Source organism: Marmota monax, unplaced genomic scaffold, assembly GCF_021218885.2.
Source record: "Marmota monax isolate L192 unplaced genomic scaffold, Marmota_monax_Labrador192_F-V1.1 WCK01_AAM20220418_F8-fsc00009, whole genome shotgun sequence".
NCBI classification, from domain to species: domain Eukaryota; kingdom Metazoa; phylum Chordata; class Mammalia; order Rodentia; family Sciuridae; genus Marmota; species Marmota monax.
Window position 1 is genome coordinate 16,436,581 of NW_026694710.1, and position 72,089 is coordinate 16,508,669.

Consider the following 72,089-nt stretch of genomic DNA (forward strand, 5'->3'; position numbering starts at 1 on the left):
CACAGGGAACGTTGGCCCAAACAACAATTTCCTGAACATTACATGAAAAGCTCAAGCCACAAAAAGCCAGAATAAATGAATAGGATGACATCAAACTAAAAATCTTTGGCATAGCAGAGACGCTAACTGGCAAAATGAAAAGGCTCCTACAGTTTGATTTAAAAAATATTTTTAAGGCTTATGTATATGATCAGGGATTAATATTCAAAATTGATAGAGAACTCCTACAACTCATTTTTTAAAAATGCAAAGGACCTAAACAGACATGTCATGTCTCCAGTGAGACATGAAAGTGGCCAATAGATATATGAAAAGATGTTCAGTATGATTACTCATCAGAAAAATGCAAATCAAAACCACACTCACACATGCTAGGATAGATGTTTTCAATAAGAAGATGTGGAGAAAATAGAACCCTTGACACACTGCTGCTACAGATTGATACAGCCATCATGAAAAACAGGATGGTGGTTCCTAAAGAAATTAAAGATAGAATACCTGTGACCCAGCAATCCCCCTTCTGGGTATAGACTCAGGGGAAATGAGTTCATCACCTCATGGAGATGGGCATTCCTATGTTCACCTCAGCATCCTTCGCCATCACCAAGACAGTTGTCTATTGATGGACAAATGGATACAGAACTTGTCATTCTCTCTCTCTCTCTCTCTCTCTCTCTCTCTCTCTCTCTCACACACACACACACACACACACACACACACACACACACAATGGAATGTTATTCCCCCTTAGAAATGATCTTACCATTTGCTAACTACATGGATGAACCTGCAGGACGTTCTAATAAGTGAAATAAGCCAGGGTGGGGGGGAAATCACATGGCCTTAATTACATAAAACCTAAAAAGGAAAAAAGTTCAACATACAGAGATAGAGAATAAAACAGGTCCCCACAGGAGGGGGGATGGGAAAATGTAGATCAAAAAAAAATTTTTTTTAAATATTCAAAATCATGGACAGGTGGGATGAACAAGTTGAGTGCTTAACATGAGAACTAAAATTAGCAATAATGTATTATTTGGGGGGGGGGTTGTTATGGGGAGATGATACCTGCTTTTTTCATGGGGAAAAATGGGCAACTATTAGCGATCATGGATATGTTAATTTGTTTCACTATAATAACCATTTTAGTATATACTCACAACTCATGACATCACTTGTATGCCCAGAAACTTAACAATCGGTCTTTTAAAAAATGACCCATCACTTAAGGATACCTTATACAAAATAAGTGCAAAATTGAGTCTTGAAATAGCATCAGAAGTAAATTTTATACCTGTGGGAAAGCTACATGGGAAGCCAAATTGCAGTTGATGGTTGATTGGACAAGCTTGGAAATGGAGCAAGAAGAGGGACTTGGAGGATAGAAGCATCTAAATAAATGTGAGCTACTTGAAGATAAGGAACTGGATTTTTTTTTTTAAACTAAGGATTGAACCTAAGGGCACTTAATCACAGAACCACATCCACAGCCTCTTTTTTATTTTAAGACAGGTTCTCGCTAACCTGCTTAGGGCCTGGACAAGTTGCTTAGGCTAGCTTTGAACTTGTGATCCTCCTGCCTCAGGCTCCTGAGCCACCATGCCCAGCAAGGAACTAGATTTTTAGATAGCATCACATCTGGTACACCGATGCTTAATCAACACTAATCCAGTAACAGATAGTTATTTACCGTAATTCCTTAATGTACCTATTTCTACCAGAATAATTCTACCCTGTCTGGTAGACACCTGTGATTCTTTTATCAACTAATGTCCCATCAGGAACAAGGTGCTGTGGTGCATGTCTATAATCCCAGTAGCTCAGGAGGCTGAGACAGGAGGATTGTGAGTTCAAAGCCAGCCACAGCATAAATTTAGCAAGGCCTTAAGCAATTCAGTAAAACCCTGTCTCTAAATAAAACACAAAAAAGGGCTGGGGATGTGGTTCAGTGGTTAAGTGCCCCTGAGTTCAATCCCCGGTATGGAAAGATAAAAAACAATCCCATAAGGAAACCAAAAGCATACATACACATTAGGATGACTTATTAAGGGGGCTATTTACAAAAGTGTGGGCATAGTGTAGGGGAGGTACATGATCCACGGGCTGGCCCTACTCTGTAAGCCTCAAGAGACAAGGGAGGGAAGGATACTGGAAGTCAGAACAACGGTTAATACAAAGGGCCAGCTGAGAAGAGGTGTGATCTTTGGTCTAGGGCAGAGTGAGCTCTGGGCATTTCTGCAAGGAAGGAGCTGAGAAATAGTCTCTGACCTTCCTCTGCTCCTTCCCTCCAGCCTCCTGTTAGGGCTTCCATGTCCACATCCAGCTGGAAGCGGAAGGCCCAGGAACCCGATGATGCCATCCATACAGGTCAGCTTCCAGGGGCAGAAAGGGTGGAGAAGATAAGGCAAAAGAAGATTGAGGGGGACAAAAGTTCTACACAACTGGTCACTCAGTGTCTATTTCCTATAGGTTTTTTGTTTGTTTGTTTGTTTTTTAATTTCTCCTCGTTGCACAGTGTTGGTCAATGAATGACATACTAGCAGTTGGCTTGGAATTTTTGGAAAATTTTTCCTTTCCAAATACAGATGTTATTTCTTCCTTCTTGTGCCTTTTTTTTTCTTCCTAGATGAATGTAGCCAAGAGGCCAGAGGATGAGCAGCCCTTTCATCATGATGAGGCAAACTGAGAATGACAAGAAAGGATGACACTGTAGAAACATGGAAAGAGGCAGGATCTCTGGTGCTAGCAGCTCCAGACAGTCTATCATCACACTTCTGTGTGAGAAAAATAATCTACTAATCATAAGCCACTAGAGTCAGATTTCTGTTTTGTGGAGCCCAACTAAGTCCCTAATGGTAGACATCCACATTAAGTCACCCTCTTCCCTGACTGTCTGTACACCATCAGATGTTTCCCCTCCAAAAAAATTACATATGCATACATGTTTATGTACATACATGTTCATATTTCCATGCTAAACACCCTTTCACTCCGTGGCATTCTATCAGTGGAACTGTGACCAGGTTTTGGGAACCTGGGAGTAAGTCTGTTTCTTTAGAGTAAATTATTTGATTTTTTTCCGCATCTGTTATATTCTGATTCCATTAATCAAACCCTCAAATTTCAAGAGTGTTTTTCTATCACTGTCTACATTAGCTCATCCAGGGATGGACAGCAGAATATCTACTGACAAAATAATGACTAACAGTTGTTAAACACTCACTGTGTGCCAGGCACTGTGGCCTGTTTCATTCTTTTATTCCTAGCTTTATTTTTAACCTTATTTCATAACTGAGAAAACGGAGGCTTAGAGAAGTTAACTTTTCTGGGCTAAGGTCACCCAGTTAGAAAGAGAATTAGTATTCTAGCCTTGGTGGTCTAGCTTCAGAGGCTGTATTCTTGCAAGATAATGTATTAGGGTAATTAAGAGTAGTTCTGAATCGGGTACAGTGGCACACACCTGTAACCCCAGAATTTAGGGAGGCTGAGGCAGGAGGATGGCAAGTTCAAGGGCAGCCTTGTCAACTTAGCAAAATTCTATCTCAAAGTAAAAACCAAAAAGAGTCGAAGGTATATATTCAGTGGTAGAGCATCCCTAGGTTCCATCGCAGTCCCCAAAATAATTAAAAAGTAAGAATTTTTTGAAAAAATTTAAAAAGAATAATTCTGAAGTCAAACTGCCTGGATTCTAAATCCAGCTCTGCTGCTTATCAACTATGTGACCAGAGACAAGGCAATTAACTTCTTTATGCTTTGTCTGAAAATGGGGATACGATTTTATTAGTATTCGATGACTCAATACACAAACAGGGCTTAACCCTGCATCTGGCACAAAACGGCCAATGGATAAATGTTGCTCTTTGACTCCAGCATAGGAGCTCCATGTTGGCTCTGCCCAGAAAGACAGAGATGGCAGAGATGGCATCTTCTCAGAGCCAAGTGGAATGATAAAAGCACTGGGCTTGTGACCCCAGAAAGTCATTTACCATCGCTGACCCTCACTTTTCACATCTCTAAAATGAGAATAAAAATTGGTGCCTACTTCACAGTGTTTTATGAGTATCAGATGAAATAACCCATGGAAAGGAGTCATAAACTGTTCAGCACTGTATAAATCTGTCATTCGATTTCTTTCTCACCCACTAGTTCTGGGCGATGGCCAGAAGCAACGTCTCCCCTGCATGCAGTGCGTTAGAAACACTTCCCATAGTCCTTAGAACAGTTGTTCAAACCTTTCCTGGAGCCCTTTAAGCTAACCTGCCCTCTGCTCAGTTGCTAGGCTCACACATATCTCAGGTACGCTGTCAAGATCTTCACATTTCACGCGTCTTTCCCTCTGACCTTGGAATGCCCCTTTCAGTGTTGAAACTGAAAAAGTCAAAGTCCTCAAAACAGATGCTTCTACTAATATATTCATTCAGTCTTTTGGACACTTTTTATAGGTCAGGCCTCTACTTGTCACTGGAGATACAACAGTAAATCAGAAAGTGCTGTCGGACACATTCACAACCTCCTCACAGAGATGGGCGTGAAGACGTTTCAAAGCACAAGACCTGCCCAGAAGGGAAATTCTGCCTCAGGATGACAGCTTCGAGGGGAGGCAAAGTGTGACCTGAGTCTTGAGGGTCATGAAGAAGAGAGAGAGGACAAGGAGCAGTTCCTCCAGTCGGCCTGCATGAGGTGGCACAGGCAGGGTCCATGTAGGAAAGTCTAAGTCCCTTCTGCAGCCTCAGGTATCATAGTTTGCTCTGTCTGATGGGGAGAAGGCACAGAGTGAAAGACGGGGAGCTGGGGTTGGAAGAGCAAAGACAAACTTCCTCCTTACTCAAGTCCACCCAAGGAGCATAGGCCAGGTCCCCCACCTCGACATTAAAGGAGTGTGTGGGGGGGGGGAGGGAGAGGGAGACAGATGGACGGGCAGACAGAGACAGAGAGGGACAGAGAGACCCATGTTTGATATTTTCTTTAGATATCTTAGTATCTTCTTAGACCATTCTGAAACATGTTCAGTCTTTCATATTCTGTCCTTCCATCCTACCCTCCAAGCTAGCATCTTGATTTTGGGGGGATGTATGATCTAAATGTTTGTCGCCCCCCCAAAGTTCACGTACTGAAACCGAGTCACCAATGTGATGATGTGGGACAGTGGGTTTGGAATGGTGACTAGACCAGGAAGGCAGAGCCCCCAGGGATGAGATGTGGTGCCTTCTAAAGGGGGCATGAGAGCTGCCGTGTGAGGGCACAGCTAGAAGTTTTCATCTGTGAATGAGAAGGCAGGATCTCAAGCGGCACCTTGACTTTGAGAATTCCAAGCCTCCAGAACTGTGAGAAATAAAGTTCTGTTCTTTTTAAGCCACTCAGTTTATGGTGTTTTCTTATGGCAACATGAGGTAACTAAGACCATGGGTGGGTCTCACATAGACTAGTCTGGGTCTCTCCAATTGTTCTTAAAAGTTTCAAAAAGTAATCTTTGATGAATTAATAAATGTAAAAATAAATAACTTACTGTGTACCTTGCAAGAAGCTATTACATTTTTAAAAAATCTCTTTAAAATTCTTTAAAATTAATTGCAATGATGGTCAGGTATTGGCTATGAAAAATTGTGAAGAGGAGATTCCAAAGTGAAAATCTCTCTGCAGAAAGAAGTGCTTTTTCTCATGCAGTCTTGGTTTTTCCAGGTGTTTGGGGGAGTTCACTCAGGAGGGAGCTAGCTATATCTGAGAAGCAACAAAGAAATAGGAGGTGCAGTCATCCATCAACTCTCTCCCTGAGCTGACCAATCTGGGCCACAGGACGTCCAGGTGACCTGTGCGTAGAGCCTGAACTACAAGACATCACACCCTGGAACATGGCACAATCTGGGGTTTTGACCCACCTCAAAACAACGTTAAATTCTCCATCCCTAGTAAGATCCTAGGCCGCTGACTCTGAATCACAATTAAAAGTGCCAAATCCTATCACAGAAGACTCACTTTGACTGACTCACCCTGTCTTGCTCTGAGCCTCCAGGTTTCAGCACTACACAGAAGCCCTTTTATGGAGAACTTTCCCCAAAGGCTAAGCATTTGGCAAGTGTTCTTTCTCCATGCCACTTCCCAGAGGGCTCCTGGATCCTTCCAGAGTCTCAGATCGTTGGTCCTCCTTGTCTATCCACCCCCCACACACCCCCACACACACTGGCCCTGTGCAGTCAACTCCCTTCCACTTAACAGAATTCATTCCCCTTGGTGTCATTTCTGTCTCTGAAATCATCCTGCCTCTTCAAACTCAGCTTTATTGCTCATCTTTGGCTGTGTCCACCCAATACAAGATGAAGTAGATATCTGGAGATTCTCCATTCACTTGATCTTTGTGGAGAGTAAAATCAGATCCTTTGATACAACGAGACCAACTCTGCAGCATCAGCTGTCCCATTTGATCTTGTGATTAAAATTTATAAATAACCACCAAAATCTTCACTGCCTCATAGGTCTGATTATAGAAGTGAGTGACTCCACTTGAGGCAAAGAAGGATTTTACTACATCGCATTTATATGTTTTAAATCAGCACTTTGAGAGCTGTTATCCACATTTGGAAAAATAGTATTTGTCTAGCATATAGTAAATGCTCACCATGAACTTGTAAAAAAAAAATAAATGGACAAAGGAATAACTGAGGAAAGGTCTGTGTCTTTAAATACTAATGTTCAAAATTACTGTGAAAGAAGGCATGTAGCTCTCCAACAAACAAGCAGCAGGAGAATGACATAGATTGGCATTTTAAAAGATCATGATAGTTTTATTTAACCTTTATTGGCTTCCTAGAAGCAATATATAATAATCCAAAAATTCATAATTCATTAAATAGGTCAAAGAAGGAGCCATTTAGATTCAGCCCATTAGAAAACTCCTGTTTTTTGCTCCTCAAAAGAAGAAACAAAAAAATGAGCACTTCCATGAGCCCTGGATATCCCTCATGCATCTGTTTCTTCCTAACAGGTAGACTGCACATTTCAGGAGAACAGATATGTTATTGGTCTGCTTTTTGTTTAATCTTCCAGTATAGTAGATGCTTAGTCAATACCCTCATGGTTGGTTGTTCATCATCTTGACCTCTGTCGCCTACAGACCCCTCTTTTGCTACATCCACATCTCCTCCCTCTCCCAAACTTGCTCATTCTCTGAATAAAATACAGGATGCTAGGACTGCAGTGAGGGTTCAGAAATGCAATGCTTCTTGCCTTCAAATTGCTTCAAAGGGTTTCAGTCTTCAGTGAGCAACTATGTTACCTGGAAGACTGGCAGGAGGGGACAATGTGCATTTCAAACATGGGTCCAGGTGATACAGAGGCTGCTTTGGGCTGCCAGACTTTGAGAACCACTTGTCTAATGGGTTCTTGAAAATTCTTGAAAGAAACTGGCATAGAAGATGAGCAAGGCAAGAAACCTATGTACAACCCCCAATACCTGTATGCTAATTCCTCAAGAAAGAGAGACAAAATGCTCCATTCCAAATAACTGTTCTGAAAATCCTCCCTTCACCAGCAATTTTAATCCTTCAAGAAACAACAACAACTTTGTAATGGACATAGAGTAGAAATTCTGAATCAGGAATTTAAAAACTCTAATATTGGGGTGTGTTTTTCTATTCACAAATAAGTGACTTGTCCAATGTACAAAGTATGTTTATATATTTTTACAAAAATTAGAGAAATCTATGAAAATATGTCCTACCACAAAGTGCCACTTTCCCTTTTAAAAAATCCTATACACTTACACCCAAGTTTGCCAACTTTTTGATCTGTTCAATTTTTTTAATGATTCACAAAATGCACAACTGCCTTCTATCTGTAAAAAAATTCAAATCATATAGGCAAACTAAAGCTCTCCTGAGTCTCCATCCCCCAATTTCAACCCCTTCCTGAATTGAAGGCAAGCACTATAAATTTGGTGTGTATCTTGGAAAGATTTTTTCTATTTAATTTCACAATGTCTATACACAGACGTTGACCCTTTTTTTAACCCAAATGATTTCATAGTGTAGGAATTACTTTGCAGTTAGCCTTTGTCCTTAGATATGTTAGGATATTCTTATGAAGTCATTATATGTAGATATCTTTCAGTCTCTCTAATGCCTGTGTAGTACTTTACAATGTGAAACTACAATTGTTTATCACTACTACAGACATTTAGGTTGTTTCTAGACTTTTTTTTCCAATAATGTCATTAGGGTCATTTTTAGTCATGCCCTACTTTCAAAAGATTCAACAGTCTAAGTACATTAAAAGTGTCTGATAAAAATGGCATTGCTTTTGAAAGGCTATACCTCCCCGAAAAGTTCTCTCCAAAAGCACTGTTTGAATCCATCCTTTTCCCACACTCTCTCACCTACACTGGATAATACCAAACTTTCCAAAGTTTGCAATATGGTAGATGTTCAAAACCAACTTCTTGATACACTTATAAAAACATGCTTCAATCTTAATGCATCTCCTGAATTTGCAATTTTTAAACCACTCCCTCCTAGAGCATGCAAATCGTTTTTATTCAAACTAACTAATCTTATTTTGCATTTTCTCCCTAAAGAATAACACCTAAATATTGGAAATGGAAGTCTTCAGAGTTTGTCTGAGTTCACCAATATCCTTTTTAAAAGACATTAATTCCAAAAGGGAATAACATCATAATATTACTGATAATTGTTTCCTGGGTAATAGGTAATTTTTTTCATACTTATTCTCCTTGCTGTACTTTGGAAATTTTCTCCTGCAGGTAATTATTTAGAGAGTGCTTATTATCTCCAGACATTGTTCTAAGCACTTTCCAAGCAAAAGAGTTCTACCATGATCCCTGTTGTACACATAAAGGTTCGGAAAGGGAAAATACTTTCCCCCAAATCCTACAGCTGCAAAGGATTTCAGCACGAACAGGCTGACTCTAAAACTCAACCACTACGCCATCAAACTACTGATGAATATACCATTTTTTATAATTTGATTAAGTAAAATAAAATTTAAATATCAACTGAAAGCAACAATATATATTACAAGAGATCGAAAGCACAATGAGCTTATTCCTCCCCTATAATTCTTTTCCAGTATTTCAAAGCAAGCTCAGCCACATTGAAACTCCTCCCCAACCCCATCCCTATGCAAAGATGTAAAGATACAAGCTTCAAAAAGCTAGAGGTGTCATGGTTTTCTAATCTTCCCATAACTCTTCTGTATCTATTTTTCTTTGTCTCCATAAAGACGTTTTGTTCTGTAAAACACACACTGTAATTTCACTGTTGGTTCCTCTGTGTAATATGCTTAACTAGTTCTGCTTATTTTTTCGAAGCTCCTCAAATCTCACTCTTGAGCTGATAGTTTCTGGATCCTAACACAAATTGGAATGGTCCAACACCCAACAGTGACACACAGTTCCTAAAGCAAAGCCTCCGTGGTGAGGCTCCCAGCTCCTTAGCAGTGGTGGCAATGACTGAGAATCGCCATCAAAGAACATCAACAGATTGCATTACAATCTGTCAATCGTTCTCTAGAGAGAGAAATTGGCAACTCGTTATATTAAAGAACTGCAATCTAGCATCTGGAATATGGCAACGCACACCGATTTTATGTGAACTGATGAGTCTCAGCAATTTATTATCCTACACTTTTTGACATAATCTTATCCAGTGTCTCTAATAGAAATGTACATTCCACATGAATCACCATTGGTATTCCAGCCATGCCTTGACAAATACCCTCCCTGTTTCCAAGATCCAGCTTTACAGTTATGTATAGATTTATTGCAAAGAGAGAACTATGTACTTTAAAATCTTTAAAAAATATCTGTGCTCCATTACCTCATACCTGCAGGAAAATTAAAATAGTTTCTTAGTAAAATATTTGTGTTGATTTGTGCCCTAATCACTTCCTATATGTTCTTTCACACAGGGAGAGTGAGTCAACAATTAAAGCCGAGGCTGAAAAGGTCTGAAATCATTATCATAACAGCTAGTTTATTGAGCACTCATCATGCGCCTGGCACTGTAGTTCTGTTTTCAAGCATTATTTCATTAAAACTTCCCAAATGTCCTAAGACATCAATACGATCATCATCCCCATGTCACAAAGAAGGAAAGTGGCAAAGAGTAAATGATATGTGCAAAGTTATATAGCCAGTAATTAGTACAGCTGGGGTTATCAGTTAGCTTTGCTATACAACAAACTACAAAACTTAGTAGCTTCAAACAATAAGCATTTATTTAGCTCACAAAGGTGTAGATCAGAAACTTCACTTGGTCCCAACTGATCTCTGCTGGGCCTCATTCATGTGTCTGCTGTCCGCAGCTGGGTCAGCTGCCAGGTCAGCTGGGACTGGAGTACCTGGATTCTCATCCTCGTGGGTTCCCATCGCCCAGAAGGCCAGGCCAGGTTCATGCACCTGATAGTCTCAGGGTTCCACACTCAGAGGCAAGTCCCAGTGTGCATACATTTTTTTGCCCTTTGCTTGCATTGCGTTTACTACTCTTCCGTTAGTCAAACACAGCCCCAAAATCACCAAATTCAAGCCCAGAATTGAGAGAGACTCCACCTCTCGAGAAGCCATTTTAAAATATACCACAAATTTCAACCTACATTTTGCTGACACAAAGCCCACTGCTCTGTGCCAGTCCTGGATTTCCTTGGCCTCTGATTTAATTTTTACCCTCTACCTGCTCTGCTTTGAATCCTAGGGGCACTGAATACTGCAGACTGAGTTTTCCAGTGTTCCATTGCAAGGTAATGGAAAGAGATTATTAAACAGAAGGAAAGAGAAGCAAGAGGAGCTCACTCTCCCTCTCTGCCCCAGGAGTGACAATGCTGAATTCCCTTTAGTGAGTAAAACATCTCAAGGGTACCAGGTTCCCTATACCCAGGCCTGGCATGCTATTCAGGGTCTCTTGTGGTTTCATATGAATTATAGGATTATTTTTCTATTTCTGTGGAAAACTATCATTGAAATTTTGATAGGGATTTCATTGACTATGTAGATCACTTTGGATAATACGGACACTTTAATAACAATAATTCTTCCACTGTACAGCAGAATAATTCTTTCAGGGTACATATCTTTCACCTATTGGTTGCATTTATTCTTTATTTTATGCTATTGTAAGTGGGATTATTTTCTTGTTCATTTTAGCATATGAAAATGCTACCAAATTCTGTGAGTTGATTTTGTGTGTGTGTGTGTGTGTGTGTGTATATATATATATATAAAATATGCTTATGTCATCTGAAAATAGAGACAATTTAAGTTTTTTTCTTTCCAATGTGAATCATTTGTGTTTGTATAATATATTTTAAATAGTTTATTAGTACCTATTAATCATACATATTAGTGGGGTTGAGCATGGTATTTTTATACATGAATATAGCATATGTTGATCAAATACAGCCCCCCTTTTTCCTCCCTCTCTCATAAACACACACACATACTTTTCACTCTCTAATTTCTATTCTACTTTTAGGTCAACTTCTTTAGCTTCCACATATGAAAGAAAGCATGCCTTATTTCATTTAACTTAATGCCTTTAAGTTCCATCCATTTTCCTGAAAATAGCAAGATTTCATTCTTCTTTATGGTTGAATAATACTCCATGGTGTGTGTGTGTGTGTGTGTGTGTGTGTGTGTGTGTGTTACAGTTTCTTTCTTCATTCATCTGTTGATGGGCAACATGCTGATTTCATATCTTTTACTACTGTAAATAGTACTACAATAAATGTGGGTATGCAGGAATCTCTTTGATAGGCTTATTTCACTTTTTTGGACACATACCCAGAAGTGGGATAAATGGGTAATATGGCAGATCTATTTTTACTGTCTTGAGGAACCTCTGCACTGTTCTCCATAATAGCTGTACTAATTTACATCCTACCAACAGTAAATGAGTTCCTTTATCTTTACATCCTCATTATCATCTGTTATTTTTTGTTTTTTATTATAGACATTTGAACAAGGGTGAGATGGTATCTCACTGTAGGTTTTGTTGGCATTTTCCTGATGACTGATGATACCGAACTTTTTTTTATATGTAGACACTCTGAGAAGTGTTTATTTGGGTCATTACCCATTTTTTCATTTGATTACTTGTTTTTCTTTAAGATTTTTGAGTTCCTGATATACTCTGGATACTAACCCTTTGGTAGATACCAGTAGTTGGCTGCCATTTTTTGTTGTGAATAGGTTGGCTATAGATGCATGGGTTTATTTCTGGATCTGTATTATGTTCCACTGATCTGTACCTTATAAGGTTTCAGTCTCTTTCTTACTGATTTTCAAAGTTCTCCCACTCTCAATCTCTCACTTTGAAATGCAGCTATACTCTTGTTACTTTGGTTCTTCTTTGTGGAGGAAAAGGTGAATGCTAGCTTTCTCTATTCTGACATTTTGGATCCCCCCAATTTGGGTGACTTTTATTTTTCTTGCATAAAATTTCTTTGTCTAGGACTTCCAATATTACACTGAATAGAAGTAGCAAGAGTGTAGGCTTTTTTTTTTTTCTGTGACCAAAACACCTGACAAGAACAACTTAGAGTCTGAATAATTTATTTGAGCTCACAGTTTTAGAGGTTCAATCCATGGTCATCCAGCTCCACTGCTCTGGATATGAGGCAGAACATCATGGTGGCAGGGCATGGCAGAGGAAAGTTCATGGCAACTGGGAAGCAGACAGAGAAAAGGAGCAGCCAGAGAAACAAAATATAATCCCCAAGGGCACGACTCCAGTAACCTACTTCCTCCAGCCATGCCACACCTGCCTATAGTTACCACGCAGTACAGAAGTCCTTTCAAATTATTAATCAATCAAATGGATTAGTTCCCTTATTAGGTTATAGCTCTCATAATCTAATCATCTTACTGCTAAACATTCTTGCATTTACACAATAGCTTTTGGAGGATGCCTCATAATCCAACCACAACAGTGAGCAGCATTCTAATCTTGTTGTTGATTTAGAAGAAAAGCTTCCATCTTTTTGCCATTGAATATGTTAACCCCAAGCCTATCACATACAGCCTTCATTATCCTGAGGTGCATTCCTTCTATACATAAATATGCCTGTATATTCCTTCTATAGCCATGTTGTCACAATAATATGGATGAAACTGGAGGACACTATACTAAATGAAATAAGCCACATGAAGAAAAATACTCCATGATCTCAAAATGTAAAATCTAAAAATGTTGAACTCAAGAAAGCAGAGTAGAACAGAGGTTATCAGGAACTGTGGGTTGAGACAGTAGAGAGATACTGGTCAAAGGGTACAAAGTCTATTATGCAGAGAAGTAACTTCTGGATTTCTAATGTACAACATGGTGACTATGGCTAATAACATTGCAATGTGTACTTCCAATTTGCCAAGAGAGTAGTCTTTAATGTTTTTATCACACAAAAATATAGTAACTACATGAGGTGATGGAGATGATAATTTGCTTGATTGTGCAGTTTTCACAATGTATATACATCAAAACATCAAATTGTGTTCTGTAAATATATAAAATTTTTATTTGTTATTATATCTCAATAAATTGGAAAATGAAGGATGTGAAAAGATGTATTATTAAACAAATTCTTAGAAATTCAACATCTAAAAAAATACCATAAACTGTATTAATGGCTTTTCATATTTTTTTACATTTAATGTTTATTTTACCTTCTCTACTTTCACAGTGAGGGAATCTAATGCTCAGAAATAGGTAATTTCAGACAGGTGCAGTGTCACACACCTGTAATCCCAGCGGCTTGGGAGGCTGAGGCATGATCACAAGTTCAAAGTCAGTCTCAGCAACTTATAGAGACCTTGTATATAAATAAAATATAAAATGTGCTTGGATGCAGCTCAGCTCAATGGTTAAGCACCCCTGGCTTCAATCCCCAGTACAAAAAAAAAATAGGAAATAGGTGATTTTACCAAGGCCACACAACTGTGAAGAGCACACCTAGGAAGGAACAAACCTAGAATGTTCAAATCCAGTTCTTACATTTTTCCCCCCATGCCACATAATTTTCAATCATTTAGACATTTATTCAATCATTCAGCAAGTATTTATTCAGTGCATATTAAGTTTCAAGAATTATGGATAAGTTCTGGGTACTACAATGGTTAACAAATAGCTTTTCCTTCATGAAGTTGCTGTGCATTCAAAAATCCAGGTTAAATTCTTCCTCTAGGCCTCCTCTCGTCTATATAAACACAATTAATTTCCTTTTCTGCACATCCAGAGCACATTATGCTCAGTACTTTTAGAGTACACAGCACATTGTGTCATGGTTTACTGTGTCCCAATCAGCCCAACAGCCTTGGAACACCTGCCATCCAAAGGGTCACACATCTGTCACAAAACCAGAGGATACACAGCAAAGAAAGGGCAATACAAATCTGAGTTATCACTTTAAAAGAGGCAAAAAAAAAGATGCACTATACTAAGTCAATGAGTTTGCTAAACAGGAAACTCAAGCAATACACAACAGAAGCTTATGAAGTGAAAACACATTTAAACGCTAGAAAGAAATGGAGTCACTGAAAGTTGTCACCATCTCCTTGCAGCAATAACTTTTATTTCATCAGAATGACATCTTCAGTGAACATATTCTAATGCACTTTTTTGCTGGCTTATTGTTACTGGAGTCTAATATTTTTTTCCGTAGCCCAAGAGCTTCTCCTGAGGGTAATATATAAAAAAGCAGGGGTTGCCTATGAAATCCTGAATAAAGTTAATCTAAATTCCTATAAATTCTTTTATTCCTCTGACTCTGAATTGTGATAGCTTTGAAAATACAATGTGATCCCAAATCAGTTATCATAGTTACAGCTAAAAAAATCTTTGTCATCAAAAAAAAATCAATGTGGTATAAAACAACAGAATATGATAATATAACATATTCTTAACAGTTTCAGGAAGAAAAAGATATGCTTAGAGAAGATGCCATTCTTTCTAAAATTAAAAGAAATTTATGATGATCTGTCCATGGAGTGCATGAATTTTTGAATGATTGAATTTAGTATTTATTGACACAGAAAATTATTAAAAACAGTTATGACCTCTGGAACCCCTAGCAAATTACTTACCTCCATGCAGATTCAGTTCTCTCACCTCTGGAATGAAGGAGATTACAGAAGCTACCTTAGAGAGAGGTTGTGAGGCTAAATGAACAACGCATAGCCAGGCACAGTGGTGCACGCCTATAATTCTACCTTCTTGGGAGGCTAAGGAAGGAGGATCACAAGTTCAAGGCCAGCCTTAGAAATTTAGTAAAGCCCTCAGCAACTTAGCAAGATTTTGTCTCAAAATAAAAAAAAATAAAAAGGGCTGGGGATGTGGTTCAGTGGTTAAGTGTTCCTGGGTTCAATGCCTGGTACCAAATAAATAAGTAAAACAAAACAAAAACAGAAAAACCAACCAATGCATAAAAAGCTAACTGCTTTAATACCTGACACAAGTAACCTCTCAATGAATATCAGCTATTTTTATGATGTATACTTGTTAAGCATATGTTCCATTCTATGGTCAACCACTAGACTCTCCGAGACAAAATTAGTAAAATCTCCACCAAGTTCTTTCTAAAAGATAATCATATTTCCAGCAGCTGGAACAATAATACAAGTAATCTAGCTCAAATATTTTATTAGCTTCTTGCCTAAATAATGGGACCATTTTCAAATTTGGCAGTTAATGCCCACTAAATTCATCCTCTTGGAACTTAGCAATATCCCTTCCTTCATGGGTGAATGTTTTCAGCAGCCTTCATCTATATATATATATATATATTTTTTTTTCTGTCTTCCTGAATGAGCTCTCTTTGGTTTATGGTCAATAATTAGGCCCACCCTATATTTTTCAGTATTCATTTCTTTAGCAAAATATTCTTATTTTGCTTGCAAAATTATTCTTCCTGTAAGAGTTCTGACAACTATTTCCACTCCTCTTGCTATAACCATGGCCAGCCATCCAGCCTGACCACCTGCTTGCCATCTATTTCAAGAGGCCCATTGTTCCAAGGAAACCCGTCTTTTCTATACTATATAGACTAAGAGCATGAGTGCTTGATACAAGGCAGAAGGAAAACATTTAATAGACAAAAACAACAGAGCTTCTGTTAAATAAATTAATGTTGCATTTTATGTGAACATGTTTTCTTAGGGATAGTTCCAGGTGCAGACCAGAAACAGAATTTTGGCATGTATTTATTAACCTCTGACTTCATGCCAGAGACTCAACTAAGCGCTGAGAACACAACCACAAACAAAACAACTTGGGGGTCTAGGGGACAAACAGGAAACAAAAATATCAAGTGAATAATTATACTACAGTGTGAGGTCAGAGGTGGGTAGTACAGGGCTGTTAGAGCAAGGCAGAGAGAGCCATCCCTGTGACAAATACTGTGTACCCTTCCACAGTGCAAGGCAGTGCAACTCACGAGGCGTGGACCAGTGCACAGCTGCAGGCTATTTGCTGGTGGTCCATGATAGGAAGAAGTATGGAATAGAACTCTTAAGACTTTAGAAACTTACAAAATTTTGAAGAAGTCCTTTTATACCTGTTAAACTAATAAGAAACAGAACTTCGATTTTACATGATTTTGATTCATTTTTAAATATAACACAATTGTAATTACTTTTTAATAAATATTGGTTTGTGATGAATGTAAAGCAAAGCACTGACTCTACTCCACAGATGGCTCAAGAAGCACTATCCAGCAGAACTACATTTTCTACTGTCCCCTCCCACCCAGGAGGAGCCATGAGACAAGTCCTCCCCACTGACAAGTGAGCTGAAGGGTTGTGTACCAACTCCCAGCCAAGGTGGCTATGAGGCCACGTGCCTTCTCTATACTCTTCCTTTTGTCATCAGCTGGATACAGAAGATGCAAAACCCAAAGGAAAAAGTCAAGTTACACAGCAAGAGGAAGCCGGTTCCTGAATAACAGAGTAGGAAGGGGACCCACTGACAAAAACATCCATGTTATACAGGGTTCTGGGCTGAATTGTGTTCCCCAAAGAAGGCATGCTAAATTTGTGACTCCTAGTACCTCAGAATGTGAACTTATTTGGAAATAAATCCTTCTAGAGGTAATTAAAAAGTGGCTCCTAATCCATTAATACTGATCCATATTACTGATCTTACAAAAAGGAGAAATCTGAGGGCTGGGGCTATGGCTCAGTGGTAGAGAGCTTGCCTAGCATGCACGAGGCACTGGATTTAATCCCCAGCACCACATAAAAATAAAACATATAAAATAAAGATATTGTGTCCGTCTATATCTATATCTATCTATCTATCTATATCTATATCTATATATTAACTTAAAAAATAAAATAAGTAGAAATATGGATAGAGACACACATGCACAGAGAGAAGGTAATGTGAAGAGATACTGGGGGAAGGTGACCTATTGACTGGAGTGATGAATCTACAAGCCAAGGAATGAGGCCTACTGGTAAACACCAGGGCTAGAACAGGCAGAAGGAATGCTCCCCTAGAGCCACCAAAGAGAGAGTGGCCCTTCCAGCACTTGGATGTCAGGTTGCTAAACTCCAAGACCATGAGATAATAAATTTGTGTTGTTTTAAGCCACCCATGTTGGGGCACTTATTAATCCTAATTAGTCTTAATGTTTTGGTTTAGATGTGAGGTATCCCCCAATAGCTCATGTGTGAGACAATGCAAGAAGGTTTAGAGGAGAAATTATTGAGTTATGAGAGCCTTAAACTAATCAGTGTGTTAATCTTCTGAAACAATTTCATTTGGAGATAATGTAAGCAGATATGGTGTGGCTAGAGGAGGTTGGTCCCTGCAGGAGGCATGTTTGGGGATTTCTATTTCACCAATGGAAAGAAAATCAATCTCTCTCTCTCTCTCTCTCTCTCTCTCTCTCTCTCTCTCTCTCTCTCTCTCTCTCTCTCTCTCTCTCCTTCCTGGTGCAGTATCTCCTGCTACTTTCCCCCACCACACTCTTCCTGATGTTCTGCCTCAACTTGAGCCCTGAGATATGGAGTCGGCCCTCTGTGGAGTAAGACCTCTGAAACCATGAGCCCCAAAATAAACTTTTCCTCCTCTAAAATTGTTCTTGTCAGGTGTTTTGGTTACAACAGAAAAATAAATAAATAAAAAATAAACTGACTATAATAACTAGGAAACTAATTCAGTGATGAAAAAATAAACTTTGTCTTAAACTACTGAAAATTGGAAGTTTATTTGTTGCAAGAGTTAGTATCACACTGACTAGTGCAGCAAACATAGTATAAGCAAGTCCAGTGCAGACTACATGGTCAAGGACATCATCCCTATGGCCAAGGCATTTCACAGAAATCCGAGAAGTAAGAAGGAATCAGCTAACACACACAGAGAGGGGGGCTGGAGCAGATTAAAAAAAAAAAAAAAAGTTTACTCATGGCAGAAATATTTTTCAAGCAGAAGTGAGAGCATGTAAAACTGCTCTGAGACAGGAGGAAGTAGGATAGACCCAAGTAGGAAAAGCCCAGTGAATCTGAGACACAGAGAGCAGAAGTGGGTAGGCAGACCTATGGGGGTGGGCGGAGATCAGAACTTACACAGCCAAAGTGAGTGTCTGTCAGTAGCATTAGGGAAGAGCACAGGGTCCACAGACTGTTACAGAAAAGGGAAATTGTTTCTTTCTCTGTTTTGCGCATATAACAATCAGGATTGATGAAACTCTCCAAGTGCTCAAGGCTGGAAGGGCCCAGGCTGAGAGAAAAGATGCTGCTAAAAAACAGAGCCACGGTCAGCAGCATTAGCAGCCAGGGTTCTGAAAGGACATTGAAGAAAAACAGCCAAAATTGTCAGAGATTCAACATCCAGCAATCAGAGAAGCAGAGTGAAGATTCTCCAAATGGGCCTTAGAGGCAGCTCACAGCAGGGCCCTTTTGCTTGAAATGCAAAGCTAAGGATTGCACACACAGTTTGTTTTGTTTTGTTTTTTTGTTTTGTTTTGCAAGAAAGCAGGAAAGGAGAGTAAAAGATTCAGAACTCCCTGTGCAGTGCTCCCAGACAGGACAAGAGTACTGTTAAGTCTAACAGCATTTCTTTTTTTAAAGGCACATAGGAGACGTTGATAAGCTCCTGTTGACTGGTTCTTGATATTTCAATTGTCCCACATGTGGGCATAGGCCAGATTACACAGTTGCTCTCCACAAAGTGGAAACTCACACCCTATGAGAAACAGAAATTATTTCATAACAAGTCAGGGCATGTAAAACTGTTCTCGTGCTGCCCACTTGTCGACATCGACGGTCCCTTCTCTACTCTTGACTGCCTGTCATTTTCCATCTCATTCCCCCTCTGATAAGGAAACCCTTACTTCCTGTAAGGGAAATTGGGCAATGACCACTCAATCTGAGAGGGGGTGAGGAAGGGTAAGCAGTTGGGGTTTCCCATTAGAGACAATTGGGTCAACCGAAAGATTCATGGTAGAAGTCATCTTGGAATCACCACTAAATAACTGCTTCCTGCTGTTTAGGACATTGAGAAGCAGCTATGAGGGTTCCCTTGGTGGCTGGTCCAGGGGTCCTTAATAGATACCCATGGGAGTTTCCTTTGAGTCTAAGAGTAAGAGATTTTGTTGTTGGTAAGAGACAGGAGTATGGTGATCCTGGTTTTGATTAACCTCTGAACAAAACCACATATGCAGGGGATGATGCAGCACCCTACTGTAGTTAGTTCCCCAAGTGCTGAGATTAGAAAGTTACCCCATCACATTCAGCTTTGTGTCCCCTTATTCCATAAAAGAACTTCCATCTGTGTGCACAGTGAGATCTGGATTGGACAGGGGAAAACTTTGGAGGTCTCTTTGGGCTAAGAAATCTATGGCTGAGGCTTATTGACAATCATGTTCAGGGTTCCTTCTAATGATTCCAGAAGAAAGGTGACTGGGTTAAAATTGAACAAGTTTTTATTTGAGCCACCAGCTCATCCAGGGAGGGGCAAGGCCTAATATTTTTAGGAGGTGACTATCTGAGTGCCATAACCCCCCCTTTCGTATTCAAAATTCCTGAAATGTCATAAGAAGTGTATACAGAAAGATCCCTTCCTACAGTTATCTTAATTGCCTCAGGGACCAGCAAGGCCTCTGCAGCCACCTCTCACAGGCCAGTGTGTCCATGCTTGAGATGCCACATCAAGCTCTTTGCTGGGATACGCTACCAGCTGTTGATCTGACCTACTCCTTTGTGTGTTTACCCCTCAACGCATTCCTCCCCTTTCAGTCACAAACAGGTTAAATTTTTGCTCTGTAGGCAAGATGCGAGCAGGAGCTTGAAGTAAGGTCTCTTTTAGGGCTTTGAAAGCTTTGACATACTCTGGTTCCCATATTAGGGTGGTCGTCCCCTGATGCTGGGCTTCCTTGAGGAGCTGATAAAGGGATCTGCTATCTTTCCATATCCAGGAATCCAAAGCCTACAATATCCAGTTATCTCCAGGAATCCTCTGAGTTACCATATGGTCTGGGATAGAGAGCATCATCCTGTAGGGGCAATCCTCTCTTCCTCTAGCTGTGGATTCCTTGAGACAGTTGTAATCCTAGGTTCTGCGTTGGCATAGGTGGGCTTTCTTTTTCAAGAACTTATACCCTCTATTAGCTAAATAATTTAGATGTTCTGCAGAGGTCATCTGACATTCTTCCTAGATGGTAGTATATAGGAGAATATTGTTCACATATTGGAGGACAGTTACAGATGACCTGTCCTTAAGTTCTGCTAAGTTCTTGGCAAGAACTTGTCCAAACAGATGGGGGCTAATCCTAAATCCTTGGGGGTAGCACATGTCAATGAGATCTACTACCTGGCTCCTCAAAAGCAAATAGATATTGTGACTGATTGTCTAGGGGTATACAGAAAAAAGGCATCCTTCAAATCTAACACAGTAAACCAAGCAGCAGCAGCTGGAATCTCAAATAATGAAGTATAAGGGTTGGGCACTTCAGGATGGAGGGGGATGACTGCTTCATTGATTATCCTAAGATCTTGGACTAAGTGCCATTCCCCATTTAATTTTTGGACTCCCAAAATGGGTACATTGCTGGGACTACTGTAAGGCATCAAGTATCCCTGTCATTTAAGATTTTGGATGATCTCCAATAAACCTCTCTTTGCCACTGGGTGCAGGGGCTACTGTCTCTGGCATAGGAAGATGGAGGGGTCCTTCAAAGTTATTTTAACTGCATCTGCACTCTTTGCTTTCCTGATTTTGCCATCAGTGGCCCAATTTTCTATGTTTATATCACATTTTAATAGAGGTAAACATAAATTCATGGTGGTGGAGGTCTGAAGTTTTGAGAATCTATAATGGAAAGAGGTCCAAGGTAATAGACAAGTATGGAGAAGCTGGTACCAGTATCCAGAAGGAAACTAGACTTTTGGCTCCCTACTGAGAAGCACACCCTGGGGTTCATGTATAGTAATGGGAGCCACAGAAGCCATTAAGTTTGACCCTGGGCCCCTTTAAGTCTGGTTGAGGGAATCTGGCCCTGTGACCCTGCATCCTTGGGGACATTCATTCTGTCAGTGATTGCCTTGACAGATAAAATAGGACTTGGTGATGCTCACTTAACCTGTTGAAATTCCTGTTGGTAATGTTCCTCCTTTCCACAGTGGAAACAAATTCTTTCTGTGGCTTGAGGTTCATTCCATTTATCTCCTTTATCATCACAAAAGCTTGTTCCTTGAAGGGCCATGACCAGTGCTTCAGCCTTCCTTCTATCTCTGTTCTCTTTTCTTCCTCTCCTCCTGATTTCTGTTACAAAAGACAGAAGTTGTGAGTTGAATGATATCATCTAAGAATGGGTCAGGGCCATGTGCCAATTTTTGTAACTTCCTCCAAATGTCTAGGGTTAACTGAATAATAAATGCATCCTTTTAAATTATGTGACCCTCTGTGGATTAACTGCACAACTTAACAGGTAAAGTGGCAATAAATCTAGCAAGTCAGGTAGAGTGAGAAGGGCAGGAATGTCAGCCACCCAGAAGCTGATTAAGGGAGATGTCCCTATGAGAGTGAGCAGTTCTTTGGTGTGGCATCTCTTATCCAGAAGGGAGTTTTAGCCTCAAAGGTAGGGCCAGGTTCACCACTAGTCTGCCTACTGAATAACTGGGACAAATTTGATCCACAGATGCTCAGGAAAAAGTACCTGATTTTCTTCTGCTGTCAGGCATGGCCTCAATACAAACTCTGTGATGGAAAATCATGGCTGCCAGAGGGAAGTATAAACTTTAATACTATTCTGAAGCTTAGTTTATTTTGTAAGAAGGAAGAAAAATGGTCTGAGATTCCCTATGTTCGGGACTTTTGGGGTCTGAGGTAGAACCCTAAATTATGTCAGCAGTGTAAGCTAGACTTCAGCTAAGATTGCTGCCATGATGGAAGAGAAGTCTAAGATGACGCCTACCTGGGTAGAAAAGTCAGAGAAATCCCAAGAATATTCCCAATCCTTACTAACCCCTGCCAATAGCTCTCATGTCCTGCCTACGTAGGACCCCTATCATCCACCATCCACCCTTAAAGAAGGACAAAACATACTGCCACTTCAGGAAATGCCAAGAGGGGAATATGAGTCAACCAAGTTCCACCTCCACTTTTTCTCTTAAAGACCTGAGGCAAATAAAGACAGATTTAGGGAAGTTCTCAAGGATCCAAATAAATATATTGAGTTAGATGTTGTGTTACTGCTCAGCCAAACGTTGACCTCTGATGAAAAGGAGATTGTCTTAAAGGGAGCTGAGAATTTGGGAGATTATTTGTATCTCAGCCATGCTCCTGCAGCACAGTCTAGGAGAAAATCTAATTATCTGTCTGAGGCACAGGCAGTTCCTAGGTATGATCCTCAATGGGATCCAAATGATAAACAGGATGATTGGTAAATGAGACATTTTCAGGCTCTTGGCCTGAAGGTCTCAGAAGATGGAGGCAGAAACCAAAAGATAAACTCTAATATATCTGAAATCCACCGAAGGCCCTCAGGAGACGTTACTAATCCCAGAAGAAGTCGGGATTAGATTCTTGTTCCACTGAGTCAAAGAATGAACACCGCAAATGCTGAGGTAAGCAAGCGAGCAGAAATTTTATTTAAAAGCAGAGTAAAAGATTCAGAACTCCCAGCACAGTGAACCTGGGAAGGTAAAGTGTGCCAAATTGCATTCATTCTTCATGAAAAGAGATAGGAAGTTCATATCCAGTTTATTATTACAAACTAAAATATAACTGTGCTTAAGTTATATAAACTGTATATAGTTCTCATTTGCAGTGTGGATTCAGTTATTCTAAGTTGGCCCTTTAATTTTCTTCATAAGGTTTCTAAAAAGTAGGTTGGATATGAGATATCCCCCCAAAAGCTCATGTATGAGACAATAAAAGAAAGTTCGGAGGTAAAATGATTGAATTACGAGAGCCTTAACCTAATCAGTGGATTAATCCACTGATATGGATCAACTGAGGGGTAATTGTAGGCAGGTAGGATGTGGCTGGAACAAGTAGGTCTCCGGGGGTACGGCTTTGGGTTTATATTTTGTCCCTGATGATTGGAGCACTCTCTGCTCTCCACCATGTCCCTCTGCCATGATGTTCTGCTTTATCTCAAGCCCAGAGCCAAGCCCAGAGCAATGGAATTGACCTTCTGTGGACTGAACCTCTGAAATAGTGAGCCAAAAGAAATCTTTTCTCCTTTAAGTTGTCCTTGTCAGGTCTTTTGATTACAGCAACAACAACAATAACAACAAAAAATGACTAATGAACTCCTCTGATACTGTTAATTGAAGCAATAGCAATATACTACTAATATTCAAATGTAATTGACACCATTAACAGTTATATTCAACATTTTGTAATCCAGTAGGGGCAGAACAGATAATTAATTCTTGCCAACCCAGTTGTAAAAATGCTCGAAAATATATTCCTTTCTGAATTTGCTACATAGTATGGTAGGTTTTTATATTCATCCTTAGCACATGATCCATATTGTAATTTTTTATGGTTTCATTTGCTTTCCTGTTGTCTTTTCCCCCCACCCAGTGACTTAAGTTTTCAAAGCCAATATCCCAAAGCCGCAGTCTGGCTGGGCACAATCAGGAGCCACTTGTCAAAAGAAACTAACTTTATTTTTAGAACCACACACGCCAAACAAAACAGCCTCTCAGGAAAAACCCTCAGAGCCTCAACTGCCACCACCAGCTTTCCACAAGCCTCTCTCTCCCACACCCTTCTCTCCACCTCCCACAATCCTCCTGCTCTTGAGGCCCATTGGCTGGGTCACGTGGGCGGAGCCAAAAAAGTCCCCCAATGAGCAGCTCCGTGGTCTGAAAGGGCAGGGAAACAGCCCAATGAGCATCACAGCAGAGGAGCCAATCAGCTAGATGTTGCTGGGGCCACTGTGAGCCAATCATCAGCCGGCAGCTGGAAGTTTGCTGGCAGCTGGAAGTTTGCTGGGGCCCCTTCGGCTGTGGCTCTCAACAAATATCCCAAAGCCAACCCTGATGTAAAGGAATTAGTCATTATTTTCATGCATACAGAACAAAATTTGGTTTCCCCCTCACTGTTGACATAACACTGTCCCCCACACTCCCACCTCATAATGCTCACGCCAAAAATGTTGATCTCACAAATGAGAGACATTTGCTATAATAAGTGAAACAAACATAAGAGGTTATTGTGTTTTGAAATTTGGGAATCTGGAACTTTTAAATTCTGCCTCAAAAAATCAGCCAAAGCTGAAGCAAGCTGTGAGTTTGAATTTCTTGGATGAGGACCAACTGTTCTTGGTGAACTCTGACTGATGAATCTGTTCCCCCAAAACTCCCTGCACTGTGACTTTGTCACGTACACACACCCTGGGCTTTGCATAGATGTTTTTAAAATAAAAGGAATCAAGCAGGTAGGAAGGCAGGAGGGGGAGTGTGGGAGAGGGAGGAAGGGAAGGAAGGAGGGAGGAGGTGAGAAGGGGAGGAGAGGAGGAGGGAAGGTGTTATAGTCAGCTTTTTTGCTGCTTTGACCAAAAGACCTAACAAGAACAATTAGAGGAGGAAAAGTTTATCTAGAGTTCATGGTTTCAGAGGTCTTAGTCCATAGATGGCTAACTCCATTGCTCTGAGCCCAAGATGAAGCAGAACATCATGGGGCAGAAAGATATGGAGGAAGAAAGCAGCTCTGGACATGTTACCAGGAAGCAGATAGAGAGAGCTCCACTCAACAAGGACAAAATATATGCCCCAAGGCATGTCCCTGGGGACCCACCTCCTCCAGCCACAGTTACTACTCACTTAACCCCTATCAGTGGGTTAATGCACTGATTAGGTTAAGGCTCTCATAACCCAATCATTTCACCTCTAAACCTTCTTGGATTGTCCCACAAATGAATTCTTGGGGGACACCTCATATCTAAACCATAATAGAAGGAGAATGGAGGAAGGAGGGGAAGAAGAAGAGGGGAAGGAATAAAGGAGGGAGGAAGGGAGGGAGAGAGGGAGGGAAGAAGAGGAAAGGAAAGAATGAGGTAGGAGGGATACAGTGGCAAAAAGGAGGAAGGGGAAAGCCTAGAAGACAAGATGGAGGAAGCAAAGGAAAAGAAAAGATTTATAAGCAAAATCATGCTGAGGTTGGACACTACTGTTGAGCCCAGTTCCTGTTTGAGAGCAGGAGGACATTAGTTTAAAACATCAAGGCCATGGCTGCAGAGAGGTAGTCAACAACAACAACAACAACAACAAAAAGTATTTTTTTCTTTCTGTGTCTCACTCCAGATGTCCAACAGCACAGTTATCTGTGAATGTCACTTGGACGTGGGTTTGGGTATCCATTATTCCTGAAGAGAGAAACAAACTCACCTGTGTCCTGCAGCCTTTGCCCCTGATCTTCCTCCACACGGTGTTGCTTCCCCAAATCTTCACATGCCTGTCTCCTTCTTGCTACTCAGAATTCAGGTCAAATGTAATCTGATGAAACTCTCCCCAGCTACTCACTAGTGACATACATAGCTCTGCTGCTTGATTCCCATTAGAATTCTTGTCACTGGGTAACAGTTTTGCTTACTATCCGTCTACTGAGTAGTGAGAACAGCGATTTTGCTCCTAAGATCCTGTTTTATGCTGTATCTACAATGCCTGGGGAAAAAAAATGCTGAAAACAGAAGCTTTGAATCAATTCTTGTTAAAGTAACTAATTTGTGTTTCCTTTTCCTCCGAAAAAGCAGTTGAAAATAACTGAGGTCTAGGACACAGATTCCTGCCATCTTTTCTAAACTGATTTCAGATCCACTTTAGAGTCAAAACTTAGTACCTGTGATGTATTGATTTCTGAATTAGCATTCTCATTTTTTCACAGATCAGTTATCCCTGCTAAATTTCAGAAAGGCTAAACAATGACTTCAGAATTTAAACTGTTGATAGGGTTTTATTGATTCTTTAAATAAGTGAAGTGTGTTTGTGTGCACTTTTGTCTTAAAAAAGATATGGTTAACAATTTTAAGCTTTAAAAAATTTCTTAGAGAAATTCAATCAATAGAAGTATTTAAGCACATATAGACCAAAAAAACAATGTTTACCAAAGAGATAAATGCCCCCATTGGTAAGTTCTGTGCATCATAAACTGAGAGTTGAAAATTCTCAGAAATCCATGAAGTATACAAATTTATGCAGCTGTTTTTCCTGTCATTCAATTGTTTCCATAGCAACTTTGGCATTAGATTGTGTATATGCTACCTTGAAGACACAAAGCATCATTCTCTCTAATCTATTTAAAGTAAAGTACTATGTTATTTCTCAGAGTTATGTTCTGTTTAGAGAAAAAAACCACACACACACACACTGCCATCCTACACAGTGCTGTTAGTTTCATGTTGCTCCACTTGATGTAGGTCTGAATTCTCTCTTCTGTTAAAGTTTTCAAGTTGTTAAAAGAAATTGAGCAAGATAATGATAAAGTTAAGGCACTTTTCTTTCTGGTGGGAAGGAAATTAATGAGTGGGAGAAGTAATCAAGGATATACAAGACATTTAAAAACTGTATTCTAACAATTGTCAAGGGCTGAAAATGTGGGATTGCATTTGCAAGAACAGAACCAGGCCACTCCCAGAACCAGGTGGTTTGAGGGGACAAAATAATATCTGTTGATCTGGGGGTTAATTAAATAGCTGTTATCAATAGTTAATGAAATTTGTAAAGTAGGGTATACACTTAGGGTATCAGCACTTCTCTGAATGTGTGATATATTTAAATTTTAAAGAATTGTTGCTGGGATTGTGGCTCATCAGTAAAGCGTTCACCTACCATGTGTGAGGCCCTGGGTTCCATCCTCAGTACCACATAAAAATAAATAAAACAAAGATATTGTGCCCAACTACAACTAAAAATAAATATTAAAAAAAGAATTGCTGATCTATTCTAAAAATCATTATATTGTATCCAAGGGACAGTCAAATCTTTTCTGCAAAGAGCTAAGTAGTAAACATCTTATTCTTTATGAGGCACATATAGTCTCTCTGTTTGTTGTGATGAACCCAGCCTAATTCCATCTTAAGATTGGGACCCGTCTTGTCACAAAGTCATGGAAAGTTAATTTCTGTTTTACTATGAAATACTGAGAATTCTAAACTTGTTTGGAATTCCTGCCTGTGCTGTGAATTCACCCATGCCTGGCTCTCCTTGACCAGATAGCAACCCTCCCTAAAACCTACATGGCCCCTCATAAATTTTGGCCCTCCCTGACCAGGTAACAACTCTCTCTGAAACCTCAGTGGGGTCACATAAATTCTGATGTTGGAATTGAATTTACTCCTTACCTTGAAATATTAAGCTGTCCTCAGGCCCTGAAATTTTGGGTGAGGAAGCTGCTGGCCAGCTCTCCTGTGTACACAATATAAACTTGCTTTCATTTGGCTTAAACTTGGAGTCCTTGATTTTTTCTTTGCATCATGGTTCAACAGTTGGAGTATTGTTTATTTGTTTTTGTTTTTTAAAATGCTTTAAACATTTTTTTAAATCCTTAACTTGAGGGCTATTAAAAAAGAAAGCAAGCAAGCAAGAAAGAAACTGGGATCTCTAAGAGAATGAATATTGATGGAAAGAACATCATAGAATGAACAATCCTTGGGGCCTCCAAAGTTAAATTACAGCTGTTAAATCTATTCATATGATGAATTATGGTAATAGATCTCCTAATGTTGAGCCATTTTTTAAATTTCAGACTTCTGTCATTATATATTATTCTTTAATGTGCTGCTAAATTTTCTTTGCTAATGTCTTATTTAGGATTTTTCATCTTTATTTATAAAGGGAGATAGTTCTATAACATTTGGTAAAAATGTTTCTTAACTTTGTTATAATTTTATATTCACATCACAAAAAAAATGATTTAGAAGTTTTCTTTCTTTCTCTGTACTCTAGAATACAAAAAAAAAAGTAGCAATGAAAGTATCTGTACTTTAAAGTTTTTATAATATTCTCTGTAAGTCTGTCTGGACCAGCTGTTTTTTTTCTTGTTTGTTTGTTTGTTGGCAGGGAGGGCGGGGGTTGGTTTGGGGGTTGGTGAATAGATCTGCTCAATAATGGCAATAATTTATATAGTATTTATTCTGTGCCAGATCTTGTTCTAAGAGGATATATGTGTGTGTATACACACACACACAATACATATATGTAAATATATGTAGTATACACACACACACACACACACTCATTTCATCTGCACAACAATGGAATCAGGTAAGTGTCATTGTCATCGACTACCATTCTCACTGTTGTCATCATCATCTTCATTTTACATCAAAGAAAATTGAACCACAGGTTAAAAAAAACAGATTTCAACATCATTCCGTCAACAGATACAATGTAGAATAGAAAAACATTACACAGGTATTGAAAAGCAGAAACAAGAAGGGAAGCTATGGGTACCACCTGCAGAGATGGAGCAATAAAGGGGAAGAGAGTAGAGAACACAGGAGATTAGAGGAGGGCCCCAGCATTATGGAGGTCCTGATCTCAGGGGTACAATTACAAACAGAAAGTTGAAACCAACCAACCTGCTGGGACAGTAGAGCTCAGGGATGACAAATAGAAACAGCAACAGGCTGGAAGAAAGTCCCTCTCTACTGCTGCTGCCTCCCAGCCTCACTCAGTGGCCCCCTACTGGTCGAAGTCTGCAGCAGAGGAAACCGGACTGCAACGGGTACTCCTGGACTGGCCCCAGCCCCAGCACTGAAGAGCAAAATTTGGAAGGATGGATAGGAAGCTCAGGAGCAATTAATGAGGGAACCAAGAGTTTTCCATTTCCTCCTTTCCTATGGAATTTTGACTGTTGGAAAATTCTTTCCTGAATCAGTTTTGTCATATTTGATGTATGTAATATGTCTATGTCTTATTAGATTAGATCTTTAAACTTATTTCTTTAGCCATACATAAAAATGGTACATATTGGACTGGGATATAGTTCAGTGGTAGAGCACTTGCTTCACATGCACAGGCCCTAACTTCAATCCCCAGTACCACAAAATAAAAAAAGTTGGACATATGTTGGGGGTACCACGTGATATTTTAATACACATATACATTGTGAATATTGAAGTGAACATATCTACCCCCTCAAACATTTATCATTTCATTGTGGCGAAAACAAGTACTTCATGTTACATAAAAACTAACACAAATTATTTTGCTTATTTTAAAAATATATTTTCACCAAGTTGCACAAAATACCCTCTTTTGATGTTTTGCTTTCCTCTTTTTGTTGTTTTTCCTACTTGTAATTTATCTTGCATGTTTGTACTTTCTTCCTTTTGCAAAAGATTATCTTATCGTTTTTATTCACTTAATCAGTTCTTCAGATCACTAGATTTTGTATCTAATTTTTTAGTTACAATCCCTCATGCCGTCTATTCTGCCTTTGTTTTCCAATCCCTTCCTTCTACTTTCCTTTGGCTTATTTTGTTCTTCTTTATCTTTTGTTTTGTGTTTTTTTCTTTTTTTCTTTTTCTTTTTTTTTTTTTTTTTTTGTGTGTGTGTGGTCCTGGAGATTGAACTCAGGGGCACTCAACCACTGAGCTACATCCCCCAGCCCTATTTTGTATATTCTTTATTTAGAGACAGAGTCTCACTGAGATGCTTAGTGACTTGCCATTGCCGAGGCTGGCTTTGAACTCAAGATCCTCCTATCTCAGCCTCCTGAGCCTCTGGGATTACAGGCGTGTGCCACTGTACCCGGCTTGTGGTTTCTTTTTCATAGCTGTACTTACAGATATAAATTTTCTTCTGTGAAAAGCTTACGCCATGGATTTTGATATGTACTATTTTCATTAATTCTTTTTAAAAATGTTTATGTGTCTTCTGCTAATTTTTTTTCTTTCAATTCTTTTAAAAATGTTTTCAAATGGAAAAACTTTATTTTATGCTTTTGTATTCATTTCTAGTTTTGTTAAAATAATATCTGACTCTTTTTTTTTCATTTTGGAATTGTATTGCACTATATAGTCAATTTTATGATGGTCAAAAGAGAAGATATTGTATATTATCAGATACAGATTTTGATGCATATTCCACCAGAACTACCTTTTTGATTGTATTGTATAAGATACCTACATACTCACTTTGTCCTCTTGATCTTTCAGTGGAAAGATGAATTAAAGCTTTCTATTACAAGTGTGTTTTGTCTTTTTTTTAAACTATTGCCTCTGTTTTCTTCTTCAATAAGTTGTTGTCTGGTGCACAGATAATGTCACTTGCATCTTCATTGTGAATTTTATATTTCAGCATTCTATCACTCATTTAGGCAGTGCTGTTCAGAGAAATGGAACCAATAAGATACAGAGGGAAATACATGGAGATTATATTAATGAGAGATTGTTTTAAGAGACATAGAAGTCCCACAATCTTTGCCACATTGGTGATGAAGGATCTCCTTTACACAGTCTACCAATTCACCAATGCAAATTCTAATCTCTCCTGGAAACACCCTCACAGACATATCCAGAAATAATGCTTTACTAACTGACTAGGCATTCCTTAGCCCAGTCAAGCTGGCACACGAGGTAAACCATCACAAATTCATTGTGAATTGAATGATTTTTTGTTGTTGTTGCATTTCATTTCTTTGGATCTTAGAGTTTTGATGTTATATATTTCAGATCACCAGCTCTGATTGCTTTTTCCTCATTCATGTGTCTATATAAAATGGCTCATGCTTCCATTTTTACATTTCTGAACAAATTTGTGACTTTTGGATTCAACCCCCAGACGTGGGTTTTGTTTAGTGAACCCATCTGAAGATATTTTTCTCTTTCAATGAGTAAACTAAACTCATTTATAATTATTGATTTATAGCAAGTTTTGATTTTACTTCTGTTCCATTATAGGTAGAGGACTAATGGATAGAGAGAAGCTCTCACTCTCTGGCCTCTCATTATCTTTTTATAATAGTTGTGATAATTTGAAGGTTTTGTTCCATTGGTTATCTTTCATCAACATCACCCCAGTTTCAATAATTCACGAGCACAATTCCCAGGGTGCAGCATAGACCTGTATTCACAGCTATAATTTACTTTAGTAATGGATCACGAACAAAATGAGCAAAGGCAAAAGGTGCATGGGACAAAGTTCAGGAAAAAAAAAAATAGGCACAAGTTTCTTGGATGAAGGTGGAGTCGCCCGGAATCCACCTAATTCCTCTAGGTAGTTCTCATGACCAGAAAAGCCCACTAGATTGATTATGGGTAGCTGGTCACAGGCACCCTAGCACTTCCCCAAGTTCCACACTCCTAGTAGGAAAACAATATTTTATACAAAACATAAGATTTGCCCAGTTAAGGCACAATAAGTCTTTGTTATTAGTTCTGAATGATAGAAACCCTCCCAAATCTAGTTTTAAGACACAAGCCAAAGACTAATTTTTTAATTTGTTCTAATTAGTTATAGATGACAACAAAATGCATTTTGACACATCATACATCAGTGGAGTTTAACTTCTCATTCTTCTGGTTGTACACGATGTATAGTTACACTGGTTGTATAATCAGACATGCACATAGGGTAATAATGTCTAATTCATTCTACTATCCTTCTTACCCCTGTTCGCCCTGGAACCAAAGACTCATCTTTACAGAGGACTTTTAAAGGACAGCAGTCTCAATCCTCTTCTCAGCCATTTTGTAGCTACAGTTTTACATTGTCAGAGCATGTAATACTAACACGCCACATTGACACCTTTATCTTACCTAAGATTTTGTCTTAGAACTATAGCTGTAGTTACATGGTTTAAAGATCATCATTTATTTTGCCCAAGTTTCCCTTATTATCTCTTGGTAGAGTGGAGTTTGTCCTCTAATAAATTCTCTAGAAGGGCTTATGTGAACTGTTCATGTAAAACTATATACATGAAATACAGCTTGATTGGATATAAAATTTTAAGCTACATTTTTTTTCCTTGAGTAACTTCTAGATGTGATTCCACTATCATCTGAAATTCAATACTTCAGAGAAATTTGGTGGCTGCCTGATTTGTTTTAAGATGACACAATCATTTATCTGTTCATACAATAGATTCTTTATCTTTACAGCCTACTCTGGCACCACTCAGTCTTGACCACTCTGAGTCATTTTTCCATGAAATATGATGCATCTTTTCAATATGTAACTTAAGATTTGCTTTTTCCCCATAGGAGGGTTTCCATAAATTGTATTTTATTTCATTGTTATATCATATTTTTTTGATATTTTTCTTTGGAGACTAATTATGTATATGGGTATCTCTCCCCTGTCTTTCTTCTACCTCTATCTTTTCTCTCTAGTTGTTTCTGTTTGCTTGTTTCTCTCATTTCCTTCTTCTGTTTCTTACTGCACTTCCTAACTTATTTCTTTTCTGTTGCATTCCTTGTCATTTTATCCTAACTTCTATATTATTTTTTTCTGCTCTTTACTTCTGCCACTTCCTGCTTAAAGTCCTCCCATAGTCCAGCTGGACCTTCTGCTGACTGCTTAGTTCTTCCTGATTTCTCTTGTTTCTGTTTTATAGTATTTCTGCAAAGCTGTATTTGCCACATTGATTTTTTAATCCACATTGAAATTTTGGATTATCATTTTCACCTGCTTGCTGGCAACTTTTTCTATTGAGTTTTCTGCTAAATGAGAGAGTTTGGGTGTTCTTTTGCATACATTTCTGATAGTATTTTTTTTTCCTGAATGCTGTGTTCACTGCACTGTTTATTGATATGTAAATGAGTTGGATTTTCCTGGACAGCCTTGTCTTCTAGGTTGTCTTCTTGTTTGTAACCTTCCCCAGGTATTGCCAAAGTGAGTACCATTTGTAATTGACCTGCATCTCCTGAGCCTCTTACCGCCTAACCCAGTTCAGAACTCCAGTTTCCCTTGCTTCCTTGCCTTGCCAGACACTGCAGGATCCAAAAGGCATTTCCTGCCTTTTGGAAACCAAATTCCTGAGACCAGTCAGTCACCTCTTGATTTTCCTCAGGTGCTTTGTGGAACTTCTTGCATCGCACCTGTTCCATCTCAGCCCAGTTCACAGTGCTTCTCAGTGAGAGAGGGGCCTGCTCCTTCTGGAAGTGGATATCCATGTCTGATTTCTACGATCTGCCACTGCTGGGCTCCTTTCTAATCCCCCATTCTTTACCCCATCTCAGCCCCCAGACCCCATCGTCCCCATGAAATTAATGCTGGTCTCATTTTCTTGACCAAGAATAATATGTAACTTACAGATTGTGGATTCTCTGATTTCTAGCATTGCTGAGAATTTAATTTGAAGCAGGGTTTATTTTGTTTGTTTGTTTGTTTGTTTGTTTTTAACTTCTAGTATATGATTTCCAAGAAAAGAAGCAGGGAGATGTAAAGCTAAGCTGTCACTATGTCCCTACCCTATCCACTTCGATGATTAATTTAATTCTGCTGAAAGTGTGGTTACAGGATGAATTGCCAATCCTATTGACAATAAAACTACTCATCCAAAAGGAAGTCTATGTTCTGTATTATGATTGTAAAATTTCCAAAGTATCTAAATGATTTCTCTGGGACACATTCTATATCTAATGTATTTTTAAATGACCTCTGATCTGAAGTGTTGACTCTGTAAATATTCTTTATCTGAGCAATGTATACTGGAATCATAATCCTATCTTTCCTAAGAATAATATATATACTAAAAGCCCAGCTAATAGTGCAATTCCCCATTTAATTATCTCCTCTGTCATAATATAACCACCTACTTTCAATTAGTATACTCATCATAATTACGTCCTGGAGACACTCTGTCTCTGAGTTTGTGAATAGTACAATTTGAAACAAGGACAGAAAGTCAGAGTACAACTTGGCATGACTTTCTCACTACTTGTTGAAAGATTTTTCTGTTTTTTTTTTTTTTAAAAAAAGAGCGTTAAAAAGATTTTTTTGGTGTGTGTGCAGGAGCAAAGTCTGGGGATAATATTTCAGACAAATATCTACAAATGGTTAGAAAAAATGTTGAAGGAGGTAGCACAAACTCAGGTTTGAGTTTCAGTGTCTGTTCATCATCTGTATGACTTCTCAAAGCTTCACTTTCTCCAAGTGTATTTACCTCATATGTCCAACTTAATTACCAAGGTGTACACAATGATATCACTTTTCTAATATGCAAATTAACATATATCCAATCCCATCCTTCGAGTCCTAGTCTGTGTTACTCAGCCTTCCATCACAGTGACAGATACCAAGAAAATCAACTTAAAAGGAGGAAAGCATTATTTTTGGCTCATGTTTCAGAAGATTCAACCCATAGTGGCTTTTCTCCTTCTCTGGGCTTGTAGTGAGGCAAAATATCATGAAGCTGCCTCAGGTTGGGGAGGGCACTAAGTTGTAACCTCTGAGGGTGTGCCTGCAGTCACCTACTTCCTGTACTAAATCCACCTCCTCAAGTTTCCACCACTTCTGAATGATGTCATTGACTATGAATCCATCCATGGACTAATCCATTGACAAAGCCAGAGTCCTCATGAACCAATCCCTTTCCAAGAGCCCCACCTTGCAATAGTGCTGCATTGGGAACCAAGCCTTCAACACATAATCCTTTGGGGTATATCCCAGATCCAAACCATAATACAGTCCATATTCCTTTTAGGCATTCTCCAGAATTACAAATGCTGCTTTCTCTACCCATAGCTGCAGACCCACTTACCATTGCCAGAGAAGCTCATCAGTCCATGCAAAGTGACCATCCTGGGGCTGATGTTCCATACAGTATACACTAAATCCATACATTCTGGGATGTTCCAATCAAATTCCCAATAATTATCTTCCCTGATGCTTCCTATAGCAGTTCCCTAGGGAAAGGGATAAGGGGTTTCTGGCTTTGGTGAGTACTGAGTCCAGAAACAGGCCTCCCCTCCTGTTCACTCCAATCACAGGCAGACTTCTTCCTATACTCAAAAGGCACACCTTATTGTTATTGTTAGTGTTGTATTTATGCTGAGTATACAGTAAGCATTAAATAAATATATGATGTGTATGTAGATAGATGAGTAGATGAATAGAAAGCAGTTCTCCCCACCCCTCAGATATGAAAATTACAGACGGACATGCCAGCAAGGCCTGGCATGAAGTTAAAAAAAAAAAAAAAAAAAAACAGTTCCCTGTAATTTCTAGTGGTAAACATTAAGTCAAATGAAATCTTTAATATGTGCTTGAAAACATGATTTAAAAATCAACATTCACTTCTGGGGGAAAAAAATTTAATCTCCTAGTATCAGGAATCATGGATGTAAATGGAATAAGCAATTAAATTTTCTTTCACTACCAACATCCTTGAAACCAAATCATCCAATTACATAAAACACTACTTAAACAAAGAATCCATAGACCTTGCATTGACTTGAACTATTGCAACTAAACATTTTTAGATCTTTTGATGAAAGATTTGTTTTCATATTATAGCTACAGAAAATAAGGCAAGGCAGCAACATTTTGCCAGAGTCGGGAGAATTCTACACTTTTATAATTATGTCAAAATGAATCCTACTGTTATGTATAACTGAAAAGAACCAATTAAAAAAAAGGAGCAGAAATTCTCTGAGAAATTTACTTTTTCTCCTTTTGTGTAAGCAACAGAATTGTTGTTATATTGTCAGAGCTTTTGAGATCATTATGGAATTCAACCATATTTCCATAGAAACTGATTATACTTCTTTGAAACAATTTTTTGATCAACCACTTATTTTGTATTGTTATAGTCATCGTTGTTATTATTATTATTATCTCTTGGCTCTACTATGACCATTTCACTCCCAGGCTTCCAAATGTAAACAATTTTGTTCAAGGTCTTCTCATATTCTTCACAGTCTCCAGAGATCTATAACTGTGATAATGCATTGTAGGTATGAAATAAATATTTATAAATGAAATGTGATTCCCCATATATATAATTTTGGTTGACAGAGTCACATAACTATTGCAGAATAAAGCCTGTTCTTGTTCTCTATGTGGAATTTTCATAATCATTGTTAAATAGGGAATGTTTCAGAATTGGGAGGCATTATAGACATACAAATTTTAAGGAAAATGAGATTTTTAAAAAGTTAGAAAATACAGCCTTGAATCAAGAAAGAAAGAGAATTTACCACACTTGCCTTTCCTTCTGCATGAAATCTACATAACTATCAACTCAGCAAGTCCTTTCATGAGAGTATCTATGTATCAGAAAATGACCACATAACCCTGATGTTCATATCAAGTCAGTTACCAACTGTCTTAACAGGTCCTTTCAAGGAAGACCTCTCTCCAAAGAAGGAGAAGAGGACTTCTGTGCATATCTCCACTCCATCATCCTATGAAAAGATTAACCCCAAGCCAGAAGAGAGTGGGGACAGAAGGATGGAAAGACCTCTCCCTAGAGCTAAAACCAGATGGACAAAGAGAGAGGCCAGGAACACTTCAAGTGCTGCATCTCTAGACCACATAAAACCACACTGAGACCTAATGACTCTGTGAAGTCTTGGGGTTTGGTGACAATATCAGTGAGAGCCACACATACAAGGCATGATGTTCTGGGTTACCAAGTCCTCTGACCTCCAAAGAGTGGGAGGGGCTGAATTGTGAATGACAAAAACAGACAGGAATGACCAGTTAGACACAATAAGCTCATGGGACCATGGAACATACAGAGAGACTCTAAGGAAAATCCTGTGGAAATTGGAATTGAGGTATTTGTATCCCAATCTGGATATAACAACAGGGGTATCAAATCATACCTCTGAAGTTCAACTTGAAACTTCCAAAGAAAGGATTCTGTGTCGTGGACAGTGCTGAGAGCATGTGGAGTAGTCACATAAATTCTGCAGGTACTGTGTGTGGGATGCAAAATTATTTTAAGATCTGAAATTTAAACAAAAAATATCTTTACAGTCCCATATCTTTGAATAGTCTTACATGCATTTACATCATTACCCTGCATACTCTCACTGACTGTTGACATACAACATTCTAAAAATAAAATTCTCAAAAAAAAATTATAGAATTTAATACTTGGAAAGGACTCCTGAGGGCATCAAGGCAACTTCCTCCTACAACAATGCAGATTCCCTTCTAGAGCATCCCAAACCACAAAAACTCAACAAAGTGACTGTGCTCTTGAACCATATGGATTGCTGTAGGATCAACCATCTCCTGAAATTGCCTGCTAAGCATGTGTTCTCTCTAGCAAGCCTCATGTCACTATGGGATTAAAAGGAGCACCACCTAGTTATGCCTCCAACCAACTACCAGCACTAATAACAGCCTCATTCACCAGTTACTTCCTTGCACAGAAAACATTAAATCTGTGTTTAGAATTTGAGCTCATTCTAAGAAAGAATAAAACTTCTCCGGTGGGCAATGTTGATGGTGTAGCAGAGAGGACACAGGATATCTCCGTGCCTCCCTCTCCATTTTGCTGTGAACCCTTTAAAAAAAAAGTCTCTTAAAAATAACACTTCTATGATAATAAAATATAAAATAAAACTTCTAAATCAGAAGGCCTAGGAGCTAGCATTTGTTCGTGGGAGTAGGGCACAGCCTCTGTTAGAATTCAGAATGAACTTTTGACTGTTGTCTGGATAGATACACACAAGAAAGTTATTTTCTTAGCTCCTCCAACTTCTCTATTTTCCATGAACTATAGAATATTTTTAAATCTACAATAAACACTTCTAGTGTGGTGCCATGGCATTATGTTAATTTGGTTGTAAATTGCTCACACATCTTATGAGAAGATAAGAAGTGGGAGGGGATTGGTTATGAATACTTTGGTCTGTCTTATTCTCTGAACTGTAGGGTAATGTCTCAATAAGGATACAAAATTTTTGAAAGGAGCTTTTAAGTACTCACATAGTGCTAGCCCTATTTCACATACAGAAAGGGGCACACAAGACATGCAGATGGCTTTTAATTATTCACTGCTCCTGATTACACCATTCGGGGCTGGTTTATTGGCCTTTCTCCTCTGTCAGAAAGGACCAACTCAGAGCATTGAATCCTTGGGGGCTAGCATTTAAGGCACTGCAATTCTTTAAGCTGCCTATATATTATTAGGGCAATGCTGGAAAATAAAGACTTCTCTGTTGCATTAGAACCTTTTAGAAGGTGTGATTAGAACTGTCTTCAGTAAAGTGATGTTGTCTAGACTGGTTCCTGAAACATTGTCTTGGATTCTCTAATTAGAAAGTAAAATGATTTCTCTCAGTATCATTCCCAACAATGTTCCAAAATCTCAGCTGTTTTGCATAACTTCCAAAGCAAACATATATTTTGGAGGGACAGAGGCATTCAAATTTTCCGTAATAAGTGAGCATATATTTTGTGTGTTTTGACAGGACTGCCATCACGGATATTACTAGTTCTCTATTGAATACATCAAATAGATTGTTAGCAGCATAAAAGTGCTGAAAAAATAACCCCTAAATCCCTTAAGAAAAATATGCTGAGCAATTTTAAAGAGTTAACAAGAATGGAATTCCTTGGGGGAAACTGTGTCAATATTCTCCTTGTGCCAATTATTTGCCTTTACACTGAAGCTTTCTTTGCATTATTTTTATTCACCAAATAGAAATTAAGAAATTAAGATGTGATGACCTATAAAATGCAAATTATTTAATCAAATATATGGGAGAAATATGTTTAAATAATTACTCTTAGTGTTTGTCAGAAAAGACAGGTGGGAGAATGGAGGAAATTATTTAGGACTCTAAGTCCAAATGACATAATGTCATTATTAGAGGTCATGGGAAGAAGTTAGCTGATGGAAAAACATCAGAGAAAAGGAAGATTTGAGATCATTTTATAGCTTCTATAGAGCATATGGAAGCCAAATACCTAGAAGTATGTGGAGAGGATTTATGTGGCATAAAGAATTATATGAATTGTACTATTAGAAAAATGTAAATGTGTGCTTTCTGTTGGAATTGTTATAGCTGCTTAGCTAGTCATTTTTTCTCAGACATTAACCCTCTGAAATGAATGTGAATATCTTGTTGTCCTTAGATATCCATCCCATCTACGCAGAATATGATCCCTAAAAAGCCCCGTGCTGGGATTTGCCCTTTCCTGGGTTTCTCAGACTTCCACATCAAGTTGATGGTTCCTATTTATGGAGATCATAGAAATCTAAAGGTAAAAGTAATTTGGTTTAACTCTTAGCATACGCTACTTCCTTGAAATATAGTTCTCTGTTCTTCTTTATACCGCTAAGTATATTTCATACAGATTGCTTTTATTTCCCTAGTAAGCAGATTTAACGGCTATTATACCAGTCCAAGAATTTGGTATAATTTGCCTTTACCCTGTGTCTTAACTTCCTTCATAGTTGAGCAACATCATTACAAATACGGCCATCTCAATGCTTCAGAAGTCAGTCTAAATGCTTGCTCATTTAACATACTCTGATAGTTGCCAATAATTCTGAGTATTTTGTAATCTTCATTAACATAGATATCCTTAGACCAGCTCTACTAAGGCAATTTTGCATCTATCAAAAAGAAAATAGAAGTTAAGAAATTAGCCCTTTGGGACTGGCTACTGTAAGAACATGAAAATCAGGAAACATTCTAAGTGGGAAGTTCATTGATGCATAAAACAACAATGAAATATTATTTTACTTATCGTTTTGGCAAAACCAAAAGAAATCTAATTTAAACAATGTGTTGGAAAACCTGAATAAGAAATGAAAATTAAGAGAACTTTGACCCCTACCTCACTTCACTAACAGAATTAATTTGAGATGAATCATAAACTATATTGGAAAATTAGAATGACAAAGTTCCAAAAAGAAAACAAAAGATAATGCCTCTGTGACCTTATGGTAGACATTTTCTAGACTACATGAGAAACGACTATTTAAAATTGATATATTGTACTTTATCCTAATTAAAATTTTTGTTTATAAAACTACCTTCTGGAAGAAAAACAAATGTACAACATGTATGTCTAGTGAAGAATTTGTATCCAGAACATATAAAGAACTCCATAAATCAAAAATTAAAACAAAACTCAATTTGTAAAAAACAAACAACAAACAAACAGACTTGTACAAGACCCTTTATAAAAGATACATGAATAGCCAGTGAGCATACACAAAGAAGCTCAACATCATTAGTCATCAGGAAAACACTAATTAACATTTCCACACCATTAGCATGGCTAAACTCTAAGTCTGAAAATGCCAAGTGCTTGCCAGGATTAGAAGCAACTACAGCTCTCATACACTGCTGGTGGGGTCATTAAGTTGTGCAAACATTCTGGAGAGCAAACATTTTGGTCTCCTCCAAAAAAAACATTAAACCAGCATCTACCTTATGACCCCGCAATCCTCTTCTCAGGTATTTTACCCAAGAGACACAGATGAAAATATGTAATTGAAAACAATCCAAATATCTATCAACAGGCGCACAACTTTTTTAAATGTAGTAACTTCACACATCAGAACGCTGCTGAAATTTACAACAACATGGATGAATCTCAGAAAAAGAAAAGAAGAAGAAAGCAAAAGAGGCTGGAAACAAAAGAATACCTACTATAAAACTCCATCTATGTTAATCCAAGAATAAACAAAGTTAGAAGCCAGACAGTGGTTGGTCACGGTGGGATGGTGACAGAGACAAAGGGCATAAGATAACTTTCTGGATATTGAAAACGTTCCGTATCTATTTTTTTTTTTTTTTGAGTGGCAGTTTGTGGATTTGTACGATTACTACAATTCATGGAACCAAGCAGGTAAGGCCTGTGGATCTATTGTATGGAAACTGTACCTCAACAATACATTTCTAAATTCAGTGTCATAGAGTAATCCACATATATTCTTAGTGACAGAGTAAATTAGTGCAAAGATATTGGCAGTAAACTTGGTAGTAAGTTTCAAAAGCCTTAAAAATTGCGAAAACCTCTGGCCAAGTAATTTTGTAAATAGGAATTTTTTTTAGTTTTTTTTTTTAGTTGTAGACGGACACAATATCTTTACTTTTGTTTATTTTTATGTGATGCAGCCCCACATGTGCGAGGCAAGTGCTCTACCACTGAGCTACAACCCCAGCCCAGTAAATAGGAATATTTTAAGGAAACAATCAGACACCTGCATATACACACATACAAACATGCATGCATCTATGCTTATAGAATTTTAATTCCAGTATGGTTTATAACAATAAAATTATACAACATAAATGTACAATTATAGAGGTTTAGTTAAATAAACAATGATGAATCTGTATCTTGAATATTACTTAGACATTAATAATAGTTAATGTCATATAAAGGTAATTTTTAATATGATTTTAAATAAAAACAGAATTTTTAAAAACAAGGGACACTCTATGGATAGTGCTTTGCCAATAACAGTGATTTACCAAAATGGAAAATCTAATTTTCTTTCCTATAAAACTTGCAGTGTGTTCCCTGCAGGTGGGCGGCTCTGCTCCATAGGTAATTCAAAGACACAGGTTCTTTCTATCTAGAGGTTTCATCATCTTCTTCTACATGGTTAAGCCTGAGTCACTATCACCATGTCTGCATTTCAGCCCTAGAAAGCATGAAAACAACATGGAAGAGAAGCAGCTTCCTTTTAGGGGTGTGAGTGCAACTGCACAAGCGACTTTTTCTCACAATCCCAACCCACATGTCAGAGCATGGTCATGCCAAGCTAACAGGGAAGCTCAGAAATGTCCCCAGCCAGGCTGCCCACCTGGATCTGAGGAATGGAGGTTTCCAGTGCTAACAGGAAGAAAGGGAAAAGAGACGAACTTGGATGGAAATCTAGGAGTCATGAATAGAGTGCTCTTCAGCAAACGCTGCATCATCAAAGTTCTCGATGGCACAGAGGAAGAAACCATGAGGGAAAACCCTGGTACTGACACCTCTAGCTCCGTAAGTGATTGTGGCTGGGATGGGGCTCAGTGATGGAGCGCTTGCCTCACGTGTTGAGGCTGCTTCATACCCAGAACCAGGAAAGAAAAAAAGAAGATTTGAACTCTGAAGGGGCAGAAGTTTTAGTACTCCTTTAACCACTTTATTTTCCTTATATTTTCCTTTTTGTGTACCATCCTAAAGTCACACATGAGAGAAGACTATGTCAAAACAAATCTAAAATAACCTTCTCAATGGGTTCTTAGTTTATGTCATGGTTTAATTAACAGCCTTTTTTTTTCCTTTGAAAAACAAAACAATGCAAATTATGGCCAATTGTATATTAGATTGTGATTGATGATACATAGTCAATTCTTGGTAATTATTTTACATAGCTGGGATTTAAAATGTTCTTTATTTCATTCTTCGCACTTCTATCTTCTCATTTTCTGCAATAAACAAAATTTGATACATAACATAAATTTTAAATGATCCAGTGAGGAAGCCCAGTATGCTAGAGGACAAAAATTAAACAACCAGAGGGTGGTGTGATTCAGTCCTAAAATGGGAGAGGTGATCATTTGTGGGGCTAAGTCCAGTTGTATAATGAATAGATTGCTTCCACTTACAAAGTAAACATAACTATGACTGCAGAATAAGTTGCCCTCGTTAGTTAAGAATGAGTGAATGAATAGGAGCCAAACCCATCCACAACTGCACCTGCTAATTTAGCTGTGAAGCTTGAATCAAAGCAATCCCTCCCTCTATGCCCTAATTTATTTCAAAATTAACAATGTATTATTCTAATACATGTAATTCTGTAATCAAAAACTTTTGCAATCTGGATTTCTCGTACTATTGGCTGCCTGAATCCAGATAACAGCTCAGTTCATTTAACACCTCTCTTTAAAATCCTCAAATTCACCCAAATATTCAATTTTATGCTTTTAATTTTACTACTGTTATATCATTTTTCAATTTATTTTATCTCAGTATCTTGGCTTCCTGTTCAGACAGTTAGTGATAATCACATTAGAACGGTGTTTATCCAAACCAATCCCAGATTAATACACTATTCTACAACAAAGAAACTGTCCCATTCAGAAACAGAATGTTAACTATCAGATTTATTTTTAATACAAAATAGTAAGCACTTACAAAATAATCTATTATCTATGGTCACACAGCAACATTCCCTAATTCTTACTTGCAAACAAGCAGGCAATCCGATGCTGTATCCTGTTTCATGTCCACTCAAGCAGCTTTATATAATTCAAGAGTATAGACAGGGAACCAGAGGCCTGAGGCAGTGATTCTGGCTAAGCCATGAAGAACTAAACAAAGATTCAAGTAAGAGTTCAGACTAGTTTTCCTCGTCCCGCTCCCAGCTGTGGGGAAACCAAGAGATCAAACCCAACTTAGACTAATCACAGGGACCAAGTATATTTTCCCAGAGGTTCTAGTGCATGAAGTCAAATTATAGGACCTGAGGGTCAAGGTAAAAAATGGGCATCAAAAGCAAGCCCTGTCACGAGGTACAAACAGGTTCTGAGTCTAGATAAACTACGCTGAACGGGAGCAAGAGGAGAGAGCCCACAAGCTAGAACCCAAGGACAAGAAAAGGGTGTATCCAAACTGGACAGTAAGAGCAAGCACATGAGGAGTATCTCCAGGTGAGGACACAATTGAGCCACTTTTTATAGACACTTGCCACACTGACACACAAACAGAGAAGACCATTAAGGTCAGCATGGATTCTCATTTCAGAAACATTTGACAATAGTGTAGACACTAAACAGCAATAAGAATAGCAACAACAGTAATTTTGAAAACTCTCACAACTGCTGTATCCTAGGAACTTTCCTAAATGATTTACCTATATTAACACCCATTTAATACACAGGACATCTTCTGGGGTTAGTAACTGTTGTGACTGCCCTTTTGCTGATGAGGAAACAAGACCAAAAAAAAAGGTTAAGATACTTGCCCCAAATTGATCCAGCTTCTCAGTTTTAGCACAAGGTCCACAAACTCAGGAGAGAGCTCCCGGTGAAGAGATCTCGTTCTTGCTCACCATGAGAGTTTTTAGTTGTTGAATTTATGTGTTAGAGGATTTGATTGTTGCTGTGGTTGAGCTCTCTCCACGCTACAGAACTTTTTTGAGAACTTTTCTTCTGTGAATCCCTTTTCACATTCTTTGCCCACTTTCCCAATGGACTGACGTGGAAGAATTCCTTATAAATTAAAGGCATGAATACTTTGTCAGCCTTAGCTGTTGAAATATTTTCCCAGGATATTTTTTCTTTTGTCACCTGATTTTTCTTTTTATTTTAAAACTTTCTAAAACATAAAATTTTTCTTCAATAAGACCTTTGAGGTCTTAAAAAAAAAACAAGAAAATACTAGTACATGTTATTAATATCTTGTCTCTTACAACTTTAGGTTTTTAAAATGAATTTACATCTTAGATAAATAAATTCAATATAGGAGTTTGTATTTGAACTCTAGTAAAATACAATAAGCTCCATAATGGAAAGCAGCTTCTTTTCCAATTGCCCTTCTTCTAATATGTTAAACTAATTTGCTAACCATATCACTTATAATATTTTAATGAAGAGGAGCATTGACAGTGTGCATTTGCCCTCTTAGGAATAAAAGCAACATCTGTCTATTGTGTAAGGCGTGGATGTAGGTGTTATCCTTGACTCCCCTCTTTTCCTTATATTTAATATCTATCCATCAAGTCCTCCCGAACACACCTCTACAATGTTCATTTCTCCTTCTCCCTCAACACCATCATAATCCCAGCCCCCATCATCTGTCACCAGAAGTATCACTACAGTCTCCTGGTGTCACCTCTCTTGCACTCTTGCCTCTCCAACATCCCTTCTCCACTCAGTCTCCAGAGTGATCCTTTTGTAATATACATAATGATTTCATACTCCTGTTTAAAACTTACAGTGGTTTTTCATCACTATTAAATTTAAAACCAACTCCTTAGCTTGCTCAGAAAGTCCTAGATGATCTGCTCCTGGCTTTCCTTTGCACCCTCACTTTGGGCTGCATAGTTCTTCACACATTATTTTAGTTTTCCCAGTGCCTTAACAAATACCTGAGGTTGGGTAATCTTTACACACTCTCTTAGTTTTCACATTATCTTAGTTTTCTATTGCCATAACAAAATACCTGAGGCTCAGTACCAGAGGAAGAAAAGAGGTTGATTTAGTTCACAGTTTTGGAGGCTGGGAGTTCAAGACCAGGCAGCCCTATTTATTCAGACTCTGGTGAGGGCTTCATGACATGAGTCTTCATGTCAGGAGCACGTGTAAAAGACAGAGATCCCACAAAAGGGACATGTTCTTATGCAATAACTCACTCTCTTGAGAACTAACTCACAACACAAGACTGGTATATTATATACACTAAATCCTTTCTGAGCTGGGTGCAGTGGTATACACCTATAATCCCAGCGACTCTGGAGGCTGAGGCAGGAAGATAGCAAGTTCAAAGCCAGCCTCAGCAAAAGTGAGGTGCTAAGCAACTGAGTGAGACCCTGTCTGTAAATAAAAATACAAAAAATAGGGCTTAGGATGTTGTTCAGTGGTCAAGTGCCCCTGAGTTCAATCCCTGGTACCAAAAAAAAAAAAAAAATTCCTTCTGAAGGCAGCATCCTGTTTAACCTAATTACCTTCTAGCAGGCACCATGTCTTATAAGTTTCAGCACTTCTCACATCTCCATACTGGAGACCAAGCCTCCAACAAATGAGCCCTGAGGGAACATACCACAACCCAATTATAGAACATATGAAACTCCAGCCACACAAGTCTTGTTAAAGTCCTCCAACAAAATGAAGTTCATGAGCAGTTTAGATCTTTTACATAGCTCTTGCCCACTCGGTACTCAATTTCCAATCTTTGCACAGTTGCAAGTTCCCATCCCAGGGAAGCCTTCTCACGGCCTCCCAGTCTCTCTGCATCACGTTCTCCATCTAATTCTCCATCCCCTACTTATCATTCTCGGTATTTTTGTTTCAGTTCACTCATTTACTTGCATATTTTTGCTTTCTCTCACCAAAAGATAAACGCCATGTCCTTCTATCCCGTCTGCCTTGTTAACACTGTATCCACAGCCCCAATAACAGTGCCTCTACATGGCAGTTTCTCCCAAAATATTTATGAAAAGGAGGAATGGTGAAGTACCTGGAAGTCATCTGGTACCAATGGATGAAATAAAAATGAAAATTCAAGTTCAATATACAAAAGTCAACTTCTAGAAAACTAGAACAGCCTCCCAATAGAAAGTCTCATCTCTAAACGCAGTATTGAAAGAGAGATTAGGCAACCAACATTCAAGACCTTAGTTCCGGGAAATATGAGTAACCTTCAATCTCCCTCCTTCTTTTATGTTCCTGGTATTTGCTACTTTGAACCCTGTACCAGTTCTTCAATCCCCATCCTCCATGCTCTTTGGTTCAAAATATTTAATCACCAAAGACAGATGGAATGTATTCAAGGTATACATTATTGTGACTGGATCTACATTTTCACTGTGTGATGATTACCACAATCACATTAATTAACACACCCCTCACCACCCACGCCAGACCTCACATCCCCTGTACTCCCATGGCTGTCCTTGCCTTGTTCCTTGAACTTGACCCTTCGAAGGTCAATTTTGGGCTTTCCTGTTCCCTTGGAATCCCTTCTCTAGCTACAGATAGCAAATTATCCCATTCCTTTATCACTGCTGATGGGCCACTCACACATGTGCTCATGACAGTCCGTATTTTCAGGTTCCAGTCCATCTCTGGGTTTCCTATTACACATGAAAACATATTTCTAATACCTTTATTCATATGACAGAGCTTTAACGGCCATGAAAAATGTCTACAAATGTCACTACTACATATAATTTCTCCCTGAAAATTTTCTGACTGCCCTCTCACTGATATTTTATAGAGTCCGAAATAAATTATTTACAAATTTTTAAATGGAAAAAGACAAAAATAAACAAGTACAGAGATAAATACATGTTATGGTTTTCTATGGTCACTCAAAACTAGTCAAAAAATACAAATATTAAAGCCACTATTTGGAGATTTTTCTCAATGTATTCAGAAATGTCTGTTTATGTCTCCAGGCCAGGCCTTTTAGATTATCAAATGGTGCCATATATAACTATAATTAAATTGTACACCATTTGCTTGACAACTATGCATGCCTGCTCTTTTAAATCAAATAATTCAGTGTTCAAGGATATTTTTAATGTACCAACAATTCACTCAGAACAGGTTTGAAAGTGCGCTATCCTCCAACAGGGCAACAGCCTTCACACCTGTGTGGGGGACAAAGATGTAGATTTTTCTAGTCCTCAGAACAACTAAATACTCTCTATTGCAGGGACAAAGGCTTTAAGTCAGCTCTGTTGAAAAGGAGCCTATGAATATTTCAGTGTCCTTGCTCATACTTGTTGAAAATGAAGAATTTAAGTGTCCGTGTAAACATTTCCATCCATTTCTTTTTGTTTCTAAAAGCACTGTATACTTGTATATCAACAAATGTATGTGGAGTGATTTATTTGTATAAATTTGTCATTAAACTTACACTTTCCTGCACTTGGAAAGTGAAGTATTTTTAAGTGTAGGCAGCTTGTCTACATTTACATGCGACTTTATTGCATCAAAAATTTTTTTACCTCTAATATGTGAATACCTAAAAGTCCTTCATTTCTGCTAGGAAAACAAGGAAACAGGTAGCTGCAAATTAGAAGAGAGAGTCTAGACTGGGCATTAATCCAAGGGACAGGTAATTGGTCAAACCCATTCACATTGAAGCTTTTCACTAACTTACTAGTATTTTTTAAAAAACTATATAGTGATAAAAATACATCATACACACTAAAAGATTTTGCTAAACTATTGAATAAAGAACTTGCTGTGTACATATAGACCACGGATGGCATCAAGGTTTTTGACCACCAGTTCTCCCACCCAGAGCTGGTCCTCACACCCGCTCTGGGTATGCCTGACTGCCGCCCTCTCTAGCCTGTCTTCCTTTCTCCTTGATGGCTCCGTATGGACTGCAGGGCACTACCCAGTCCCATGGCACCCGCCACAGACCCTGCATTGAGTTACTCAGACGTCCCTACTCCCAGGATTAGTTCTTGGTAGGCCACCTTCCCCTCCTGCTGTAATTGTTGGTCTTTGCACAGTTTCTCCTTCTTCCACATCAGCTCCGTCTGTGCATCACATTGCACTGTCACTACCCCTTTAGGGTCTAAGACTCTTTGTTTCCCTGTGAGCTTTCTCTGAAAAGCCTTTCATCTCTTCAGCCTGAATGTCTGCACGGGACAGGCAGAGATCCCATTGTTTTTGATACTTCACCACCAATCAGAAGACAACATTTATCATGAGAGTGAGAGATTCTTTAGAACAACGTCAACAGATGCTCTCCTGACCCACAAACCACTAACAGCTGCCTTTATGATCTCAGTATTCCTTAAGTCCAAGGCTCAATGGAAAGGGCCCAGAACTACTAGAAAAGGGAATCTTCAATGGCGTCATGTTGGTGTCAAACCCCTGTGGAGAATGGGTTGAAGAGCTCTGTGAGACACTTCATCTGCCCCTCCCATGTGGGCTCATCATGGGTGCACTTCCCCTGAAGTGCTCTCTCCCTCTATATTTCTGTGAGATCATAGCCATTGTCAAGCTTACGTGAACCTACACTGGTTCAGTTCCTTTAATAACTTCATGTCTAGATCTCACAGACCAGGCGGCAGGAGCTTTAGCAAATAGCTCTGTGCATATGCCAGAAGCTCGGGGCAACACCAGCCTTATGTTCCCATTTTACTGGCTCTACTTTGGTTTCCCTGGTTCCCACCACATAAATTATTATCTCTCTGCTCAGAATCGCTGAATTAACACTCAGAAATTACATGCCTGGCTCTCCATCCCAACCTCAGCCCTGATCTGTTTTATACACCTCTCAGGGCTCTATACTCTCAGGCTTGCCTTTGGGAAACCCACTTGAAGACAGTTCCTCATAGCCAAGGTTATTTAGTTAATCTAAAAGGTAAGAATACAACATGGAAAATTAAAACCCATGCTCTGTGTGGACATTGGCTCCAACAGTGGCCTTCTAGCATAGAAAGACCCACTCAGTCTCTAATTATCCACCATCCAACATTTCCCTCATTTGATGGTAATTCAGGTTCATGACCTTCAAGTCTACCTGATCCCAAAGTTCTCATTCTGAATCCTTAGAATTCCAGCCATCCAGCCCTCCAACTGACATCTCTGTACCCTCCTTGGAAGAGAAGCCTCAGATTTTCACACAGGCATTGTTTTGACTCACAAATCTACCTCCCAGAAGTCATATTTCACTTAAGGTTGAATCTCTCTGCCCTCACCTTATTAAAAATGGTAGTCCCTCAAGTGGCAGGAGGGACTCGAAGTAATTTTTATTTTATTTTTTTAATTTCAATTACTTTTTCTGATAACTAGTGCATTGTGAGAGTATTGAATCATTGAACTAAGCTCAGCCTTCTTTAAAAAGAAAGATAAGTGTTGGAGAAGCAATATTCCCTAGGATTTATATAGTACAATTCAAAAAAGCAACTTAAAACCATTAATGGTGACTTATTTCCTACAACATGGCACATGAAATTTATTCCTACTTAAGAACACATAAAACATGTCCCAAAGCAGTAAGAATTATGTGCAAATTATATGGTCTGAAATAAAGATATGGATTACTGAGCTTCCAACTGAAGGCAGATTATTCTCAACTTAAAGATTCATATTTTTCACCAACTCTCTGCAACTCCTCCTCATTTTCTCCTACCTTTAATTTTATTTTTATATGAAAAGTAAAATTATGCTACTTTCCAGTCAATACAGAGGTCACCACTTGAAATTCAGTCACCAATTCTAACAACTTTGAACTTAGATCTCATTTGAAAAAATAAAAATTACTGATACCATTTGCTAGTTCCCTAGGTAACCAAGACTCACTGCAAAAGCAGACTGGATAGTCAAAAGAAAGCATAACACACATACACTAAACCAAACAAAAAGCAATTTTCTTCATTTGCTAAAATAGATTTGACCAAATGTTTTTACATGGTGGCAGATGGTAGCTGCATTAATATTTATGCTGGACATGAAGAAGGGGCTTGGAGGAAAAGGACTTCAGATTGAATATTCCTCTTTGGAAACAGGTGAAAAATCGACCTGTAAGTATAAAAGAACACAGGTTCCCAAATCTGAATTTGAATCCATTCTTTGCTACTCTGCTGCTGTCTTAGGCAAATCTTTTATTCTCTGGACCTCAGTTTCCCCATGTGTTAGAGCTAAATTGTAAGACTGCAATGGAGATTAAATAAGACAATGCTGTAGAGCATAATTTAGGTTATCATTTCGCATGTGCTCACCCAGGGACAGGAATACATAACAATGTGATACTAAAGTATTTGTGCCACCATTTTACAGCAAAAAAAAAAAGTAAGATTCTGAGAGTTTAACTAGCCCCTGGCCTCATGGCTAGTAAGTGGCAGACATGAAATTCAAACACAAGGTTATTAGACCCTAAAGTCCATGCTCTGGACCTTTCCATTGGCACACAGTAGGACAGTACCAGAATCATACTAAGCACTCGATAATGCTGTTTTAATTATTGTTGTAAATGCAAGGGGCACTTTGAGGCCTTCCAAGTCACACAAATCTAGCAGAGCCATTCATGGCAGAGCCTGGACACATGGTCCACCCCAAGACGTCCTCAGTCAGGGCAAGGCCACTTTTCTGTATGCACACTATTTTTTATCGATCTCTATAATTCGGAAAGAAGAGATGAAAATAGATTCAAAGGACAATTTCTATCTGCAGTGGTCCCCCACTTTCACATGTTTGAAGAATGCCCTAAATTATGTCTCCCACCTCTGCAAGGTAGAATTCACAATTCCTTTTCCTTACTTTCCTCACATGGGAAGTTTGAGTATGAGCATATATGAGCATATGACCTGCATGGATGCAAACAAACTATGCTTGCTCTCTGTATCAAAGATCATCTGTATTTCATTTAAAAAAGAAGAAGAAGAAGAAGAAGAAGAAGAAGAAGAGGAGGAGGAGGAGGAGGAGGAGGAGGAGGAAGAGGAAGAAGAAGAATGATGATGTGGGGAACTACCCTGACTCGCTATTTACCTCATCCCCAATTTTTTACTTTTTACTTTACCATCTCTTTAAATTCATCCAGACCCCTTCTCCCCATCTCCAGTTCTCCAGGTCTCACTTTCCACTGCCAAAGTTTCCTAACAATGTCTGCTAAAGACTTTCCTTCTTAAAATAACTCTTGTGCCAGCAATATTTTCCCACTACTCACGTGATGTATTTGGTGTTAAGTGGACAGCACAAAAAAAAAATGTGCTAAACAAATAGTATCTTCCCTCCGTTCCTATTTCCTCAGTCATCAGCCCTTCCAGAAGAGGACCAGCCTTATGTGTCTTAGTGTACCCAGCAGTGATGACAGGTGTACACAACAGGTCCACGTTTGTTGACACTGACTTGGTGGTGACGATGATGGTGGGGACCCAAAGACACAAAGAGAAGGCATTGATAGAAAAGGTGCCCATCACCATCCACACCTAAAACATATATTTCATTTTACACATGTTCCAATAGAGATGAAAAATGGAAATTAAACTAACAACTTTATTAATCTTCTTTTGCCTTTTAAAGTAATTTGATTTTTAATGCCTTCTTTCCGGCAGCTGTGTATGCTTTCTATTAAACTATTTTCCTTAGTTCAACCCTCTCTTTTGTTTCATTAAAACCCTCTACTGAGCATTCCCCAAGCTCTCTGCATGTAAATTAATTCCTATGGGTCCAACCTAATCACCTGGTAACAGAGCAGTAGTGACAAGGTGACCTACCTTGGGTACCAGGAGTTCCCCAGGCCAACCTAGTTGCAACCATAATTCACACAGACACATCCTTCAGAAGAACCTTAGTCCCTCTACTCCAACAGAGGGCTTAATGACTTAATGATTCCCAAAGCATGTGACACCTTGAATTCCAATTACCAATCCCTCATCCCTATCTAACTCTCCAAATTATCCAGGTCGATCTCCCTCGTAATGTATAAACCCTAGCCAGTCAGTCCCATTTGTGTCTATGCCTAAACCTTCTTGAATCCACCCATCCTGCCCCTCTTTTGAATATCAGTGAAACTTCCCCTCACCTCTCTCCCAGCCCTGACATTAATGAAATGAACTTATGTGATTACTAAACCTCCATGAACATTAATCTCTCTATCTACAATATGCAGTATGAGAGCAACAGGACATACTTCAGAGCTGTTCTCAAGGTTAAATGAGATAAGGTATGTAAAGTACCTGGCACAGTGCCTGGTACATAACAAAGCTCAATAGAAGGCTTCCTTCCCTTCCCCTTTCCCCTTCTTCTCCTCCACCTACCTTGCTTCTCACCTTTCCCTGAACTCTTCTATATAGAACTTTCTTCTTCTACTCACTAAGGTCCTTGTAAGTTCTTTCATTTAACTTACTCATCCAATTATTTATAAACATTAAGTTTTGAAAAACTGTACTATGAAGTTGGGATATATGTACAAAATACTACACTCAGAGCTGGCCCTAACAAATGCACAGTGAGTAAGGCAGTAAATGTTTGAAATTAAACATATTTAAACTGTAGTGAACTCTCTGCTATAAACAAATAATGGATTAAGGACAGAGTGAAAAACTAGAGCATGTCAGTTAAAGCCTCAAAGAAAGGCTGTTTAAATTGGGTGTTAAGTAATCTGCAGGAGTTCATGGTGAGAACATGGTAAAAAATACTAACAGGCCAAGGGAACAAAATTTGTCTTAATGAAACTACTCAGCACCTGAAGAAAATTCTGAGGCATATTTAGACTTGTTGCATTGTAAATTATGATTATCAAGCCCATATTTTTATAATAAAAAAGCAGGACAGACCAAGAATATTAAAGGACTTAAAAAATGTTTTGAAAACCTAAAATGTATAGTTGGAATTTCTAGAAAAGAAAGAAAGAAAGAAAAAAAAACCTAATTATCAAAAATAAGGGAAATGGTTAAATAACTAGTGACTAAATCAAGATCTTATGATAATAATGGAATGTCATTGCATATGTTTAAAATCACCTAAAATCAATGATCCTAATATATTAACAAGAACTTAAAAAAAGAAGCATTTATATTCAGAAAATGTTTTCATGTTTATAAAAATATTTTAAATTGCTTTTCAGCTTAATTTATAATAACATTTTTATTTCCACTATAAACAAGAAATCAGACACATAATAAAGGTGACATGAAGTGCAAGCAAATGATTCTCAGTGATGACTTCTCCAGGATCCCTCAGGCCTCTTCCTCCCCTCCCTAGGGGTCATTCGAAGTCATTCCCATCTAGAGCAGATGTGAGTTTTTTGTACTAATAACATGGCATAATTTTGTTCACCACACAGGAAGTAATTCCTTATTATAAGGCTTTTCAGCTGAAGTTGCCTTAGTGAGCATGTATTTATTTGGAGGCAATATGGATTCTTCTAGGTTCTAAGACAGTAAGATAAGCCAGAAAGGTTTTCAACAGGCACATGCTACCTAAACAGGAGATTCATTGCTAGTCTGATGTGGGGATTGAAGGAAGAATAAAGAAAAATAAAAGGTCATGAAAAGGGATCATATAGACAGCAATTAATTGTATATTTCAAATTAGCTGGTAGGAAGGGTTCTGAATGTTCCCAATATGAAGAGATGATAAATGTCTGAGATAATTAATAAGCCCATTATCCTGATCTGGTCTTTACACATAGTATACACATATTGAGATACACACTGTACCCCACAATTATTTACAAATATTATGTGTCAATTAAAATCTTTAAAACTGTTTTTTAAAAAGAAAAGGGAACATTTAAATTTTTGTGTTTTTTTCTCTTTTCATTCCTAATATTAAAAACCATGAATGCTTTGGCACTTGATTTTAATGGGCTTAAAATATCTAATTTTGAATTTTTTATTGACTGTTACAGGATTTTATTTTCTCAGATTACAAAATTAATGCACACATTTTTAAGAATATATCAAAATAATTAGGAGTCATAAGAATGTCACACATCTAATTTTAAAAAAGAGCTCTGAACCAATTTTATATTATCTGTTACTATCTTTGAAATGTGATAGATATGCATATGCATTTTATTAAATTCTTAATAAAGGTGACAAACTATGCTACAAAGAGTAAAAGAATTATTCCCTTCAATATTGAGGACTATTTTTTTAATTGTTTTGAATACCATAGTTTCTCTTGCATTGGAATTGTTAATCTTGAAAAGTCAGCTATAAATATCTTTTCCAAATATCTTTGTGGTGGATAAAACTGAGCATCTGCCTAAGGAGCACAGTGCTTGTCAGCTTTGATTTTCTTTCTGTGGCAATAGGTGATCAGCAAATTTAAAATACATTCCCCAGAGGTACTCGGGACCAGGAGCCCAAACCTCTCTGAGGTGCCTGCTAGTGTGGGGAGATTAACGAGGGAATCCAAGATAAGTATAGCAAACTTTTGGAGCGTACCCGGATGCACTGAGGATCCAGACATGGAACAAGCACGTGACACATATATAAATAAAGCACATCTAAGCAGCACAGTACTCTTCACTGAGCACCTTCCATACAGATCCCTCTCCTTATTGAGGAGATATTGAGCCCTCTGTCCACTCAGCTACTGGAGGGCCTGCAGATGCAATTTTCCTACCCCAAATCCTAGGCTCATCCAAGCACATCATCATGGCTCATGGGGTTTGGAGTCAGATAAAACTCTGCTTGAGTTTCACTTCTGCCACTTTCCAATCTTGGGCAATCCACACCAGACCTCTGTGCCTCAGCTTCCTCATCTATAAAATAGGAATCATGGGAGCCCAGATGTAGAGCATCGTGATGAACATGGAGTAAGACCTTTAATTATGGAGTAAGACGTTTAATTAACCCTTAACTCACCTGCAGCCTGGATCATCCTCTTTCTAGTTATGACTGGTGTGACGGTTATTCCTCCCCAGATGCAGCTCTCAGGACTGTTCTGAGAGCGGGCAGCATGACTGGTGGTTAGCTAACGTGGAGAGGTCCAGTTAAGCCTATCTAAATTCAAATCTCACCCTTGCCAATAAAAGCTCTTCAGTTCTAAGCAGGTTACTTAACCCAGGTTGTCTCAGTTTCCCCTCCCCCTGTAAAATGAAGGCATGATAGTAAAACTCTCTTGGCAGCAGGGAGAATTAAATGACTTACACATATTGAATATTTAAAATAGTGGCTAGTGTATGGAAATGTGAAATAAATATTAATTTTGATCCAATGTCATTATTATTTTACTAATTTTCAACACCTGCCCGCATTTCCAGACCCTAAATCTCTATTAATACACCTGAGTGGGCTGGGATTGTGGCTCAGCAGTAGAGTGCTCGCCTAGGACGGGCAGGACTCAGGTTCGATCCTCAGCACCACATAAAAATAAAGGCATTGTGTTGTATCCATCTACACCTAAAAAATAAATATTTTTAAAAAATACCTGAGCATTTGTTATGTGTAGATTTCAGCAATGCAAAGAAAAAGATGCTTCTTTGCCTTGAGTAAGGGCAGTTACGATCTATTTTAATGTCTAGGAAACACATCAGCAGCTAATGATACAAAGCATCATATTCTAACAGCCAACAACGGGTAAAGACAACTGGCGAGAGGAAAGGAGGAAACCATTTTGAAAACATTAGTGTTCACTCTCTGGGAGCAGAATTGTTATCTTATGGCTGACCAAAAAACTCAAGGGAATAAAGGGAGAGAGTCATGGCTCCAGGACCCTGGAATTTCATAGACTAGGTAAAATTTGTTCAAAAATCAAGGGTAATGAAATAGGTCTTTCTGAGCATTTTTATCCAGTCAAGTGGAGACATTAAGAAAATTATCTAGACTCTAGTCACACCACAATCTCTTCAAAGAAAGAATACTTTCATGTTAAAAATAGAAAACAGGACATAATCTTGTAATAAAAGAACAATCCTTATCAAAAAAAGGTACCCATGAGGGCTGGGGTTGTAGCTTAGTGGTAGAGCACTCACGTAGCATGCGTGGAGCATTGGGTTCCATCCTCAGCACCACATAAAAAAATAAAATAAAGGTATTGTGTCCACCTACAACATATATATATATATATATATATATATATATATATATATATATATATATATATATTTAACTTATTTTTTTTAAAGAGGGTACCCATGAAAGAGACAATCAGAAAAAGAGAAAAAGGTATTGTTGCACACATACCCTCACGGGCACATACAATAACGCTGTCCCTTTGTTTCTGGCTTCTCTCCAGACTGATGAAAACCTCATCAAAACCTTGAGCAGTACAAATTCACAGGCCAGCATTTGGTAATCACTGGGGTAAAGTGCACTGCAGAGTGTAACAGGTGTGGGCCAGATCTGCCCTGGCAGAGCAAAGCATTGGAATTAGTTAGATCATCTTAATAAGCTGCTCAGCCTCAATTACTGAAACAAGTTCTTTCTTCACCAGCCTTTCCAAATCTGCTTCTGTTTCCTGCTTCAGTTTGCTGGGAGATAAAACTTCTTAAAACTTAACCACGCTACCAACTTCAGCCCAGGAGAACACAAGTTACAATGGGTTAAACTGAAAATCATAAGCCAGGCTGGTAAATGGAGACGGATTGTTACTGTTCCTAGAAAGAACAGCTCAGATTTCCAGATTTCCTCAGGAAGGAGCTGCACAGAGTAGCTTATTTGATTTTGCAGACGGAAGCAGGTAGCACAAATCAAGCAGGAAGCAGAGGCCTCCAGGGAATACTCAGGGAATGTTTGAGAGGAAGCATTTTAGAAGTTTTTAAAATAACTATTTCAAGCAAAGATACAATGTGAAGGAAGGAGCACACTTAATGCCTTCACTACCACTTACTGGGGACATCTGAAGCAAACTTCTGTAACTCTCTGAGCCTCAATTTTCCCGTCTACAAAATAGGAGGAAAGATAATGTGTACTTTGCAGGGTTGAAGATTAAATTATCATAAATTAGGGTGTGCTTCACCAATATAAAGTGTTCAAAAATCACTGGCCATTATAATTATAGTTAGAATGTTCATTTAGATGGAGTCACTAAGGTTATTTATTCATCCGACAAACATGTACTAGGTATTGAAGGCTCGAGCAAGTCCTTAAAGGCAAGGTTCTCAAAGTCCACTGGCAAAGACAGGCAGCAGAAAAATGGTGCCCTATATTTTAACCAATTCTATAGTAGAACATGTGGCACAGTGCAGGAACCCTGCACAGAGCAATCAAATATTTAGAAGAGGAACCTGAGTGAGCAAAGTGCTTACCTTATGTCTCAAAATGTATGAAAGGGCACATTTGGTGGAGAAGGAAAGGGATGGCATTTTGGATGGGAGCTGCATTTGCAAAGGCATGGGAATATGAAACCCCTGGTGAGTTTATAGAATCATATATAATCATTTTCTAGAAACTCCCAAGCATTTAATTTATGATGAGGATTTAAATGAGATGTTCATGTCTTTCTATCAAACTCAGTAAAACCTCCTATTGCAACAAATACGGCTATAAAGCAATTGGCAATTTACTCCTCTCCACCATTCAGTATCCCCACTTGGCCACTGGGGCAACTTTAAAGATTAGTTCTCTTCTGGAAACACAAGAGTGGTATAATGTAATAGCAACACGCCCCCCCACACACACACACCCAATTCCTGTCTTTTCACTTCAATGGATGATGCTTATTTTAATGTACTAATCAGTCTATTTCCTACTAATAAATATAAAAATGTGTTTTTCTTTTTTTCCCTGCACAGTAACATAATGTTGATTATATTTAATGTTGCAACATCAAACACCACATTTTCATGACTAAATATTTGAGGTCATGTTTATCGTACCATACAGGAAATTTGCTATATTCATTTACAAAAATACTAATTATTTCTTGTCAAGATAATGTACGGATTTAATGCATAGATTGCTGTCAGCCCGGAAGAAGTGTAATCTGATTTACCCAACTTTTCATTAAATTCTTTGAAGTTGTTTACTAATCCTTTGAAGGATGATATTCTAGCACTATCTTGGGGTACAATTCATCTTTCCTGGACATTTAGCCTTAAGAACACCAGCTATTTGTTGAGGGGAAAGGAACACCACACCTAAGAATAAATCTAAATTGCTAGACACCAGGGACACTGGCTCCTTCCCAGCATGCTATGGAGATGACCCTTCAGTGGTGGGGCCATAACTTTAGAGCTGTAACAGGCTGTAAAAGCTCATTCATTTTCTAAACTGAGAAGTTATAGTCCTTGAAAGCTGAAACTATGACCTACTCACCTATGCAGTTTTGCCATGTAAGACTGAAAACCCAACCTTAATAGGCTGGAGCAGAAAAAGGCTTTTCATTGAACTAAAGAAGTCCAAAGGTAAAGCTGGCTTGGAGGTGTGGCTCACTGCAGGTGCTCGAGTGGTGCTACCAGCACATGGGTTTTCCTTCCCTCCTTATCTGGCACTACCTTTGGCTTTTTGGGCTTCATCCAAGACTCCTGTGACAGTAAGCAGCTCCAACCCAACTCTTTCCAACAGAGGAAAAGAGGATGTACCTCCCACACCTCTCCCCCAAAAGTCAGGAAACCCTTTCAATGGGTCTGTGTTGGTCATTTGCCTACTCTGAACTCACTACTGGAGCAGACGATGGAGATGTGATTATCTTGGACCTGCAGGAAAAAAATAAATGCCTGAAACTACTGGTGGTGTCCCATCCAGTTGACACAGACAGACTATGGGGAAGGCATGGCTCCCCAGACAAACCTTTGGAATACTGCTGAAAGAAAGAATAAGGACACAAACATCTGATTAGTCCTATTTCTGCTACTTACTTCTAGCTAAGGCCAATCAGCTCCCTGAGTTTGTTTCCTAGCCTATAATTCTCTAGTCATCTTACACACCTCAGCTATATCAATGGGCAAATTCAAAACTCAGAAGAGAATCAAACATGAAACATAAGTACACACATGCACACACAGAGCCCCTACAGCCCTATGGTACAAATTGGGACTTTTGCAAAGATATATGAGATGCAAACAAAGTTAATCACTAGTCTTCTAAGTAATGAGCCTTCTCATACCAAAATGAAAAAACGGCTTTCTTTATGGGCACCACATACAGAGTGCATGATACTTTAAACAGGAAAAGCCTTAAGAGCACTACGCTTTTTCAGGAGGAATAGTTCTTAATTCTAAATGTTATCTTTTTCAGAGGGAGTTGAACTGCTGTGGGAGACAGGAAATACTTCTAAAGGGAAAGTTATTCATGTGACAGGGAACAGCCAGCCACATGTTTGTTTCTTGTTTTGCTTTATTTTGTGCTCCAAATCAGAGTGGACTATAATCTCTTCCCAAAACAGCAAAGTGCAAGGTGTTCATGGGAAAAAAAAAATCACAGGAAAAAGGCATTATTTGGAGCATCTTCTCCCTTTGTTTTTCCCACATTGCTTAGACTTGTCCAATAGTAAGTGGGATGGGAAATAGCTAAGGCCATAAATAGTAGCTAGATTCTAACTAAAGGGGAAAGACTGAACTCTAACAAGCTGAAGTTGCTCTACACTTAGGAAAAAAAAAAGACATTGTGACACCAAGAAGCAAATAATCCAATTACTTAAAAGAACAGAGCTAAAATGAAATAACAAATATCATGTTACATTTTCTGACACAGGTCTGGCCTGCCAACCAGAGTCCAAAACCAGACTCACTCCCTTCCCTTTCTGATCATGTATCTCTCTTTCTGTATGTCTGTCTTTGTGTTACTTGCTGAGTTCTGGGTATATATCCTAAATCTGGCAAAACAAACACAGTAAATTCCTTATTGTCCATTCCACACTTCTCAACCAATCTTTTGTCTTTCAAGGTCTTGAGTGACATGAAGCCTTTTAAAGTTATTGTTAAAGAGAGAGAATCAAGTAAACCAAATTCATGTTTTCTTTTTCTAATTTTTATTTTATTTTGTATTTTTTTAATTGGTTTCTTATTAAAGCCCTATCACTTACTTCTAGCAGAAGTGATAAGTAGTCCTTTTAAAAAGAATTACACATGCACAGGACTCCTGCTATTTGGATAAGCAGCATTTACAAGCCATGCAAAACAGTTCAGTACATTAGCATGGATTCTAAAGCCAGTCCCTAAGCTGAACATTTCAAAATGATCTGTTTCTAACTCAGTGAGGGTGGTGTGTCCTAACAAATGAGCCTTCCAGCATTCCACACGCTTCTGTTTCCAGTCTTGCAAAGACACTGCAGCCTCGATGTAGAGGGTCTCAGCATATTTAAACAAACAGAAGATGCCCACAAGGAGGCTCCATTCCTGCAACTTTCTGACTTGGGGGCTAAGAACCAGAATCTAGAATCATCTTGATCACTTTGCTCCCTCTGCATCAGCCTCTGTGCCAGATAGTACAGGCTGGATCTCAAATCACAAGTCTACTACTTGGAATGCTGCTTTTGTTCTTCTAGGTTCTCAGTTCCACGGTTGGTAAAGGCAATGTGCAGCGTGGAGTCACCAAGGTGGGCAGGTGGGTGACAACTCAGGCAACAGAAGTACTACCACCATCTTCAGGGAGCAGCTCGTCACTTAAACGCCCATATTGCTCAAGACATGTACCCCAAACATCTGGTTCTAAACTCTCCAGGGTCATCAGCTTCATCTGGCAGGAGGTGGGTGCTAGTGTCCTGGCCCCACCCAGCTGGCTGAGGAATCTGAGGAAAAGTCATGTGATACTTTGTGCACTAAATCTTCTCTGTAAAATGAGGAGCCTGGATTGATGACTTCTAAGATTTATTTCATAGTAACTAAAATTCGTTGGGTATGTATTGAGTATCAGGAATTGGTCTAAGCTCACTACATCTTTCAAGCTGTTTGGTTTACAGAGCCCATACCAGGTTGTTACTATGTCAACCCCATGTCATAGGTGAGGAAACTCAGGCACAGAAATGATAAGTAACGTCTGTGGTCACACAGCGGATGGTCCTGGGATTTAAATACCAGAAACCTGACTCCAGAGTTTAGGCTTTCAAATAGCATACCACATTGTCTTTTAAGTTTCTGCTTTTATTGACATTACTCTTTCAGCCTGAAATACTCCACCTTCTTCATTTTGACATCAAATATTCTAGGCACCTAGAGGTGGAGTGATAAAGAAGAAGAAAGACCAAATCCCTTCCCTCCCAACTCACTTCTACTGGTGGATACAGATGAGAAAGTACATGCATGCTAAATGATTGGAGAACACAGATCTTTAATTATTATTTTTATTATATTATACCATGGGATTATCAATTATTAACTGTTATTATTATTAACATTCTGTTAAAAAAAAAGGGGAGACATTCATCTCAGACTTGGGTAGGCAGAGAATGCTCCATGATTTCTCAGGTGACACATGAAGGATGAATATTGAGCCAGAAAGAGAATAGCACTGAAGAATGCCCTGGGGTGAGGCAGAGCGTGGCAGAGTCAAGGAACTGAAAGAAATCGAGTCAGGCTCAGCAAGGGGGCACAGTGATGAGACATTGGTGTGGAGAAGCTGGCAGATGACACATCCAAAATAACTATATTAAGAAGTTTGGACCAAGGCAGAATTACTGTAAAGCTAATGAAGCTTAAGTGTGAAGGCCTCCATTTCCACGGACCATTTTCAAGGTACCTTGCAAGGTGTTCTCGTAGTCTCCCATCTTTGAAAAAAAAAATTTAAACAGAAAGATACTTTCACTGCGATTGGTAAAGACAGCTGTCTGTTCCACTCTGACTTCCCCTGCTTCAAACTTCCTCTAGTGTCAACTGGCATTGGAATGGCTAAGGCACCGGGGGAGAATTTAGCTGTAGGAAGTCAAGGTGGCTATCCATTCTGAGTTCAGTGTTCACAATAATTTTCATGTACAGTGAACTCAAGTAATCTCAGTGAAAGAAAGACTTCCTCCTTGGTGAGAATGGTGGGTCTTATAAATTTCAAATGCACAATTTTTATGGCCATTTGGAAAAACAGGTCCATAAAACAATTTCAGAAATTAGGAATTATACACTCCTCATTTGAATACATATCTCTTACCACTTTTATTTTTTAAATAACTGGTAAATTTCAAATGAAATTTGAAATAAAAGCAATGAAGATAAAGAATGAAATCAATCGTAATTATTCTGACATCAAAAAGCAAACTAACAAAAAGCTTTCAGATCATACCTAATTAAATGATTAAAAGGAAGAAATAAATTTTGAATGGAAGCAATGCATGGGTTATTGGATGTGTTATTAATCTAATTAATGAAGAGGAGCAATGATGTGAGCACATTGGGAAAAGGCTTAACTTTCTTGCTGATTTAACATGAAATGCTTACATCAACAAAGATGACAGTTAATTCCATGCTCCTCTGCCACATAGGCATCCAAGACCAATTGCTTACCAAATGCTTTAACTCTATCAGTACTAAAGCTCTGTCACTAAACAAGAAAATTTGAAATGCCCTAAAAATCTCTCAACTCCTATTTAGAAGAATTTAGTGGAGGGGCTGGGGTTGTGGCTCAGTGGTAGAGCACTTGCCCAGCATGCGTGAGGCACTGGGTTTGATCTCTGGTAACCACAAAAAACTAAAAACAAATAAAACAAAGGTATTGTGTCCATCTACAACTAAGAAAAGTATATTAAAAATTGTAAAAAAAAAATTCAGTGGAGACTTCTTCAAATTTGACTATAATCTTAAATATTTATATAGCACATAAATGACTTTCGAAACTGAAACTTTTCTCAAAAAACAATCAAGTTTAAAGAATCAAATTTTAAATATCATGCAAAAGACTGAATTATCAATTTCTCTTTCATAGTCTATATGAAATATAAAAATCATTGTCATATGACAACATAATTTAAAGAATGCACCCAAAAGAATAAAGAAAAGAATGCAGTCAAGTGTTGTAAGCAGATAGGTAATTAATTACAATGGAATATTATTTTTTCTTCATTTGGAGATATTTGTCAGATTTTAATTATGTGTTATTTAATTATGTTGTATTTGCTTTTGCTCCTAATTTTTGTAATAATAATTTTGTGTTCTTTTTTTTTAAAGAAGACCCCAAAATTGTTTAAACATTGAAATCCGCCCCTATATTTGGACATTATGCTAAGACACTATTGTCTTCCTCTTCTACCTAGTCTGCTTTCCTTTAATACTCAGCCCAAATATGTCCTCAATGCCTCAGTTCCTTGTGAGGATGTCTGTTTTCACAAAAGATGGAACTAAAATGTTGAAACAACTGCTTTCTGCTGGACCTCGAGTTAGTTTTCAATGACACCTCGCTTAATCACGTATCTTTCTTGAAGGCAGGCCAATGGTCTCCTACCATTATTTCCCACAAATCAAAAATAAATACTGGCTCCAATAATTCTTGTTCTCTATGAATGTTATGGTGTTAACTATATATCCTAAGTTCTTCTTAGATGTGTTGGTTTAAAATAACTCTTAACCTTTGGAGTGGTTCAGCAAAAGCGAGATGCTAAGCAAATCAGTGAGAGCCTGTTTTTTTTTTTTTTTTTTTCTTAATAAAATACAAAATAGGGCTGGGGATGTCACTCAGTGCCCCTGAGTTCAATCCCCAATACCAAAAAGGAAAAAAAAAAAACAAAAAACACTGGGTTCTTTGTTCTTCCAAGTGTGACAGTTACATAAACTGTTCACTTATACTAAAGACAACCACATGTCTATAATTGCATTTAAACTCTCGGGACTCAGGCACATTGTGTTTTCTGTCCTCCCCATGTCTGGATGTATCCCATTCCAGCTCAACATAGCCCATTCTTCACATCCCCACTGAGAATGACACTCTAATCCTCAGGGATTACCCAAACACTGTCCGTGGTCTTTAGTATTACATTGTTAATCCACTAGGATTTACAAAAGTACAATCTGAAAAAAAGAGGAAACAATTCCATTGCCTATAATTTAAGATGGTAAAATCAGATCAATGAAGGCTGCCAACATAAGATATAATTAACACAGCCATTGTGTGGAGGGTATTGCAGCACATATGGTATGATATGTAAAACCAAACAATGATTTTTATGATGTGTGAATATAGATATTATAAAGTTAAAGATCAGAAGGAAATTCTCCTTAGTTCTTCCTTGGGTTGCAGTTTTAGCACGACCCTGACTGTATCCAGTGTCAATTTCATATATGACAATGAAATTGTCTGTTGAAATGGAAAGTTATAACCAGCATTTTTTTTTTTTACTTTATATGTCAGGTTCTTAATAGTTTCCTAAATAACAAGGAACACTCTTAGTCAGTTGGCATTTTCCAGTGTTTTAATTGCCTGCTGTGATATAATTATTGTGACATTTTGGGATGTTTTTAACATCCTGAATTAAATATTCTGACATCCCACAGAGCACTTCATGAAAACAGTCAAACTGTATTCAAGTCATTAGCAGTCTACAGCTGTCCTTTAATATTAAAATTATTTTCCAACACAAAACACAGATGAAAATTAAAGTATTTAACAACTTTGAGCTCGGGTTAGATTTGAGTTTTATATTACTCTAATTTGTCAGGTAAGGAAGAACAGGGTGACTCTGAGATTCTTCCATTAAACTCCGTCTGAAGAACCTAGTGAATGAGGGCCACCTCATGATAAAAGATAATGAGCATAATGTACTAATTTCAAAAGTGCAATTAGCCCTGGATTATACAGCCACAAATTCTACATTAGGGATAATCACAAGAACATCACAGTGCTTTCTCTATTGTCCTGGAAAGCTGGCTTGCTTTATTTCATTCACTTATTTACTTATCTGTTTCATATAATAAGTTCAAATAAAATTTTACATAATTTAACTAATAGGTGTCCTGTAAATAACAGACCCTATACTGTACTTCTTGTGCCAAGATCCTGATCCATTTCTGAAAGGAAGGCCCACCAAGACAGACCAAAGATGAACAAGTTGAAAATTTACCATTTTTTAAGCATCGTACATTTTGCACATCTGAAACTAAGCCTTCCTCTTGATTCCTTTCCCTTCCTCCCTTACAACTTCTCCCATCTCAGGAAGGAAAACTCTCCGATTCCAGTTGCTTACACCTGCAAACTTGGTGTTATCACCAATTCCTTTCTTGTGCTCACAAATAAAATCTAAGCCATCAGAAAAAATCCATCAGTTCAACCTTCTATATACATCAAAAATCCAGTACTTTATACCGTTTCCTCTTCTGCCTCTTAGTTCAAGCCACAGCCGTATTCTTTAAAATGGTTATAAAATATACAGTACATAAAATTTGCTGGGTGAACCATTTCAAGTGACTAGCTCAGTAGCATTAAGTACATTCACAATGTTGTACCACCCTCACCACCATCCACACCCGCCTCCAGCCCCTGGTAACCTCTATTCTACTTTCTTCGTGTATCTAACTATCCTAGGTACCCCCTATAGTGGAATCAGACAATATTTTATTCTTTTGTGTCTGGCTCATTTCACTGAGAATAATGTTCTAAAGGTTCATCCTCATTGTGTCAGAATTTCCTTCCTTTCATGACTGAACAATATCCTATTGTATGCCTATACTACATTTTGTTTATCTATTCATCTGTTGACAGACACTTGAGTTGCTTCCATCTTTTGACTACTATGAATAACGCTGCTATGCACATTGGTGTGCAGGTATCTGAGTTTTTGTTTTCAACTCTTCAAACTAGGTACCTGGATGTGGAATTACTTGGGCCACTATCATCTTGTGATTGAACAATTACACTATTACTCTAAGTAGGCTCCCTGTTTCTACTGCAGCTCCAGAATCCATTATCCCCAGAGCATGCAGGATGATACTTTTAGAACTTAAATCTCATTGTGCCATTTTCCTGCTCCAAGTCCTTCTGTCCTGTCTCACATAGGAATGAAATCATAGCCCTTCCCATGACCTCCAAGATTCTCTGTGACCTGACTGACCACTGGAGGCCTGACTCTCTCCATGCTTGCTCACCCTCCAGTTCCACAGATTTCCTTTCTATGTCTCAACCCTCACTGACCTCCTCTGTCCTGAGACATTTCTACTAACTGCAGCCTCAGACTGGATGGTCAGATAACCTCATGGTCCAGCCCTCATTTCTTCCGGGTGTCTGCCTTCTTACTTCTTCTGTCTAAGGGGGCCCTTGAGTACACACACAACATACCCATCATCCTCTACTTTCTTAAACTGATATATATATATATGTATATGTATATATATATATATATATGTATGTATATATATATATATGTATATATATATATACACATATATATATATATATTTCCATAGATCTTATTATGCCTGACTCCTTTCATATTTATGCGTTTGTTTATAATACACTGTCTTCACTTCTTAGAATGTGAAGTTCCCAAGGCCAGGGACATGGTCTTGTTTGCTACCGTATTAGCACTAAGAGGTGCTCAGAAACTGTTGTAGATTCTGTGCTCTGGAAAGAGGTTCTGTTGGAAGGGACCATTTGCTTCCATAATGGTCTCAGTGGATCTGACCTTCCTAATGATCTTGACTTCTCTTTCTTTAGGGGAGGGGAAGAAAGGAGATGTGATCTTTTTTCTAATAACTTATTTTTCCTCATTATAAAAGTGACATTATGTTCCTCCTAGAAAATTTGAGGAATCTAGATAAGCACAAAGAAGAAATTTAAAATTACCATAATACAAAAACCAGTGGTCATTTTCTTAGGGTTCTCATGTACATCCATCTAGCTTTTTTCTATCCATATTCATTTTTTATAATAATGGATCAAAAGCATACTTTTGTATCCTGATTTTCTCAGTAAATGGTATATATTAACAACAGCTTAGTCACTAAGTGTTCTTCTACAGCACCATTCCTGATGACTGAGCATTACCCCTTGTGTGTATAGCATAATTTAATCCTGAATATTGGGTATTTAAATAGTTTCAAATATTTTCATATTATCAGCAAGGTGACACTCTTAAAGTTAAATCTGTTAGCCTACAATGAAAATGTCCTCTTATTAAATTTCTGAAAGTAGAATTTGGGGACTAGCAGCTCTGCTGAGTTTTAAAGATTTTCTACATACTGTCTATTTATATTCTCCTAGGCAGGGCAGGAAAGGACATGTTTAAGGGGTTCCTAATAATTGTTGCTGTCATCCTCAGCTACTGTAGTTCTTCACTGGAATAAGCAAGACTGCCCTCAGGAATAAGCTCATGCAGGCTGGATTGGGAGAAACATGGGTAAAAGAGGTATGGTAGAGAGCACCTGGGCTGGGGGTATAGAGACAAACTTACCTCCATAGATTTTATCCTGAGCTGACCACGGTGTTCAAGGGTAAGGTAGCCAAGATTACATAAACATATTTTAAGTATTTTTACTACATTATTTAAGTATTTATTGCATAACAAAATTATGTTAGTTTTGATATGAGCAGTGCATTGGTTATATTCAACTTTTCTAAAAATGACTTGACACTTTATGACATAGCAATGCAAAGGTTTGCTGCTGAGTCCCATTTATCTCAATAGGTGGCTTTCATGGATTTACAGGATGTGTTTATGGCTAAAAACTACAGTTCACAAAGGCACAATATACACAACAGAAAACAAATGGGACAGTTTGATAACACTATTGGTAACAATAGTGGATGAGATTCATATTTCAAATCATAATTGTGTCCAGTGTTTGGGCCAAATTCTGGTCAGATTAAGCCATGGTTTTGATGTCATTGTGTGCCTGACTTTACACCAGAAGTGGAGCTGTTTCTTTGTAGTTAAATCACTGAGTTCTCTCTGATGATGCTGTTTATTTACAGGAACATTTCAAAGAAACTTGTCCATTTTTTGGAAGGATCATCTAAACCCCAATCACATAACCTGAGAAATCTTGTTTTTTGCTGGAAGTGAATGAGCTCACCAGTAGTCACCCTTTACTGCGCGAAACCTCACCTTTCCCCCACAACACCCTAGGTATTGACCCTGGAAAACACTCCTGGACCCAAGAAAGCACCACCCATAGATGAAAAGTTGGCAAAGCCAACCATTGTCTCACTATTATAAGTTTAACAATTTATTCTGGTCCTCCAAAGCTTGCTGTATGTTCAGAAATTAAAACCACAATACAATATAATTGATTTATTTTTTCCAAGACACTTTCTGTATCTATGAAGAGTTGTCACATCACTGTCTTCACTCCCAACACCCATTCAGTCCCCAAGTTCCTTCCAAATGCACTCCTGTCTAATGAACACCTCCTATGGGGGACAAAAGAAGACACTTCCTGGGCTCCATGGTCTCAATCCCCCTTCAACTGTCAACATGATTACCACACCTTCCTTATTTCTTTTGTTTTTCTCAAAACAGTTTATTGAAGTATAATTTATTTACCATAAAATTCATCCTTTTTAAGTATAAAATTCAATTCTTTTTAATACATTTACAGAGCCATTTGATCATCATCACAGTCCAATTATAGAATATCCCCCATCTTCTCAGAAACAGCCCTTGAGCTACCTTTTCCATTTCTAAATATACACTTAAAAAATCACATGCCTGTTTTCTTCAAGACACTCTTTGTTTGGCCCTGTGACAGTGCACTCTATCTCTTTCCCCATTCTTTCTTGGCCTCTGTGGCCTATCCCTCTTCACTAGTTAACCTTTTGGTATAGGAATTCCTTACAGTGTGGTCCCGCTCCTCTTTCCTTCCACTTTATCCAATCCCTGGTTTTAATAACCTCCACTTCTTTGTCTAGATCTGTTTTCCTCCAGACCTCTTTCTGAGCTGTAGACCTTTGCCTGTTCACTTTCATGCCTACGATCTTCACCTGCATGTCTCACAGACACCTCAGATCTACCTATCTGAAAATGAACTTAGTGTTCTCTATATACTCCAAACGTTTTCCTCCTCTACTGCCCATTTCTTAATAAAGACCACTGAAAACATTTCACAGAAGCTCTTATCAGAAAACCTGGGTGTCATCTCAACCTTCCCTCTCTCTCACCTGCCATAGCCAACGCACCCCTTTTCTCTGTCAAGGAATAGATATACCCCAATATTCAAAGCACCAGCATTTCTAAACTGAACAACTATGGTAGTCTCCTGTTTTCCCTCCATCCACTCTGAGCTCTTTCTTCCACTATGCTACCAGAGTCAGAATACAAATGTTCTGGTGACTCATGATTGGGGAAGCTGAAGCAGGGGGGTTGCAAGTTCAAAGCCAGCCTTAGCAAAGCAAGGTGCTAAATAATTCAGTCTCTAAATAAACCCTGTCTCTAAATAAAATACAAAATAGGACTGGGGATGTGGCTCAGTGGCCAAGTGCCCCTGAGTTCAATCCCAGGTACCCAAGGGGGAAAAAAAAGAGTTCTGAAATTCAAATCAGCTTAAAATGTTTCAATGGTTTCTATACCTGAAGGTACATTGAAAACTCTCCAGCACAGCCTCAAAGCCCTGCCTGAACAGACCTCTAGCAAACTCTCAAGCTCATCTGCATCCTGCTCTCGGGCTCAATGAAATCTCACCACAGCCTCAGAGCAATAAACTCTTCCTCATCTCAGGTTATTTCCTTTGTCTGAAATTGTTTCTTCCTGAATCTCTCTCAGTCTTTCTTATCCTCAGGTCTTAGTTCACAGGACTCCATCCAAGAGAGCTTCCCTGATTCCACATTCTTGGGCAGTTTCTCCACAATACTCCCTCGCAGTGACAAGAGAAAACCAAAGCCAGACAGGAGTTAAAGCAGTAAAGACAAGATTTTATTCAGGACTACTGCAACAGAAGAAAAGAGACCTCAGTAGAACTGGACCCAATTCCAATTACAGCATGGGCAGGTGGAAATTTGGAGCCCAGGAAGGCAGAAATGGGTGGATAGGAAATTACTAAGGGGAAATATCAGTGGTTAGGAGGATTCTAGCTAAACAAATTTAGGATTCGTAAGGAAGACAGGCCAGGGTAACCAGACAGCACCAGGGGAGGGGCCTAAGGGTGGAGGATGAAGAACTCAATAGGATTTCCATCTACCGGTGCTATACTGATATGGAGAATGGACTATTCCAGACTGACTTGGCAGAATTCTTGATAAAATCTGATTTTACAAGGAAATACATGGAAGGCCCTAGGAAGAATTTCAGTGATTTGATCAAGCAAAGAATCTTTGTCAATACTGCTCTGTTTTTTTACTTTGTAGTGCTGATCACGACTGTAATTAAATAGTAATCTATGTTATTTAAAATCTACTTCACTCCCTAGTCTGTAATCTCCAAGACAACAGGGGCAATACCAGATTTGTTTCTGTACCCTTAGGAGCTAGCTCAGTGCCTGACACAAAGGAGACAGTTAACAAATACTGGTCTCAGGACTGCCTGGTTTCATTTAGTCTTCACAGCAACTCTGAGAGGTAACCAATATCATCTGCACTGCCTGGGTAAAGAAACTAGGATTCCGAGAAGGCAGGTAATTTACCCACGATCAATCATGAAAGATTTTGAAAGCATAAATAGAATAATGCATTGAACAATTTAGAATGCCTGCTTAACCAAAGCTGAGTAATGATTAATGATGCTCATTGTCATTAATATTGCTCAGCTTTTAAACAAGTCTTCCATCCAAGGAACAAAAGAACAAGTTAGTCAGCCTAAGGAAATAGTGTTCTAACTGAACATCCAATTTCTGATTCTCAAAAAAAAAATGCTTGTGATGTAGAAATTAACATATATTAAGCTACTTCTTCCTAGGAAGGCCTAACCCACGACAGTCTATAATTTGTACACACCACACAAAGACTGATAAAAGGAATCCATGGCTTCTCCATTCCCATGCCCAATCGCTACACACTGAATAAACTGCTGTCAATCAAGGACTCCCTGGATTCTAGATAAATACTAGGAGGCAGTGGGGCAAACAGTGCTACACCTGATAAGCCCATTATAATCGTTTCTCGATTGGATGGAGAAATGAGGCAAAACCTGAACCCCTATATTTCTGATTTAAACTTTGCCCGTAATCTCTTGAGCCTCACCTTATGTAAGGCTTTATGTGAACCAACTCTTTAATGGTCTTGTCTACCATACCAACCTGCGTTCCTTAGGGCTAAAGGAAAACCAAAAAATTCCATACTGGAATCAGGTGGCTCTAATGTGAATTGGCTTCACAGTGACAAGGAGAAAGGTGACACTGCAGAAGGGTCTGCTCTTAGTGTCCATGAGTGAAAATGAGAAAATGGAAGCCATCTATTTGCATGTTCTTAAAAGAAACCAAATTTTCCTGGCTGGAGAAGTTTTACAGTTTAATTCTGTACCCCAAAGGGAAAATCATAGTGGACACAGGAGTACTGACTTCAATGACATCCCTGAAATAACAACTTCTACCTAGATTATTCCTTGTCTCTTTTCTCTATATGCTAGCTGGGCAAAGCCAGTGATGGAAAGTAGCTACATACTAAAGCACCAAATATATTAAAAAACATTTGTTTTGAACTCCATTTTAGATTGGTAGCAAGACTTTCAGACTAAGAGCTCACAGGAAGCCTGTGTTTGTGAATAATGTCGGTTAATCATTGAACCACCTTATGAACTCACCAGACACTGCAAACTCACAAGCATGTGACTACAGATCACCCTGTATGCCTCTGCGTTATTTA